This window comes from Lycium barbarum, chromosome 11, assembly GCF_019175385.1.
Source record: "Lycium barbarum isolate Lr01 chromosome 11, ASM1917538v2, whole genome shotgun sequence".
NCBI lineage: Eukaryota > Viridiplantae > Streptophyta > Magnoliopsida > Solanales > Solanaceae > Lycium > Lycium barbarum.
In genome coordinates, this window is record NC_083347.1 from 25,732,045 (window position 1) to 25,804,133 (window position 72,089).

Below are 72,089 nucleotides of genomic sequence, written 5' to 3' on the forward strand. Positions count from 1 at the left end.
TATAGTATCGAGCTAATATGAGAGAAAAATACTTCTATTACTTTCAAGAATAGAAAGAAGAGACATACAAGCTCTAAAAAAAAACTCTAAAAAAAAAACCTCACAAATCTTTCAAGGATATTACACAACTCTTCTTGGTTGTGCTGTGATGATCTAATGTTTGATATTTTGGTGTGTCAACAAATGATGGAAGGCTTCCCTATTTATAGGGATGAAATGAACCTATTGATGTCATTTGTGACTCAAGCAAGCACTTGACAATTTGTCAAATACAAGGAAGATGTTTTCTTCCTTAAAACAAGGAATATGTTTTCTTCCTCAAAACAGGGGAAATGTTTTCTTCTTTGTTTTCTTCCTTAAAATGAGGGAGATGTTTCCTTCCTCAAATTATGGGATGGACCCAACAAATCTCCCCTTCCAGTCCCATACACCTGAAGGAGGGTACACTGGCTTTTTAGTTTGAATGTATGCCGACAAGTTCTTTGCACAATTCGAACTTCTCTCGGTACCACCTTGGTCAGCATGTCTGATGGATTCTCCTTTGTGTTGATCTTCACTAGTCTCAACAGTTGTTGATCAATCGTCTCGCGTATCCAGTGATACCGAACATCAATATGTTTTGTACGGGAATGGTACATGGAGTTCTTGCTCAAGTCTAGAGCACTCTGACTGTCACAATGTATCTTGTACTCTTTCTGCTGGATCCCAAGTTCTTGGAGATAGCGCTTTAGCCACAACATTTCTTTACCAGCTTCAGCGGCAGCAATGTATTCTGCTTCTGTTGTAGATAAAGCGACACACTTCTGCAATCTTGATTGCCAAGAAACAGCTCCCCTTGCAAAAGTGTAGATATATCCTGAAGTAGATTTTCTACTATCAATATCTCCGGCCATATCAGCATCTGTATAGCCTTCCAAGACTGGATCAGCTCCACCGTAGCAAAGACATAACTTCGTAGTACCCTTCAAGTATCTGAGAATCCATTTGACTGCCTCTCAATGCTCCTTCCCGGAGTTAGAGAGAAAACAACTCACTGTACCCACTGCATGAGCGATATCTGGCCGTGTGCATACCATGGCATACATCAGACTTCCAATTGCTGAAGAATAGGGCACCGCTGACATCTCCCCGATCTCTTCCTTGGATGTGGGACATGTTCTTTTGCTCAACTTGAAGTGATTCGCAAGTGGAACACTAACTGGTTTGGTATTATTCATGTTGAATCTCTCAAGCACTCTCTTTTGTCTCCTCATCTTCTTCTGCTTCTGAGTTTCCTTCTGGCACTTCGTCATTATTTCTCAAGAACAATTCTGGTGCTTCATTTGAAACTTGAGCACCCTCATTTGACTTCTGAGACATCGTGGATTTTTCAATGTCTTCTATTGTCAAATTTTCGTGAAACACAACGTCCCTGCTTCTGATCACTTTTTTCTCCTTAGGATCCCATAACCTGTATCCAAACTCTTCATTTCCGTAGCCAATGAAAATGCATGGGATAGTTCTCGCATCAAGCTTCTGTCTGAGCTCTTTGGATACATGTGCATATGATGAACACCCAAATACTCTAAGATGTGAGTATGTAGGATCCTTACCTGTCCATAGCCTCTCTGGAACTTCAAAGTTGAGTGGTACTGAAGGTGATCGGTTGATGAGATAACATGCGGTATTGACTGCTTCTCCCCAAAATGGCTTTGGAAGTTTAGCCATGTTCAGCATGCTCCGGACACGCTCCATGATAGTCCGGTTCATTCTTTCAGCAATGCCATTGTGCTGAGGGGTGCGTGGTACTGACTTCTCATGTCGAATGCCATATGCTTTGCAATATGCGTCGAACGCCTTGGAAGTATACTTGCCTCCATTATCAGATCGGAGACATTTCAGCTTCTTTCCTGTTTCACGTTCCACCAAGACGTGAAATGACTTGAAGCACTCAAACACCTGGTCTTTCGTCTTCAGGAAATACACCCACACTTTCCGAGAAGCATCATCGATAAAAGTCAGAAAATATACTCCACCGAGTGATTCAACCTCCATAGGACCGCAGACATCAGAGTGTACCAAATTTAACAACTCTGATCTTTTTGTAAAAGTGAAATTAAATGACACTCTGTGTTGCTTACCGAATAGACAATGATTGCAAGGACACAGTGCAGCGTTCTTGTCAACATTTATAAGATTCTTCTTCATCAAGGTAGTCAACCCTTTCTCGCTCATGTGGCCGAGTCTCTGGTGCCATAAATCCTGAGAAGCCTCATCTGCAATGTTGAGGCTGTCTGTACAAATTCTCAAATGCGTTTTGTACAATGTGCCACAAACATGTCCTCGAGCGATTGTCAAAACGCCCTTTGACATTTTCCATGTGCCTCTGCTAAAATGGTTTTCATACCCTTGTTTGTCAAGAGATACCACTGACAGGATATTGAGCCGAAGATCTGGCACATGTCTGACATCCTTCAAAGTGATTGTGCTCCCGGTACCTATCTTTATTTGTACATCACCAATTCCGGCTATTCCAGAGGAACTGGAATTACCCATCTTCACCGCTCCAAAGTCTCCAGCTTTGTATGTTGTGAAGTAGTACCTGTGGGGAGTTACGTGGTAGGATGCTGCAGTATCTACCACCCATTCCGTGTCTTCTCCTGAGACGTGAAGGCATGTCTCATCATGGGTAGTACAGTACGCTACATCACCTGAGATTGTGATGAGCGCTTCACCACCCTTGTTCTTCGGTTGAGAACTGCTCTTGCCTTGCTCCTCTAGCCATTTGTAGCAATTCTTCTTCCTGTGACCCTCTATACCGCAATGGTGGCAGGTATAAGAAGGTTTCCGGCCATTCGATGATCTCCCCTGACTTTTGCCTCTACTTTTCCATTTTCCTCTACTGTTTCTTTGTTGTTTTCCTTGTGATCTTCCTCGATTCTCTGTCACAAAGGCATGAGTCTGATCTGTGCTCATGTTTTTCCTTCTTGCCTCTTCATTGAACAATGCATCCTTGACCACTGACATGGTAAGTTTTCCATCTGGGGCTGAGTTGCTGAGAGTAACAACTAGTGTTTCCCAACTATCAGGAAGGGAACTAAGAAGTAGTAGAGATTGCATTTCGTCTCCAAGTGGCATTTCTACACAAGATAATTGATTTACCAGACTCTGGAACTCACTGGTATGTTCGGCAACAGAAGTTCCACTTTTGAGCTTCATATTGACAAGGCGTCTCATCAGAGGGGCCTTGTTCCGAGCGGTCTTGGCCTGGTACATGTCTTCCAACTTCTTCCAAAGAGCATAAGCGTCGATTTCTTGTGCAACGTGGTGGAAGACACTATGGTCAATCCACTGTCGGATTTGACCAATAGTTTTTCCTTTAATTTTCTTCCACTCTATTGACTTGGGCGGGTCAGGATTAATACCCTTCAGCTCTATTAGATCAAAAAGGTCTTTACAACTGAGGAAATCTTCCATCCGAGGTTTCCACAGCGTGTAGTTGGTAGCCGTGAGCATAATCATAGCTCCAGAAGATGAAGTTGACTCGTCAATGGTCATTTTCACCTTCTGAATAATTTTATAAAAAAATTGAGGGACCAAACTGCAATTTTTTCAAAAAATTACAAAACTGACCGGTGACGTGGCAGCTGATGCAGGAGCACCAAGGTAATTCTTTTCTGATCTGGAAGTTCAGACTATGCTGCAACCACAGAGCATACTCAGACAGAACCTTGGCTCTGATACCACTTGTTGGGGGGGGGGGGAATTATAGAATCGAGCTAATATGAGAGAAAAATACTTCTATTACTTTCAAGAATAGAAAGAAGAGACATACAAGCTCTAAAAAAAAACTCAACAAAAAAAAACCTCACAAATCTCTCAAGGATATTACACAACTCTTCTTGGTTGTGCTGTGATGATCTAATGTCTGATATTTTGGTGTGTCAACAAATGATGGAAGGCTTCCCTATTTATAGGGATGAAATAAACCTATTGATGTCATTTGTGACTCAAGCAAGCACTTGACAATTTGCCAAATACAAGGAAGATGTTTTCTTCCTTAAAACAAGGAATATGTTTTCTTTCTCAAAACAGGGGAAATGTTTTCTTCTTTGTTTTCTTCCTTAAAATGAGAGAGATGTTTCCTTCCTCAAATTATGGGATGGACCCAACAGTTTTTGGGGACGCCATTTAATTTGTAGCCAAAGTTAAGTTTTTATTTTTTCAAATTTACTCACTTCAAAAACAACTTCAAACATACAGGACTGAAGTCGCAAAAATTCACATCTGAAGTTGCAAACTACAGACAATTATTTTTTAAGTGTGGCCTTGTGTGAAGGCCAACCATGGGACAATTTTGCCTAAGGTTTGGTATGGCTTGGCAAGGCCAACTACAGAAATTTCTGACTGAAGTTGGTGACTTGACATATAGGGGTGGGCGTTCAGTTCTTCGGTTCGGCTATTTCAGTTTCGGTTTTTTGAAGGTGGACACCGAACACCGAACCAAACTAGTTCTATTCGGTTCTTTCGATTTCAGTTTTTTGAAGTTCGGTTCGGTTCGGTTTCCATTTTTTCAATTCGATTTTTTTGATATGATATTAGAAGCGATTCCATTTACACTAATTCATATTCTCAAAAGCAATAAAACATAAAACTGATAAATTGAAATCAAAATAAATTTTTTATTACTAATGAAAATAACGAAATCAATTACAAAATGATAACTACGCTTTGCAAGAGTAAAAAACTATAATCAACCTAAGAGTGTCTCAACTCTAAGTTGATTTCACAGAATATGGTCCTGCCAAGTAATGGCAAAATAATTAAAACTACTAAGAAAAAATTGATTCGAGTAGCGTTTACATCAATACAGCTCCTAATTTCTCCAAGCTCTCACCAAATGTGAGAGAATATACTTGTCAAGAAGAGAATAAACTACGGTGGGCATTCGATTCTTCGGTTCGGTTTTATCAAACTTCGGTTCGGCTATTTTAGTTTCGGTTTTTTGAAGGTGGACACCAAACACCGAACCAAACTAGTTCGGTTTGGTTCTTTCAGTTTCGTTTTTTTGAAGTTCGGTCCGATTTTTCATTTTTCTGTATTTATGCCCAGCCCTACTTGACAAGACCAAACTTCAGAATGTTTGTGAAACAAATACTGATTTGAGTGGAATTCTTTTGGTTTCCCTGGGGTGTTTGGTACCCTCTTTGGGGTCCCATTAATCTAGGTTCATGCTAGAAAGTCCTATATTGGAAGGTAAAGTACTCTCCACCAAAGGTGATTTCATACCTAGGACTGGGGGTGTACAAAGTAAACCGACAAACTGCACCAAACCGATAAACCGAGTCAAACCGAGAAAAAAGTCCGACTAGTGGTTTGGTGTTGAAAAAATAAACCCGACCATAATTGGTTTGATTTGGTTTGGTTTTAGCTTAAAAAGGTCAAACCGAACTAAACCAACCCGACATTACATGTATTCAATTTTTAAATGTAATGTAATTTATAAATATTTCTTAAATTTTTTCTTAGTTTTTTTATCTATTATCATATTATTCAAGCTTGAACTTAAAATTTTGAATGTCAATAAGTTTTATATCCTATGAATGTTAGTAACTCAAATAAAGTCCAAATCAAAACCAACTCAACACTAATGCTAACAAAAGAAATTCAATTTACCACTAAGAATGACAATAATGTTGAATATCTATTCTTTAGTTTTGCATAATTGGTTTAGAGAGTGAAAATACATAACTTAAGTTTTTTTTCGCTGTCATGTAACTAATACTTGTTAGCCGTACTTATTTTAGCATGACTTAGTCTTTTTAGATTATGGTCATTTTCTTTATGACTTATTCATTAGCAATATTTATTTTAACCGATTTTATTATCTTTTGTTAAATATTTTAATACAACGTCATCACTCTTCTCACATTTTGTGTTATTTTCTTAAGAAACACCTTAATTATATAGTTGTATCTTACTAGGACTAAAGAAATATTTGAAGTAAAAGTGTATATGTTTTGTATCAAGACGACTATTCCGAAAAAAAAAAACCCGAAAAACCCAAGAAAACTGAATAAACTGAGAAAACCCGAGGTTGAAAATCCCGAATTGTATTGGTTTGATTTGGTGTATAAATTTTAAAACCCGACGCAATTGGTTTGGTTTGGTGTTTAAAAATCCGAACCAATCCGGTTCATGTACACGACCTAGAACTCGAACTTGAAATCTTTGATTAAGGATGTAGGGATACCCACTATACCACAACCTTTGGCGATAATAATTATCTTTTTTCACATGAAAAAAATATTAATTTCAATTAGTTTTAAAACTGTTACTTTTTTTCAAATAGCAATCATAACAACATTTTTTTGCGCGGATTGCCCTTCTTTTGGGGTGGTGTTTAAATTTTGCCCCTCATATTTGTGGTCTTTAAATTATGCCCCTCATATTGCTGGTCTTTAATTTTTTCCCTTCGCATTGAAACCGTGAGCGTTCACACAGAAATCATGAGGTTCTGAGTTCGAACCCCCGCTCAAGCATAAATTAAAAAAAAATTGCAAGGTAAGGTTTGGGTCGCGTGTATGCCGGACCCGGCATACACTTATTAAGGAATTACCAAATTTATGTCGGGCCCGGCATACTCATGCCTTATGGGCAGACTTGGCATAAGTATGCCGGGTCCGGCATAACTTTGGTAATTCCTTAACAAGTTTATGCCGGTGGGGGCATACTTATGGGCAAACTTTTAATGGGCAAACTTCTATGCCGGACCCGGCATAAACTTGTGAAGAAATTACCAAAGTTATGCCGGACCCGGCATACTTATGCCAAGTTGCCCATAAGGCATAAGTATGCCGGGTCCGGCATAACTTTGGTAATTCCTTCACAAGTGTATGCCGGTGGGGGCATAGCGAAATTTAAACTCTGCCTTGCGAATTTTTTTAAAAATTTTGACTGTGTGGGGATTCGAACCTGGAACCCATGAGTTTTAGCCGAAGGACAAAATTTAAAGATTTCAAATTTGAGGGGCAAAATTTAGTAAAATTTACTTGGCATAGCTTACATTATTACCTATTTATGGAACATAACTAAATTTTACATATATTATATTTAGTAGCTAAAATATAACATATTTACTTCCTATAGCTACCACTTTTTTACCACTCATCTGATAACTTCCCACACCCCTAAATTTAAGCAAAAAAAAAAAAAATCCCTCTCTCCTATCCCCCTAAATACACGCCATTATGCCCAATATCCCTTAATTTCCTCCAATTTCAAATCAGTTTTACAATAGTTCAACTTCTTTGTTTATATCTAATTAACTACTCATTAATTTCACTCATAATTCAAATCTAATTCTCAAAAAAGGTATGATTTTTACGTTTCACCGTGTATTTAACTTATATTTTCATTTTTTTTTTCGTTTGAATCAACAATGCAACTCTAAATAATTAATTATCACTGTTTGTTCTTGGTTGTTTTTTGTTAGATTCAAGTGAAATGGCTAAGAAAGCTTCTACTCCGATGAGGACTAGAGGTATAGAACCCGAATTTTCAATTCCTAATGTTTTGGATTGATATTTTAATAGTTGTTTTTCATATATATTTTGGCTATATTTTTAATTGTATTTTGATTATTATGTTCAATATTACTTATTCTAGTTTCTGTTGACTATATTTCAGATATATTTTTCATATATTTAGAAAAAATTCAGAAAAATCAAAAAAATAAAAAAGTTGCTGTGAAAACGTTGCTACCTCAATTATGAACTCATATGACTATATTTTGGCTATATTTTAATTGTATTTTGATTATTATGTTCAATATTACTTATTCTGGTTTCTGTTGACTATATTTCAGATATATTTTTCATATATCATGACTATATTTTTCAAAATTTCAGAAAAATCAAAAAAATCAAAAAGTTGCAGTGAAAACGTTGTTACCTCAATTATGAACTCAACTTGAATTCGATATTTCAACAGATGAATTTAAATATATATTCGTCGTTTAAAACGAGCTCTGTTCACTGGTTTGATATTGTTATTTTTTAAAGTTTTTTGATGAACTAGTTTTTGAACCTTTTTTTTTTTGGTTAAAAATATGAATGTACATTTTGAATTCATTTTTTTTTTTTAATTTGTTAGCTGTTTGAATGAGATATGAGATCAGATATGGAATGGGAGGATATTTGTGTGAATCAGAGAACATTAAAAACTGATTTTAATTTAAATTGGAATAGATTTTGTTTCCATATATATAGCACTTTCAGTTTTCTCAGCGTGTGTATTTCCGTTATATTTATCCTATATTTAAGTCGACGCATCTACTAGCTAAATATAGGTCCTCCAGCTACGAATTGTGAATGTAAAACATGTAGTTATAGGTTGTTAAAAGGAGCTAAAAGGTAGTTGTTTGTAAAAAATTTACCAAAATTTAAAGACCACCCCAAAAGAAGGGTAATTCTGCGAATTGTGGCTGATTGTGAATAAACCCAACAAACAATGATTTGGGTGGCCTGTTATCTCAAGGGGTTAGTCCAATTTTAGGACACTTTAAGTGTTTCAAGTGACACATATTAGTAGCCCAAATCCATATATGGATGCCCCATGGCCCAAATAAGCTCTTATTGAACAAGTGTCTACCTACATGAGTCGAATCAAATGTCTCTCTTCATAGAGTTTTTAACTAGTTTGTTAAGGAATATCCAATAAAACTGAAACGATATCGGATTTTAACAGGAGTTTAACTTCAACAGACTGATTGTTTATAGATATTTTACGCCGTCTTATTAAGTTACCAGCAATAATAAGTGATTATTAATAGCAAATTAAGTATGCTAACCTGAAAAATTGAGTAAATAATCTTGTATATAACAAGTTAAAGTACTCTTATTGTAAATATTTTGTATTATTAGTGAATTACTAGATGAGTGGTGCCCGTATTGTGCATGGGCATACCGACATCACTGTTTGTGTTATTTGTGTATCTACAGGATCAATAAAAAAGTTCAAGACCAATAAGATATTTTCATAGTTAGTCCAATTATTACTGAAAATGATGCACTACAGTTAAATTGGCTAAATGTTTACAACATAATAACGCTTCGTATTATTTTCATGCATTGAGGAAAAAAATTCTACAAAATATTCAAAAGACTATGAAATATCGACTATGAGTGATGAGTTATTTGGAACCTCTCCAAACTTCAAGGACCATTTCCAATCTCCAGCTATTTGTGGAGTCGTGGCACACTGAAGTGTCATCTCTATAACTCTATTACAAGTTACAAGAAGTTGAATTTTAGCAAGCATGTCATTATATTGGCATTTCTTACAAATAAGAAGAATTCTTATGCAAATGACATCCCGTGTTGCGCTCTCCTGACTTACCATTGTTGTTGTCCAGAGAGGAGTCACGCCACACGGGATATGGAATGAAGAACTCTCAATATACAGTTTTCAAACACGAAATTTGAAGCGAAATTTCATTCATATTTTGGAAAAAAACTCCTGATATATTTGGTAAACGAAAATCTCCTGCTGCGTTTTGTAAATATGGGTCTAATTTTGTATATATAGGCGATTCTCCTAAAATGGTTTACTTATAACCTATTAAAAAAAGACATTTTCTTTTCTTTCTTTTTTTTTTTTTTTTTTGAAAATTTGAGATGTTTGATCAAAAGAAAAGCTGTTTAGTAATTGTGGAAAAGAAGTTACATCTTTCTGCCTCCTTCAAGAAGTAGAAGTAGAAGCAGAAAAAAAGTACACATCCCTTTAGAAATGTAGTGATATTATTTAAGGTATCGTTTATCCCCTATAACTTTGTCCGGGAACCAAATTAGCATATGATAATTTTTTCCAATAAAGATAAGCCAACTTCTATCAACAATATTTGATGTTTAAAACTTAAAAGTACTGCTTAATCACAAAATGTGATTATTAGCTACATCTGTCGCTCAGTGAGTATCCATGCAATTAAAGGTTAGTGGAACTAACCAATTAAGAGGTCGCAAAATAGTGAAGATTAATCCATCTCAATCTACATGAAAGCATTGTCTCGACGGGGTAACCCTTGACCAACCCAAAGTATAGAAAGATTGCCCACTTGAAGGTTTGTGTACAAAGTCTCAATTTGAATACACACCAAAATCTATATCTAGGCATAGACAAGGTGATGTGGCACCTCTCTATGGCCTAGAAAGCCATTTATCTTTTTTCTTCTTTTTTTGGCATATATCTACCATTTTTCTCATTCTCTATATTTAAAATCCTATGTAAAGGCAATAAAAATTATAGTAAATATAAATAATAGGAGTAAATGAATAATGAAGAAGTCACTCTTCCACTACTTCCTAAAAATTGCAATAGTTACGAGGCTGAGATTCGGTAGGAGTCATTTCGATTCTTTGTTAACGTAGGGAAACAAAGTTACTTCCAAAATCTTTAAGGAAAGAAAGTTACCAAAAATTGAGAAGTCATGCCTTCAATTCTATTCATTACACTATTCACTCTTCCATAACCGTTTCTATAAGATATACTTATAATACATGTTCATTATTCATCGGAATTTCTGGGGATGATGAACTATTCTTCTTTTATTTTGGGTGCTTCTCTTTTGGTGAATGAAATCATGCACAACAATGTTAACCGAACTTCATTCTCAACATATTTGGAGATTTACGTTTACTTGTACAGTATTTTTGTTGCTTTCCTTCTCTTATTCAATTTCTAATTTAATTAACTTTTTTTCTTTTGGATGGAACATGCATTGCATCTTGCTCCTGCGGATATTGCTGATATGGAGAAAATTTTGGTACCAGCTAGCCTTCTTTATCTGCCCTTTTTTCACTTGATTTTACATATAGATTTTGTGTTTAAGATATCTATTTGAGACCTTTTCCAACTAGAAAGTTTTAGATAGATTTTGTGTTTCAAATATGTAGTTGAGACCTTTTTCAACTAAAAATGCTTATAATTAGAATATCAATTGTTATCACTCTTTTATATATTTTTTCCTACATTTATTAATTTTAGTTGGAAATGTTGTATTCTTGATCTTTGTAGGAGACTTTTCTAATTGAATTACTGAAGTTGAATAATAAATGTGCTTAGAGTAAGAGTTTCTGATGTTTCTTTTTCCCCTTTTTTGTTATATTTCATTTTTAGTGACTTTAGATTTGTTGTTTTTTTTTCCAAGTTGATCGGTGCGTGAATTTATTGGATCTGAATAATTTTATTTTAAGCTTATGAAGAAGGAAAGAGAGAGGGTGTAACACCCACTACGATCCAAAATCCGTAGGTATGTATTATATTAACTCTATTGCTTTTTTCTCATAAAGTTGTGCTCACGGTGTTTGTTATGTGCACATATTGAAACTACTTTTTTGTTGAAATCGTGGAATTCTTAGGGAAGTTTAACCTAATAATAAAGTTTCCATGACATTCTGACATGGCATGCTGACTGACTGGCTGCTCAGGTGGCTTAGGGCTGGAGCTATTTTTGCAAAGTTTGATAACGGTAAGAGTCGAGGTGAAAAGTTTAAAGTATTAGGGTTAAATTTGCCCCTTAGTTCAAAGTACAAGTGTAAATTTGACCCTTTTCCCTTTATTTATTTATTTTTTTGGAAAAAACGGTCAATTTTGAGAATTTAATTATATAAAGGAAGAATTGTTAGTGTTATAGTTGAAGAATATATTTTAAGATAAGACATCAAAGAACTATAACATTTTTATTACGATAATTATAACAGTAATTATTTGGTCAGAAAATTCACTAATGACTTATATTATCAAATTCAAAGAGCTATTCATAAATGTGATCTCTTTTATATTACAAAAAAATCTTCATTCTTTCAGCCTGATTTCTTATCTTTCTGTAAAATCCTATTCTTATCTTTCTGTAAAATCCGAAAATAGGCTGAACAATAGTAGCTCCAAGTGCTTACTGATTCACACTCAAATACTTGTATGGTTAGAATTCGGGATATTGACAAGGTCATCTATGTCATACTGTAGAATACTTCCACCGTCTCATAATAAGTGTCACCTTAGCCAAAAACACGCATATTAAGAAACCAATGATAAAGTGTAAAATTTATCAAATTACCCTTATGTAAAAAAAATATTCTCTTCTTGATGATTAGAGCATGCATAAGTAGTTCATCTTTTTACATTGGAAATCCAACCATCATCATTTAGAGTACTACTACTTCTTTTGCCTCTTACTAATCCTATCTTCCATAGCCAAAACTTTCATTTCACGTGAAACCCAAAATTTGACATTGTTAATCTAACGTTTGACCTTGAATAAAGAAACTTGTCATTTTTTATCCAAGGACAAAGAGGGAAAAAAACTAGTCAATATATGCTAGTATCCTAAGGTGACATTTATTATGAAACAAAAAATTTAGCTAATGTGACACTTATTTTGGGACGGATGGAGTAAAAGATTACTGTACCTTATAATGGCACAAATTTCCTCCACCCGCCCGTTGGCCATTATGGAACAGATATTGAAGGATGCATTTTCTTATTAACTTTTCAATTGTGGGATATGACTTGGTCTGGCATTAACCATGAAGAATCATAGTACTCTACTATAGAACAGTGGTTCAGCTGATAATGACAATATTAAGGGGAACACCATAGACTCCAATAATTTATGCATTTGGTTCCGAGCTGCAACAGAGAACATACACAGAAAACGAAGAATGATTATTGCTGATGTAATCATTATTTCTTGCAACACATGATATGCAAGAAAGAACTGGCAAAGGAGGGTGAAAAACAACAGCTTTTTGATGGGCCTCTAACTTTGTCTACGCCTCCTGTTTTTGTTAATAGTACTGTTTTGGCTGATATCTACGGCATTTTGCATCAAAGACAAGTTTTTTTAAGTAATGATCCTGGGCGGGATGTTTTCCTGGAACAATTTGATGGCAAAAATGCCATAACAATTATGTCGTTTTTCTGTAGATATTAATATATCAGTAGTATCTATTTCACCAAAAAAAAAAAAGATATGCAAGAAAAGAAAACTGAGAATGGATTATCAGTAGTAAAATAGCAGGCAGATCTCGGAAGAGAGAAGCTTTACATTTTGTTTAGACACACTTTAGTAAGCATACAGGATCAAATCATAAGAAAAAGTGAATGCAATCAAGTTCATCAGCCTCACAGAATAATTGATGTCTCTCTGGGTCAATATACCAGACACGATTGTGCAAATCATAAGAAAAGGTGAATGCAATCAATCAAGTTCATCCGCCTCATAGAATAATTGATGTCTCTCGGGGTCAATACACCAGACACGATTGTGCTTACCCACGGTCTGCTAGGAGCATATTGAAACCAACAACACTCCATGTTAGATGAATAGCCGCTGATTGTAGCCAGCAAGAAAATTCAACCATATAATGCACGCCAAGGCTCTTGAGTTTCTCTTGAAGACTTTGCTGCATCCCATGCTATCTTTTTTCCCGAGAAACTAAGAGATGAGAAGCTAGCCAAATGCTGTCCTATCTCATGTATCACCTGGAAGTTAGAAAGTGAGATCTGTATTAGTATAATTTCTTTTCTTTTTTTAATCCTTTTTTTTATTTGGATAAGTAAGCTGGGAGGAGAAGTAACTGCTAACTCTATCGAGCCCCTCTACTGAGATAGAGAAATGATTATAGAGTATCCCAAGAAAATGCTTGACGTAGATCAGAAATTAATCAAATTAAAGACAGGTAGACGTAGATGCGTCCTTCCGGTTTGAGAACTTTGGAGGATAAATGGCATAATATTCAAGTTGATAGCTCTATTAACTACATCAATCAAATGCCAGGAACCACAATGTTGGTTGCTCAAGACACATTCACAGCAATTACCAGTTTTCAAAATGTAGAGTTGCATCCACAAGTCCTATTTTCACAAGCTCATTCCTTAATCAACTTAATTTATTTTTCTGTTACTTGTCAGAGGAAAGGGGAAATAATGGTGTTAATATTACTCTATAAGACTTAAAAGTCGATGTATGGCTTCAACTATCTTGATCTGCTTGAACTCAAGCAATCAAGAGCTGGTTTTTTTGCCACTCGGGTTTGATTTTGCAGCTGTATCAACTTACTGCCTGGCATACATAAGCCATTCAGCTCGGCCAGCTGCGATAGGATATATCAAAGTTAACTGCATGAGGGCTAATTTATTCTATTTAGAGCCCGTTTGGATTGGCTTATAAGTTGCTTATAAGCTGTTTTCAGCTTTTTTGAGTGTTTGGTTGGCCAGCTTAAAGTCATTTTGTGCTTAAAATAAGCTCAAAAAAATAATTGAGCCCATTTGACTTAGCTTATCTAAAGCAGCTTATAAGCTGAAAATAGCTTATAAGCCAAAAAAAATAAGTTAGACTACCCCAACTTATTTTTTTTTAGCTTATAAGCTGCAAACAGCTTATAGGCATAAGCCCATCCAAACAGGCTCTTAATGTGCTTAACTGCGGCTAACTTATTCTATTTAAAGTGCTTTCTTTCTGTCTGTTTTCAGCAGTACAGACCTTAAGTTATTTTTTGAGACAAGGGTCAAAAACACACCCCAACTATCACTTTTTTTTTAGTTTCATACCTAAACTATCATAAGGTTAAGAAAACTACCTAAACTATCACTATCTAGTTTGCAAAACACACCTCAAATTATTCTTGAATGGCATGTGATCTACACTCTCTATTTTATATAAAAATGTTGCCAAGTGTTGTCCACGTGGATAAATAATGTCACAATGGCACCTACATGAAAATTAAAAAAAAAACCTATTTTTTTAAAAAAACAAACTGAAAATAATATTTTTTGTAAATAAATATCAAAAATTATAGAAAATAAAAAAAATAGTTTAAAAAATAGAAAAGTTATTTTAAAAAAAAAAAATAAGAAAACTGATTATTTAGTTTTCACATTTTTAAAAAAAAAACAACTTTTCCATTTTTTAAATCATTTTTTTTAAATCCAGATTTTATTTTTATTTTTTTAAAATGCTGATTTTTAAAAAAAATGCAGTTTTTCAAAAAAAAAAATATACAGTTTTTTTTATAAAAAATATTATTTTTCAATTTCCATGTAGGTGCCACCATAGTGTGGACAATGTTTTTGAGAAAATTTCAACTTCACTTGCCTTTTGAAGAGTGAGTGCACACATTTAGTTCAGGTGTGTTTTGCAAACTAGATAGTGATAGTTTAGGTAGTTTTCTCAACCTTATGATAGTTTAGGTATGAAACTAAAAAAAATGATAGTTAGGGTGTGTTTTTGACCCTATCTCTTTTTTTTTTTTGTTTCTTGTCATAGAAAAGGAAATAATAACGTTAACCTGACTAGGCAAAAGTAAGATGTCAAATTCTTTCCTTAAAAACTTGTGCCTGATAAGGCAATTAATTGTTTCCTACATCCTTCATTAATAATATTAAAAAACATGATTAGCATTAGCCATCAAGAGATTTCGAGGGCAAGTATAACAAACTTGTGCCTGACAAGGCAAAACTTAAGTATAAGTCAGACGGCGACCTGGAGAATTTTAAACAACTTATGCCGTAGGCATACTTTCACTTCTGCATAAAAAGAGAAAAGAACAAACTTGTGTTTGAGAAGGCAATTAATTGTTTCCTACATCTTACTTGTGTCTGCCTGTGCAAAAGTAAATGTAATGCTTTTTCCTACATCTTACTTGTGTCTGACTAGGCAATTAATTGTTTCCTATGTTTTACCTAGTCAGGCACAAGTAGCATGTACGATTAATTGCTTTATCAGGCACAAGTTTTTTCTTAATAAAAAAGAAATGAACACAGGAAAGAATTTTACATCGTACTTTTGCCTAGTCAGGTTATATATTAACCAAAGACAATATATGGCTTTGTCAATCTTGATCTGCTTGAACTCAAGCAACCAAGAGCTGGTTTTTTTGCCACTCAGGTTAGATTTAGCAGCTGTATTAACTTACTGCCTGGCATACATAAGCCATTCAGCTCGGCCAGCTGCGATAGGATATATCAAAGTTAACTAAACGAGAGCTGAATTATTTTATTTAAAGAGCTTTCTTTCAGTCTGTTTTCAGCTCATAGACAAGGAAATAATAACATTAACGTGATACAAGACTTCAAATTTTGATTATATTTAACCAAAGACAATATATGGCTTTGTCTATCTTGATCTGCTTGAACTAAAGCAACCAAGAGCTGTTTTTTTTGCCATTCCAGTTGATTTTTGCAGCTGTATTAACTTACTGCCCAGCATACATAAGCCATTCAGCTCGGCCAGCTGCAATCGGACATATCAAAGTCAACTTTAAGGTGCTTTCTTCAGTCTGTTTTCACTTTTCAGTAGTAAATTCTTTAATCAAGTTATTTTTTCTGTTGTCACGGAAAATGCAACAATATGTTAACAGAATTAAAAGTTGATTATATTCAACCAACGACAATTTATGGCTTTGTCTATCTTGATCTGCGTGAATTTAAGCAATCAAGAGCTGGTTTTTTTGCCACTTGGGTTTGATTTTGCAGCTGTAATAACTTACTGCGTGGCAATACATAAGCCACTCAGCTCGGCCAGCTGCAATAGGATATAACAATAGAAACTACACTGGAGCTATTTACTCTATTTAAAGAGCTTTTCTCCCTTCCCCTTCCAATTCATTTTAAAACAAATGCAGAAATAACAACTTTTTTCCCTGAATAAATTGTTCAAAAGACTACATTTTGGATCAGGACTACATCTTAAAATTTAGCTAGGAAACTAAGAAGCCCACAATACTATAATGTCCAAAATTAGATAACACCACAGGGAAGCTGCTCCAATGTCCAAAGCATGAAAATCAACCATTTAATGAACAAGCATATAAACATTTATAATGTACCTGAAGTTCCAATCAACCATTTAATGAACAAGCATATAAACATTTATAATGTACCTGAAGTTCCAATCAACCATTTAATGAACAAGCATATGAACAATTACAATGTACCTGAAGTTCCTCTTCTGAAGTCTTATGATGCAAATTTTGACCTTTTTTGCCAATTACAACAAAAGTAGGCACCTTCAAAACTCGAACCAACTGAAGTAAGCACGCCAACTGTTCGTTGAAAATCTGCAACGACTGTGGTGGGCTTTGCAAATTCGCGGCCAAAGCTTTAGTAAGGCCATTAGAGGCACCTACTTGCAACCCATAAACTGAGTTATTTTCAACTGCAACGGAAGTTCTATTTCCCATCTTAAGCTTTGTTGCAGCCACAACAAAAGGGACCACGATAGTGGGCATATTTGACAACCCATCTCCTACTAACAATGTCAGAACTTCATTGAGAGCACAAGCAAGTGTTGGAGGCTCGTAGTTTTCCAGAAGCAACACCGACACCTAAGAAAAGGAAAAACATCAAACCTCTGTCTATAATCCCCAAAAGCAAAATATGTAGCACAGGTATGGAAGAAATGCTACGGTTTAGGGTGTATTTGGTATGACGATATGTTTTCCTATTTTCCCTTGCTAGGTTGCACTAAATATCTTGGAAAATGTTTTCCTTAAAATTTTGAGGGAAAACATTTTTCGGATCAATAAAAACACACCAACGCATCCCCAACCCACCTCCTACCTGCCTACCCTAATTGAAAAAACTCATACTATTTTGCTTCGAATATATGAAAATGCACTTAAAATAACATTTTCTAACTTGCGTACCAAACGCAAGAAAATGAGTAGAAAGATGACTTATTTTCCGAGAAAATATTAACACACCCTTAGTATCTGAAACATACAACTAAATACTATGAGCTTGGTATGAATAACCCAAATCTCACTTTGCATCACTTGTTTTCATAACCAATGACCTAAAATGAAAGGAAATCCAAACCACTGAAAAACGAACAAGAAAGTTCCAAACAGTTTCCAGGTACCTCGGGATTTGAGCCATCGAGAAAATGAACGAATTCGATTGACACCTTTTGGTCTTTAATTCCGTACCGTTGTAAGGATAAATCAAGAGATTCTTCTCGTCTGCAATGGAAATGATTTTGTATGAGAAAATAGTGTATTAATAGGGGGCAGGGGGGGAGAAGAGGGGGGTGGGGGTGCTTACCGGGTTTGAAGGTTGGAATTAGGGTTAGGTTGAAGGGATTGGAAGATGGCGGTGCCGGATGGATCTTTGAAGAGGAGTATTACTTTTGGGCCTACCTTCATTTTCTTCTTTATGTAATCCAATGCAATGCCCTACTTCGCCTCTTTATACTAGTAGAAATTTTCCTCTTTCTAGTATTTGGCTGGAAGAGCATTAGTTATTCAAAGTTTATGCCTCAAGTATTAGTTTTAATTATTCGAATTTCAATCCTTAAATTTATTTCTTAGTAATGTAGGGACTAATTATATATATGAATTAGTTACGTAGGATTTAGTTATTCATGTATTAATAGTTATTTCATCTCTACCCTACATAGAATATCACACAAATTCTTTCATAATTAATACACGTATTAGTCATGTGGGAATGAAAATTTATAACCAAACAAGCATTGTATTTGTACTTGATGTAATAGATTTTATGCATAACAACTAAAATGCTACTAAGCATACTAGTTATGTTGATTTTAATACATGAGTAATTCACTTTCTAACCAACGACCAAACGACTCTTAAATGCGCGTACCTTTTTTTATTTATTGTTGTTACAATAAAAAATCTGAATAGATGTGAATGATTAAAAAATTTAATAAAGTATTAATATCGTTAAAATATCTATTCAAAAACTTCTGCAAAAATGACAGGCCACCAATTTTATTTGTTCATTTACCGCCAATGTGTACATTAAGAAGGCAGCTAGAGGCGAAACATCAAGACAAGCTGATAGAAGCAGAGGAAAGGAGCCAGCTTATAAAAGAACACAGTTTTACTGAAAGAAGACGTTGGTGGAACATTAAAACAAGCTCATAACAATAGAAGAAAGGAACTTTATTCTTATATGTGGTGAATAAGGTACGCCAAGGGGTAAAGACACTTGCATTCAGAAAGGTGCTATGTGATAGGTCACTCTCGGTTTCCAAATTTGCTACAATTAGTGCTCCAAACAGTGACATCATTAGATGACAGACTTGTGATCTCTGTTTAAAAATCTAAGAATTCATTGGATTAACGTTCAATTGGTCCGGTCAATTTTAATGATCCTTTGGACGCCCCTATGCCTCATTTATGCATATTGAACCTGATCGCTCCTGCTTAGTTGTTACTAAAAATGCACCACATTCTTCAGAAGGAAAAAAAATATATATATAGACAGATCCTCAACGAAACTGCAAAATGTAAGCACCAACAACAGCACTTTAGGTTAATGCCAAACCACCGGTCTGGTCTGTGATGACTAATGAGATCTATCATTATAAAAACACGCCCAAAAAATTCACCAATGTCAACAAGCGCTATCCAATAAATATATGGCTCGGTCTGGATCCGCATTAGAACTTGCTCGAAATGCAACACCATTTCGGGCTAATTCACAAATGCTTTGTTACAAAAATCACTTTATGACTTTAGCAAGTCAACTGGAAGTGAATGACCATCCGTTGGGGTTATGATTGTAAGTGGATATCCTTGGTTGCAGTTCTATTCTCCTGTGCACAGTAGTGAAGTGTGGGAAAGAAAAAGACGCAAATCGCACACCTACTGCTTGTATTTTGCAGGGAAATTCGTCAAGAAAATATGTTCTGTCGCAGCATTAGAAACTACTAACATAATAACTAAACTGCTTCTACCATGCTTACTACACCCGAAAAGAGAAGCTAAAACAAAAAGAAGCCTACTCAATAATCAAATGTACACAATTAAAGCTGAAGCTGCTTAGTAAATACATAAGTACTACACATTTTACATGGACCAGCAATGAGGACATTATACCTAAAGAAACAATCAAACAATACTATCACCATCTCGGCTGCTTTGCTCACTTTGTTCTCCCTCATTTCTATTTTTCTTGTCCCCCTTTGAACGTTGTCGCCATCCATTTCCAGCTTTTGAGCTTCCACCATCAGTATCAGCCACAAGACCAATCTGGATTGCTTCTAAATACAATACCTTCACCAAATTCTTGAAGCGCCTTCTGAATGTCGGTACCCGAGATAAAGAACCAACAATCCCCTGCAACCTGTTGGTGCATAAAAATATAGTTTAATCCTCATTCTAAGTTTCAAGATAATATTAGAAATGGAGTATTAAGTTTCCCAGTTAAAAGGACAGTGTGAGTGATTCTAGCATTCAAACACTAGGTGTTCAGACCATATTTGGTTGATTTTGAAAAAAAGAACACGACGGGTATCTGGACACTAAAAGTTGTGTTTGAACATGTGAGAATCATTATTTCGCTTGAAATACCCTACAAAATTGACGATCAAGCCAGCATTTGAAAATACTGCAAATACTGAAATGTCTATGGTCAAACAGGCCTAAGTTCAGTATATGAAGATAGACCCGAAAGCCTGTGTTCTCTTGCTTAATAGCAAAATATGAAGTGGACACATGTCCACCTAAATATGCAAACGGACATTATGGACTCTGGCTAAATGCACCATGAATGAGATCAAGAAAAAGTTACTTATGTTTGAAAAATATTATAAGTCCGTAAAGCATTCATAAATATGGATTTACCTCCTAATTACAGCTTGCAATTGTGCTCTCCTCACAGCATCGGTGGATGGAAATCCCGTGTTATCCCATTCCTCCGTTCTTTCATTTTTGCACACCATTACCAATTTCCTCAGGCTACTTTCTTCATCTTCTGTCAACTGTAGCTTTTTTATTTGCTCCTTCATGACTAAGAGTGGCCCAAGGAACCACTCACATACTTTATCCTTTGGCCAGTTAGACTTTGTCAATTCCACTTCATCAGCTGTACATAGCATAAAAGACATCACTTCTTCCTAAAGGTAATACACAGGCGAAAGATGAGGAAGAGAAAAGGCGAGCCTGAGAAAAGACATACAAATTATCAGGCCCGGAGAGTCCGATTTTGCAGATGCAAGCAGACACTGTAGAATGGACCAAGCAGGTAATTTGATGCCTAGCTTCTTACAGTCCCCCTTCACAATACATTCCTCAATATCTTTGACGTCTATCAGGCCTTCACGTAGGAGTATTCTTCCATTGACCTCACAGGATTTAAAGAGCCAACCCCATACCTACCACAGACTTACATTTAGCTTCAAAACATCAAAGAACTTAAGTTGGTGAAGTCATTACACATATGGTCTTTTAGGGATTTTTTTCATTTTTGGCCTGTCGGCCGAAATTAATATGGGCACTAGCCAAAATATACAAAATCTATACACTGATTATGTATATTTATGTGTATTTTGTGTATACCATAAGTATAATATATGTATATATGTACTTAATATATAAAATCTATACATTTGCTGGCTATTATTGTTTTGGGCGGTCCAAAAACGTAATTATCCCTTTCTATTTACCTGCATGGGTGTATATTGTTGGATAGTCTGTTTCAGGGTTTTTGATCCATGCGAAACAAGCTTCAAGTTGCGTGATCCTTCTTTTTCAATCTTCTGCTCAATTGATTTCTTACTGTCAAGGCCTCCAGAGGAGTTCATATTTCTTCGATATCGAGGCCTGGCTGCCGGGAAGAATCAGAGAATCAACATCATTGACAGCATCATCAACAAGTTATATCAAGTTATTCTACCATATTGTCATGAACTAAAGGTGACCGACTATACTATACACGCAATACCTTGAGAAGCATGACCCTTCCCTCATGTCAAGTAGGTCGTTTGTGTATTCGTCAAATATGGAAACGGCTGCTAGGATGTATGCAAGTCCCATGCGAAATGAGTCTTCCTAGCAAAACTCGTGCCATTCCAGTAAGAATCAGACAACGTGCTACACGAGACTTAGTGCCTTTCAAACTTCAAAGCCGGCTCATATGATTATATAGTAAAAAAAACGGAGGAATAGGATGAAGGAGAGCAAATAGACCTGATGGACCACAACCCCACTGTAAAGTGCGAGAGCAAAACTTGAAAAGAAGGATGCTATCACAGATCCGACAACAGCTAAAGGCCACAAAAAGATTGCAAGGCCAGCAAAAGGAACACAAACAGTCTCCAGAAATGGGCCCTCCCTTCCAATTAAGTCTTCTAGTAGCCTCTTCCAGCCTCTGAACAGCATGAATGGGCTCTTCCAAAGAGCAAGAGCTGTAATAAACGGCACATCCACTGGAATTGCAAGCAGTGAAACCAAAATGCAACTTGGCAGCTTTGACAACCTAAGGACACAGAACGATAATGAAAATATGGTACTCTGCAATCTACCATCTGTGCCCAGTGCTTTTTAAAGAAAAAGAGGATTCAGATATCACTCACTTCACTTCTATAGGTTTTTCATCTGGATGCATTTCCTCAGAAAGCTCGTCCATGTAAGAAAAGTATGAGTGGAAGCAAAAGTCTGTAAAATCCCGTACTACTGTGCAGCTCCCTTTAAGAGTGGAAATACAACCATCCTGATAATTTTATCAACTATAATATTTGGCATGTAAAAGCATTGTTATCAAAAGCGAAAAAGCGCAAAAAAGCTCTAAGGTCAGTTGGGAAGCAAAAGTCTGTAAAATCCCGAACTACTGTGCAGCTCCCTTTAAGAGTGGAAATACAACCATCCTGATAATTTTATCAACTATAATCTTTGGCATGTAAAAGCAGTGTTATCAAAAGCGAAAAAGCGCAAAAAAGCTCTAAGGTCAGTCGGGCCTTTAAGCGCAAAGCGCAATTGTGCAAAAATACAGATATATGTATGTTTATCCCAAGATTAATAATAATAAGTATGAATAACAAATATGTGGACAGAGAGATTGTAAAAATATTACCATAAAGTGAAATATCAATCATCTAGTGCCACCTCATCAAGAGAGGCTCATTGGCAAGGAAAAGTATGTCTTAGAGCCTTGATGACGACACTGAAGCGCACATAAAGCGAGGCGAAGCGCTCAACATGTTTGAGCCTCGCTTCAGGGCTTAAGCGCGCTTAAAGCGCGCCTTTGATAACACTGTGTAAAAGACCCATTTACCTTTGAATAAACAGAAGGAACTTGCAGGAATGCTCATAGTTAGACGACCAAACTCTGTAGCTTATAGATTACACACACACACACATGTATATACATGTTCTCTTAATCAGTAAATTTCATGCACATATTATCCTATTGAAGAACTAGAAGTCTTTGAACTTTTAACATGAGCAATTAACTCAAACTACAAATAAGTGATCAATTACAAAAATCGGCACAATATAAAGCAAAACATAAACAAACTTGCCAGAAATTCATAAAGAAACAGGAAGCAACTACAAAAGCAAGACAAAGGAAGGTTATATAAGCAAATCTTTTCTCCCTTTTATTTTTAAGGGAAAAAAATAAAAGAGAAGTACTTGATCAACTTGAACATCATAGCAGGCTACAAAAGCTAGTGAAAAGGGTCACTCGAACACTTGGATGCCTAGAGGCAGATTTAAGGAATGCAGGCTACTTGACCAGGGAGCAATATCAATAAGAAAACTAAATAAATATATGACTTGGAAACTTGGCTTTGCCAATCCGGTGACCAGATAAAGCATGAGTGATTAATTATGAAGCCAGCAAACAAAAACTCATGACAAATGTTCAGTATATCTAGAAAATGAAATAACCAATCCCTTAACTAAAAGGGTTGATGTCTCGTTCGAAAATGGAGCTTAGACAACTTAACATTAGATAAACAGACAATAGTTTGCGGAGAGACTGAGACTCACCAGAAAGCAGTGGTAGACCTTGCAAGTGATATTCTCTCCAATAGCCTCAAAAGTTGCAATCAAAGGAGCGAAAAAACCGTAACCTATCCCACCAAGAACGCTCCCAATAATGGCTATAAGGGGCCAAATAATAAGAGGAACTGGCAATGAAACCAGTAGTGCAATCTTCAATGCCCATCCAAGCCTTTTGGTTCTGAAATGTCAAACAAATAGCACAAAAGCCAAAAAGTACCATATCAGATACACAAATAAGAGCATTTTGTACTATGATACTTAAATACAACAAGACTATTGGCAAGAAAACACATACTTTGCAACACAGTAGTAGGTCCAGATAAAATGTGCTGGCCATAGTCCAATTACAACTGCTGAATTCCCTACTGATATGATGACTGTCACAATCGGGCCAATTATTAATCCTGTCCAGACAAATATCAAACTTGTCAATATCCACAACATTTAATTTATGCTCTTACAAATATATATCCTCGTCCATCTTGTCAATGTTGCTAGTCATACTTCAAAAGCGTGACAAGTGAATACAACAAACAAGACATAAGACTTAAAGAGTGTAAAGTGAGAGTGGTCCAAAAAAAAGAAATTAAGACAGCTGCAAAGGTGCATGTACAATATTTTCTACACCAAAGCATATATACATGTCTGTACGGAAAATCAATTAAGCTTTCAACAAATATCAAATTCTAAACGAAAATTTCACAAAATAATTTAGTGCTAGAACCTTAAAGATTAAATCTTAAGGGGTCGTTTGGTATGAAGGAATGAAGGATAAACATAAATAGTCTTGAGATAAGAATTTAGCAATTTCTTATCCCTTATTTGATTAGTAATCATGGGATAAGTTATCAAAGACTAAAAATAGTGCTGAATAACTTATACCTATCATAGGATGGAATAAGTTATCCTAAACCTTTTCTAAAATAAGTTATCCTAAAACTTTTCTTTTTAGAAATTATCCAATGTATAATATTTTTAGTATAACATATCAAACAGTCAATAAAAAATAACTCCAGCATAACTAATCCCAGTATAATTTATCTCAACGTAATTAATCCCACCATAACTTATCTCAGTGTAATTTGTTTTTTAATTAAACGACCCCTAAGGGTTTAAATCCTTCATTAGCCTCTACAAATTACACTGCACATACTGCTACTTCGTGATATGTACAAATTTAGTATGCTACACCTTGTCACATAGTACAAATATGGCGCAAATATGTCTTAAAATTGTTCAAACACAAGGGTTCTTGGTTCAGTTTCCAAAGGTTTCACTATTTTCATACAAAGAATGTTGCTTTTACCAATCATACAAGACAACTGAGACAAAATAAGTGGAGGGGTTGAAAAACATACACTATAAAGAAAAGGGTTGATAAAGAAATACTAGTAGACTATAGTAGACCTTTGAGAAGGCCAAGGATGAAGAGCAAGAAGAAGAAAGGAAGAAATGATATAAAGCTCCAAAGCTTAGCCAAGAACCCTACTGGTACTTCCATCCAATTATGCTTTAATTACAAACCTTCACTATGATGCTTGTATGAAGTTGAAAACACGATCAAAATCAAATTAATTAATTCTTAAGAGAGAAAGAGAGTATCATGAGATGCAAAGATAAGAAAAGAAATGAAATTGACAAGTTGGTTGTAGAATTAATGAGGACAAGAAAGAAAAGAGAAAAGAGAGCCGTTATGTGGGGTGGAACCATAACGTGGCAGAATAATGTGGAAAGTGTGCCACGTGTCAGAATAATGTCGAAAGTATGCCACGTGGATGAAGTTAGGAACCTTGAAAGTGAGATTCCAGCGTGAAGGAGGTTGGATATTGTGACACTCACTCACGCACATCACCAGAGGAGTTGTGTTGTCGTTTTTGTCTTAATTATGTTGGATCTATTTTGTAGGGCCAGGCGGCTCAAAAGAATTAAGGGTCATTAAGCATAAATGAGTTTTAAATTTTTGTCCTTCACATTTTCGGTATAAATTAATGTTTTATCGATATAGTATGCGTTTAGCTTCGACATATGTATCATAATATTTCACAAGTTATGTCGGATAAGGCACAATATTTGACATTCAATATAATTTGAAAAGCACATAAATTTAGCTTTCGCTCAACATAGTTAGAGTTTAGCTTCGGCATGTGCGTCGTTACATTCACACAAGTTATGTTGAAAAAGAATAAACTTTCAACACTCAATATAATCTAAAAAAATATTGCATAATTTATGACGCATAACTTAATTCTTACAGAACTTGTGCCGAGCGAGGCAAAAATTCAATTTTCAAAAAGGTAAAAATGTTACAGAACTTATGCCGAGCGAAGTATATTTAGATATTTTGATTAAATAAGAGTAAGGATAAAAATTAAAGACCATACATATGAGGGGCAAAAATTAAAGACTAGTCTGTATGAAGGGCAATCCGTGCAAAAATTTGATTTCACCTGTCTTGATAATTACTCCCTCCGTCCTAAAAAGAGTGTCCTAGTTTGATTTGGAACGGAATTTAAAAAATAAAGGAAGACTTTTGAAATGTGTGGTTCAAAACAAATCTTATATATTTGTGTGGTTGTAAATCATCTCATAGAGTTAAATTATTTCTAAATTTAGAATGGTGTCAATCTTTTTGGGACAAATTAATAAGGAAAGTGGGACAATCTTTTTGGGACATAGGGAGTATTTGTTATCGTAGCTACTATCCCCGAGTTCAAAATATATGTCCACTTATTCTTTAACATACTGTTAAGAACTCTAAAAAGAAAATTAGGTGTTTTGAATAAATTACTCTTAATCAAAATTTGTATACAACTATTAACTGGACATATTGTGATCTGGTCACTTAGCACTTGGTATAGGCAATTCTGAAAAAGTAAAGTTAATTTCTTCTTAATTAGTAAGTGAATTCTTATTTTGAACCAAAATGAAAAGGCTAAATATATACTTAACCGGAGGGAATAATATATACGTGCATAATAAATATATTAATATATATAGTTATTATATATTATAAAAATTTAATTTTTATCTATTGGGTAGAAGGTTAGTAAGTAGTAGAATGTTGTCTCGCGGATCCTTCCATACTAGTAGGCATAGCACTATCCTTATAGCTTATTGCCTTTTGATTTCTGTCACTATTTGTTGTTTTTTGTACTTCGATTATCGTATTAGTTCGTTGTCTTTACTATTTCTTTTTTACATTACTAGATACTGGATCCCGTGCTAGCACGGGCCCAATATATAATTTTATCCCTATGCAATTAAAAAAAATCTACATATTTTACGATTTTTCGTGAAAACGTGTGAAAAGCTAAAAGTTTTGGAAGCACGGATTCAATAATTTATGTTATAGTATATTTTTTTTGTTTTAGATTATTTGAAACGCTTTGAAAAGTTATATTTTTGTATGGTAATAAATCATTTCATTAAACATAAAATTAACCGTGGATAAATATTATTAACATTAGTATAAGAACAAACAACAATCACATAGCCTTTGAGTTTCTTATTTCATCTATAAAATGTTTTGTAAATAAAATATGAGTATTAATGGAGTATGTAATTAACATTTGAAGGAATTCAGATGAAAATTGAATGACTTAAATATATAAAAATTGATTTGCCACTAAAACGAACAAGTTAATAGAAGTAATATATACTAGTAACAAAGTAATTAATAAGCATATTAATAGTAGTAATACACAGTAAAGAGAAATGAAATTTGTCTATCCAAAATAAAGAGGTGGGTCCGCTGGTGTTAAAGAAAATGTAAGGAACCAAAGAGCCGTGAAAACAGGAAAAGCAGATGGGCCCTATAGCATAGGAAGTTGAAGTGAGGTGCAGCTTTTTCATCGGACAAAAGGTTGAAAACAAAATATGGGCATCTTTTATGTCCAACAATGATAAAAGTACACCTAATAAAGCAGTCAAATACAATATTCTTAAGGCACGAAAATCATACAATTCCGGAATTACCCTTGGAATGATGTCGACGATCCGGCTTCTGAAACTCCCGTTTCTATATATCTACTAGACGGCCTATGCCCGTGCGCCCAACACTTGATGTTATTTAATATGAGGTCCACCCTTTATGGGGTGCATTTTTTTTTTTTTGACATTATTAGTTTGTATTATTTTTATGCATATAATATATATACATATACTATGTTTAAAACACGATTAATATAACATTATAGTTTGTGTTCCGTATCTAAAACTTTATTATATTAGTGTTTGCTACGAATACAAAGTCAACACTTTTTTTTAACATTATACTTTTTTTAATATGGGTTCACTTTTTTTTTTTTTATATTGCTTGATTTTAATAATATGGAGTCCACTTTTTTTTTCCCATGAGTTTGGAGATGGTGAGTTCCACTTTTTTTTTTATTGCTCGGTGTTATTTAGTATGGGGTTAAGGGACAACAGACGACGAAGCATGGGTCTAAACCCATGCTTTATATAGTTTCTTCTTTTTTTATTTTTATTTTTTATATTGATTGGTGTTATTTAGTATGGGGCCCACCCTTTTGAACATTATTAGTTTGCACTATTTTTATGCATGTAATATATATATATATATATACTATGTTCAAAATACGATTAATATAACATTGTAGTTTATGCTCCGTATCTAAAACTTTATTATATTAGTGTTTGCTACGAATACAAAGTCTCCACTTTTTTTTTTTGACATTGTTTATTTTTTTAATATGGGATTCACTTTTTTTTTTATATTGCTTGATTTTGTCAATATGGGATACTATGTTCAAAACACGATTAATATAACACTGTAGTTTGTGCTTCGTATTTAAAACTTTATTACATTAGTGTTTCCTACGAATACAAAGTCTGCACTTTTTTTTTTGACATTGTTTGTTTTTTTAATATGGGATTCACTTTTTTTTTTATATTGCTTGATTTTGTTAATATGGGGTCCACTTTTTTTTTTTCCGTGAGTTTGGAGATGGTGGGTTCCACTTTTTTTACTTTTTTTTAATATTGGTTGGTGTATTTTTTTATTTTTTAATATTGGTTGGTGTTTAATATAGGGATCACACTTTTTTTTTAATGCTTAACGGACGACGAAGCATGGGTTGAGACCCATGTTTCTATATAGTAGTAATACTAGATGGCCTATACTCGTGCTGCGCACGGGCCCAACACTTTGGATTATAGTATATCTAAGTGTATATAGTTGTGTTTGGATAGTGATAATATATATATATATATACTATGTTCAAAACACGATTAATATAATATTGTAGTTTGTGCTCCGTATCTAAAACTTTATTATATTCGTATTTGCTACGAATACAAAGTCAGCAAAAATTTATTAATACTTTTTAAAAGAGAAGACTTGTTTAAAAGGAAACTATTTTGCTCTCTTTGAGATAAAATAATAGCAATATTTAAGCATCAGTTGATACTTTCAATTTTAATTCGATTAATTTAAAGGTGTAAAATACTTATTATTTTTTATCAAATTTTGATTTGGATAATTCTAATTCAAAAGAAAGGAAATTGTATGTATTTGGCTACTTAACCTTTTGAAGAAAAACAATAATATGGGGTCCATATTTTTTGCTGTGCAATAATTTCATTTGTTCCCAAAAATGGGTTGATACGCATGTGACAATGAATCCACTATTATTGACTTGATGGGGATACTTTGAGAATTACATGAATATTATTTGAATTTTTAATATACGGGGTGCACTTTTTTTTTTTTTTGACATTGTTTATTTTTTTAATATGGGGTTTACTTTTTTTTTTCATGAGTTTAGAGAGGGTGGGGTTCACTTTTTTCCCTTTTTTTTTAAAAATATTTCTTGGTGTTTTTAGTATGGGGTCCACCTTTTTTTTTTTAAGAGCAACTGACGACGAAGCATGGATAAATCGATGCTTCTATATAGTAAAAAAATTAAAATATAATAAAGTATTTCTATATACTTTTTAGAATAGTTGGTAATATAAAGTATAAAATGTCATTTTTTTTGCCCTTAAATAAAAAAGTGGGTGGGACCACAAATGATTGTTTTGCCCTTAAATAAAAAAGTAGGACCAAAGGACGGACGATGATCTTGCTTATAAACCGGCTCTTCTATATAGTAGTAAAATATAAGTATTTTAAGTATATTTATTTAGTAAACATAACAAATAAATAACATGACGGAATAGCAAATACAACAGTTCAATATCTAGATTACATCTCAGGCTAGTATAAAAAAGGAAAGAAAATTGTATGATTTGGCTACTTAATCTTTTTAAGAAAAGCAATAATATGGGGTCTATGTTTTTTGCTGTGTAATAATTTCATTTGCTCCCACTATTGGGTTGATACGCATGTGGCGATGAATCCATCATTATTGATTTAATGAGATACTTTGAAAATTACATGAATATTGTTTGATTTTTTAATATGGGATGCACTTTTTTTTGACATTGTTTATTTTTTTAATACGGGATTCACTTTTTTTTTTATATTGCTTGATTTTGTTAATATGGGGTTCACTTTTTTTTCCCGTGACTTTGGAGATGGTGGGTTTCACTTTTTTTTTTTTTTTTTTAATTTTTAATATTGGTTTGTGTTTAATATAGGGCCCATACTTTTTTTTTCTTTTTTTAATGGACTGACGATGAAAAAGTGAGCCAATCGGCTCTTCTACATAGTAGAAAAATAAAATAAATAAAACTAGATGGCGTATGTCCGTGCTACGCATGGACCCAACACTTTGGATTATATTGTGTATCTACATGTATGTAGTTGCGTACAATTGTAAAGATTTATGTATTGAGTAGTGATAGTATATATATATATTTTATATTGCTAATAAACATATATAAGTTTGCACTATCTATGCATATATATAGATGAACATTAATACATATACACAAAGCTCGTGCTAGCACGGGCCCCGCACAAAAAATAGTACCACACTTTTCTTTTTAGTCAGTCTAAAAAAGAATGATATATTTTTATATTTAGAAATCATTTAACTTGAAACTTCCCCTTTTACCTTTAATGAAATGATTTAAATACACACAAATATCTATGACTTGATTTAGACCACAAGTTTAAAAGATCTTTCATTTCTTTTTTAAACTTTGTGCCTAGTCAAACTATGTCACATAAATTAGAACAGAGAGAGTACCTTTTAGTAATATAATTATGGAATTTTTATTCTAGAAAGTATTATAATTCAATTAGTTGAAAATATCAATAATTTTTTTTACTTAGACCGCTTCTTCCATATATGAATTTCCTGGTTTGGTTCTCCAATTGAAAGATTTGAAATACGCCTTCTCCTACGGAGTTTGATGCCATCATCTCTTTCTACTCAACAACACTGAAAAACGCTTTTATGCGTTAGCATCTGTTGTAATCTTAAATTTTAAGTATAGACCAACTTCATCATTTTAAGAAAATATGTGTATACGTTTCTTGACCATTTATATTTCGTCTTCTTGATGTTATTCCTCATTATTTGTGTGAGACGTATGTGTCTAAAATTAGTGTATTTTTATTTTTACCCAAAGGTATAAGTTTTAAATCTTTTGATTTTATGACTTCTTTAGCGATTTTTGTGTTCAATTTAAATCGTTATTTTTTTCCTGAATTTATGTTCTTTAAATTTTCTCTAAGCGTACCTTTACTATTTTCTGAACTTATTATCATTAATACACCTTCTCCTACCGAGTTTCATGCCATAATCTCTTTCTACTCAATAACACTGAAAAGCGCATTCATGTGTTAGCATCTGTTGTAGTCTTAAATTTTTAAGTATAGACCAACTTCATCATTTTAAGAAAATATGTGTATACGTTTCTTGACCATTTATATTTCGTCTTCTTGATGTTATTCCTCATTATTTGCGTGAGACGTATGTATATAAAATTAGTGCATTTTTATCCTTACCCAAATGTATAAGTTTTAGATCTTTTGGTTTTATAACTTCTTTAGCGTTTTTTGTGTTTAATTTAAATCGTTATTTTTTTTCTCCTGAATTTCTCTTCTTTAAATTTTCTCTAAGCATACCTTTACCATTTTCTGAACTTATTATCATTATTTAAATATTTTTTTTTGCAATTGTCTCGTACTTCTTCACGTGGATCCCACCTTAATATTTTTTTCCCCAATTGTCTTCTAATTCTTCACGTGGACCCCATCTTAATTTTTTTTAAATTATTTTAATTAACTATATTAGAAGAGTGGGTGGTTGACGACCAAACCTGCTCTATATAGTTAAATATTTCAATAATATACAATCCAGCATAAAATATTACATCCACGTAGTTATATTTTTAATTTAAATCTGTATAGCCAACTTTTTTTACAATAGTGTTTATACACACGATATACAACATTATACACTTACTGTAAGTAATGTGTCTATCTTATATAAAAGTGTATAATAATGTATAAAAGGATCATTTTGGGTAATACTAAAAATATGAGTCATTTCGGGTAAATATTTTTTCACCCACAGCACACATGTGGATCCCCACCTTTTTTTTTTTTTTTTACATGAGTAGGAGGTGGACGACGATACCACCTCCAAACTCATGCTTCTAATATAGTAGAAAAATGCTATGTTATGCTTTTTATTGTATTTTGCAATGATTTTTTTTATTTTTATTAATTCTTATATAATCTTTTTCGAAATGTTTTTTTTTAGCCGAAGATCTATCGAAAACAATATTTGTACCTACCTCTCCCAAGGTAGAGATAAGATCTTCTTACGCTCTACTCTCCCCATACCCCACTTTGCGGGAATATACCGGATATATTGTTGTTGTTGGACTATGGTGTGATGTAAAAATCTTTTCTGTGTACCTTATTAGCTTTTCTGAAGACACCGTCAATTTTGTTTCTCTTTCTCTTACTAGAGGAACTAAATTTAATACTTTAAACTAATTAGATGATTTATTTTTAAAAGGAATATTTATTAGACAGAGAAGAACAAAATTTTTAAAAGTAACCCTAAAACTGCCATTTTGTGCAAATTCCAGGTTTTGGGACAAAGTTCACAAATAGCCATTTAAAAGTTTCTATAATTGAAAAATAGTGTCTTTGTGAAGTTTCACATGTAATATTTCAAAAACTTATCCTGATATCTCACATGTAAATTTATAATTACATGACTGAGAAGTGATTAACTCGTAATAGGAGGTTTTGCTTGACTTTTTCTTTTACTTTAGGCTGCCATAGGCTTGTGAAACGAAAGTAAATGGCCCAAACACTCGTTCTTGTGCTGGAAAGGCCTTGTGCGTTGCAGTTCGTAGTATTTGCACAAATGACTCTTTCTGACTAGCTACTTGAAAGCCATTGAGAATTTCTGGCTAGGACTTGGTTGCTATCAAATGAGACGAAATGTCACGCGAATTTAAATTAAAGGAATATTTTCTAATTTGCTCTTGTACTATTCATTTTTTTTTAATATTGTTTTTCGTCGTACTTTGATTCATTTATATCTTTACTAAACAAATCGTTTCATATTTGTCTTTATCATTAGCGGAACTCAAATTTGACATGGGATGGACTTTATTTGTTCAAATTTTTTGAAAAAATGTACAAATCTACCCATCATTTTTTTTTATCATGTTTAAATAATTACCCTTAAGTTGGAGCTTTGTTAGAAGGTCAAAGGCTAAAATGAGACTTCTTTCCTAACAGATAAGGTAATATTAGACCAATAGTTTAATAGAAGGTAAAATTATTCAGTGTTAAATAATATAAGAATAAATTTGACTGTTTTCCCTTCAGTTAATGTAATTAGTAGATACAATGAGACTTTCATAAAAATTATAAAACTCTGAGAAACATTTTGGACCCTTGTAATTTTCCTATTCTTTTGTACATACAAGTAGAGGCTACAATACTCATAGCCACAAGTCAGTTAAGTAACTTCATCGCTGTTTGATGAGAAGTCTTTTGTTTATCAATTTTTCTAGTTTGGGTTGTCAGTCAGACTTCTTGTTTTTTTACAATTGAAGAATGATGTTACTAATGCAATAAAAATGTACTACTCCGTTTACTTTTACTTATCCACGTCCCTTAAAAATTAATAAATGAAGTGTATATTTTACGATAATACCCGTATTAATTGATTTATATTCTAAATAGACTTAAAAAATAATTTGGAAAAGAGCAATTAATGTGAAGGGTAAAACAAGAAAAAAAATTTGTCTTTCTCTTGATATGCTAAAGTGAACAAGTAAAAATAAAAATTTATTTTTAGTATAATAAACAAGTAAAAGTGAACGGAGGGAGTATATAATAGGTTGTGACCCGGAACCTTCAAATTAATACTCCCTCCGTTCATTTTTACTTGTCCACTATGAACTTTGCACGCCCCTTAAAAAATAATATATGAAGTGCATAATTTACCATGATACCCATATTAGTTGGTACATATTTTTATTGATTTTCAAAAATGATTTGAAATGAGTAATTACTACTATGGTAAAACGAGAAAAAAGAAATTGTCTTCTTTTGATAAGCTAAAAGTGACAAGTAAAAGTGAAATTATAATTTTAAAATACTGGACAAGTAAAAGTGAACAGGAGAGTAAAATGGGAAAAGGACAGAAATAGCCATCCGGGTGAAACTATTGACACCAGGTGGCCAAAGGGTCTTAAAAGTCATTTTTTAGCCTTTTCAAATAATTTCATATTCTAGACATTTTTTTCAACAAATTCCAGCATATGTAAATAAACTGTATCATTGTTGTTGTTGTATCACTACTGTATATGTATAGAAAATGTATCATACATGTAGAAATTGTATCATTGTTGTATAGAATATGTATCACAACTGTATGTGTGTAGAAAAAATTCTACCATATGTATAGAAAGTGTATCATTATCGTATAGAATATGTATCCCTAAAGTATATGTTAGAAAATATATAATTAAAGTATACTTACTAATTATACACATATTATACATGTTTTAGGATATTTTTTGAAGGCTCAGTATGAATTTTTTTCGTCGATCTTTAGTGCGGACTTTAGTCGCCACAAACAGTCCTGTTCTTTTTGTGGCGAACTTTTAGTGATGACCTTACACTCTTTTGTGGCGACTTTAAGCCTGACTTTTTTTTGATAGTGAATGAGCTGCTGGGCTAGCGCTTGGCATTAATTTGGACTGAACGACCAACTCGGGTCATTTGCTTAAAGGGAAAATGACCTAATAATACCACTTAAGACACTATATTACAAAACATAAGGATACTTTTTCTTATTTACAAAACATAACAACTTAATTACAAATCATACCAGATGTGAAAAAATTAAAAGCCCACCATTCCCTTCCCCTTTTTCCCAGCCGCCCACCCTTCCCTTCCCCTTTTCCTAGCCGCCCACCCTTCCCTTCCCCTTTTCCTAGTTGGCCACCTTCCCTTCCCCTTCTCCCCGTTCAACTCAACCTCTGCTTCAAATGTGTTGTGTTGATGGGGTTCATGGGTGTTTTGGGGACGTGTTTCACGGTTGTTACGGGGATGGAGATGTGGTGTAGAAATAGAGGAAAAAGGGCCGTCCTACTGTGGAAAACGGTGACAGTGACGGCAGCGTTCACTGGCTGGACGAAACTCCTTTGTCGTAGAACTTCCGCCGGCGACAACCCATGATTCTAACTATTTCACGATTAATATATGAGACTCTACCAAGTAAATTTGGATGCCTCGGAATTCTACAATAATTCGTTTACTTTTATTTGGTGAAAGCATACATCACATGAACACTGCAAAGAGTCACTGCTAGTTGTAAAATTCGCCTCTGATGTCTCTATTAACAACTTTGCAAGAAAAGAAAAAGTGCAAGCACAATATGAATCTTCAATAATAGATACCAGTAAAAGCAAAATCCTACAATGAAATTGCTTCAACATAGCACGATCTCAAGATGCTTGCAATTAAAGAGGAGCAGAAACAAAAAGGCAATCACCAAAAACTTTATTTGTGGGAAACTAAGAATTATAACAGGTGATTGTCCAGCTATGTTAGAACCATGACAAAGAAAATCACAAAGATTAGGGAATATAGTTTTCAACTGGTGTCCAAATGTCGGAAGTGGCATCAATAGAGTTTATTGTATGAAAATTGTATATAATTTGTTGTAGTATTAAATTTCATCCAAATTTCAAAGAGAAATTCAAATTTGTATTAAAGTTGTATGAAAGTTGTATAAAATATTGTTGTATTAAATTTCCGAAAACCTAACATGAAGTTTATACAATTATATACATATTTCATGCCGTTTTTATACCATTTCCATACACGAAACATGTGAGAATTCTAAGCCTTGAGCGAGATATACATATTTCATACACAAAATTTTGAGTGAATTTTTTAAGCCTTGAGTGAGATATACATATTTCATACAATTTTCATTCACAAAATATTAAAAGAAAATTTTAAATATTGAGCGAGATATATACATTTCATACAGTTTTCATACATCTTGAGCGAAAATTTTCTTATACATTCTGTAAAAAATCTATCATTATGTTTTGTAAACTGAAAAGTATCGTCATATTTTGTAAATATACCTATTCTTAGATATATATGCGTCATTCTCCCTTGCTTAAAATGAGGCCTATTTTTGTCCCTGTGGTCACATCAAAGTACTTTTCTCTAAAGTTAAATACAGTGTATAATATTTTGGATTTGCTGCTGAAACTTTTGTGTTACTCTACAACACACAAGTTTTAATTTGGAACAGAGAACATATCAAATGTTGTTGTATTAATTGTTCCTGCTTAGAACATTTGGGGGTGCACGAAGAACAACGTGCTCTTTCTAATTAAGATTTTTTTTGCTTGGACGGTGAGATTCTTACATTAATTGGCTCTGAACCAATAATTTAATATATGCATTTTTTCTCTTGCTTCTTTCCGTTGGGTTTAATGGATAGGTTGAATGGGAAACGGAGGGAAAAGAAATGGAGGAAAAATGAATTGTTCCCTCTTGCTTTATGAAATAAGCATTTGTCCCTCATAGGTGGTGGAAAGAAAAGTTCTCCCACTTAAAACTAAAAGCACTCTTTGTTGTTGCTAAAGGGTCAAGAAGAGGGTCTCCCCTTGCGCCATCGTCGTCGCGCGGCTCTAGCTCAGCTTTGGATTTGGTTGATTGATAATCCTTTTAGACCAAATTTCCTTTAATTTTAATTTAATTAATTATTATCTATTTAGTTAATTAATTAAGTGACCCGGATCGGCGTGTTTGACCCGCGAAAACGAATTTATTCTGAAAGGTTGCAACCCTTTCCACATTCAACCTCGGGTACTTGAGGGGAATAATTTCCTTAAGGACACACACTATTTCTGATTATTTTTCCAGATTCTGTTTTACATTGGTTTATACTTTCTGATTTTATAAAGTTACTGATTTCTGAAAATTTTGCTAAGTTACTGTTTCGTAATACAGATTAATAACACTTTCATCAGCCAAAAAACTGGGGAAGAAAAAATTAACTGATGAAAATAAAAAATCCAAGCTTTAGACAATCATTGATTCTTAAGAAAATGCCAAAATTTCCTCTCGATTATTAAAATGAAACAACTATATTCTTCGTTTGACTTTGGTCTCAGAAAAATTAGTCGCCGTTAATTCATTAACCCAATTATGCCCCTCAAAACTATAGTTCTGATTCTAAAAAGGATTATAATTTCTGTTTGATTTTGGACTAAAAAAATTCATCACTATTAGCCAACTGTGAGGATAAAATTCATACCTTGGCAGACTTTTCATTTTCAAACGATACAAGGTCTAAGGAATTTTAATGTGAGGCTAAAAATTACAGTCCTATTTGATAGGTTATTTAATTTCTCTTAACAATCTCTTTTTTTTTCTTCTGGGAAAACAAAAGATAAAGACAACCAATCTACAAGAAAACCTTGGAACCATCACCTGCAGCCTTCCTCTCCACTTCTTCAATCAAATATAAGGAAAACAGAACTAATAGTTATTCACAATCACAGTTGTTTTACTTATTTAGGTATTAATGACTTTGACGTAAAACAGAATCTACTCCTTGTTTAAAGTTTTAGACAACTTTAGGCACATTAACCATTTGATATAATAAATTTCATAGCCTCTTCATTACCAATTAATGTTATCACCATAAGAGGACAAATCAATATACAACTACTCATTATATACCCATAATACTCAAAGAGATCATCGGCTCAATTTCGCAGACTCAATATATATTATAAAGCTAGATATAGACAAGATGATGTGACACCTCTCTATGACCACCATTCTTATTTATCTTTTTTTCTCCTTTTTTTTGACCTTTTTCCTAATTATAAAATGTCAAAAAGTCTATGTTTTTCATTTCTTTTCCACTTCCCATATTTAAAGTATTTACAGGAATTAATTACTTAGTAGTTATTGTGCATTATAGTGGAGAATTGAAAAGCATATCAACTTTCAATTGCTAATCGTGCTTCTTTCTCCTCATCAAAGTGACGGTTATCTTGCCATTAGTACACTGTTAAATTTTTGTTTTTGGGTAATAAATTAATATAATGTCCACCCATTATTAATGAAAGAACGGTAATGGTTGTGACCAACGGTTACAACCTTCTTATGTTCCCTATTTACGGAATGCTACAACTTTTCATATTCCACTTTAATGGAGGTAATAATCTCATTATTACATTCTCATTCTTATTTGAGTCATTTAGATAAAAAAACATATATATCTACTCATCTAAAGGTGTCGTTCGACATTACATGACTAGCAGTCCATGAAAATTTCAACAATATCGAGTACCAAACAGAATACCATAGTGAATAATCCGAACAACAATAGTAAGGATAAAAACGAAGAAGTGAAAGATGTAGATCTATATGGATAAACTGAAAGTTCTACAGCCGAAGAACAAGTGAAGATATACAATAGATATCTCTTTCTTTTTGTTGGAGATTCTGTTCGAATTAACGAGTTTATGGTAATTTTATTTATTTGATTATTAATTTGTGAGAATATTATTTATCTATTAGTTTGATGAGGCAGTAGTTGGCTAGCTTTGAAGTCTAGCAGACATGGATATTACGTTCCAAGCTTTTAAGGTTAACTTTTATTTAGTTTTGCATTTTTTCGTTCTATGTTACATTAAGTTCTTTTTTTTTATTCTAAAAAAAAAAAATTGCCTATGAGATTTAACCATCTTCATATTCTCCAATTACCAGCTCTATTCAACTTCCCCTCACTATTTAACTATGATACATTCATTTGTAACTTCCCCTCGCTATTTAACTATAATACATGCATTTTTGTGCGATTTTGGTATTGTGGATAATTGAATTGTTCTTTCTTTAAATGTCTTCCCAATTTAGGATGATTTGGAAGCTACTTTCAACGTGTATTGGTTGATTAAAAGGTACGTTGGATTGACAATTGTTGTAATTGAGAAATGGTACTATAGAGTTACATTGAAAAGTGTTGATGGATCTTTAAAGATATATTGACAGAATAATTATTTTCGGACTACCTGAATATTTCATTGCATATATTGTCTTCTTTCTGGACTAAACCTTTTAAGTTTCATCAAATATTCCTTTTTCTTATGTGACTATTACCTTCATTTTAGATTTAGCTTTGCTTTTGTGTATATGTGAATATTTTCTTCAAATTTCGTTTTCCTATTCAGCTATGCAGATATTTTGTAACTACTCCTCACATCGTTCGATATATTCTTTTATAGATATGTTTGTGATACTCTCAACCGTGAAAACTAAACTGTTGACATTCCAAATTCTCCAAGTCTTGCTAATCCTACGATAATTGTATAGATAGATGACTTTTTTTTCTTCTGTGCATATGATAATCTTTCTTAATAACCTTGTTTCATTTAAATAACTTCATATAGTTTTGAAATTCTCATTTATTTGGTTTAACGTTTGAAAATAGCAACGTATATTGTATAATTATATGGTGTTATAGTATATCAAACGAAAGTTGATGAGCAATAAAAAGGACTATATATTGTATATTTATCTAAGATTATATTAGATCAAAATTCATTTAGATGAAGTTATGCACTGCAAGACAGGGAAGAAGAGTAAATTTAGTGATAGTTGTACAAAGTGTGAGTAAACTAAATTGTCTTTTAGAATTTAAGATTTCGATATTATAATATTCCGTTGAATGAGTTGTATATAAATTTGAAATTCTTATATGAAGAGATTATTTAGCCGAATATGTCGAACTTTAAATTCATGGAAAAATATCTTTTCATTCATCTTAATGTCACTAAGAATAAATAAAAACAACACAACAAAAGAGGACGTGACAAAGAAAAAGAACATGAAAGTTGCTAGGAAATTAGAGCAACACAAGAGTTCTTGACAAGAAGAATTACATGAATAGAATATAACATTGATAGAAGAAAAAAGATTGATTTTTAGTTAATTTTTTTAATTTTATTTAATAACCACGCGAAGCGCGGTATGTGTCCTAGTTTAAGGATATATTTGGTCATTTTTCGCTTATTAACCAGTTAATTAGGTCAATTTGGGGCTCCAATTAATTTAAGAGCATATTTGGACCAACCGTTGAAGGGTAAGGGTACTATATATGTGAGCTAAACTATTAATTGAGGACATATCTGCTCAATTTCAAATAATTTAATTCATATTTGGACCTTTTCCATTTTTTTAAATAGTATAAGCAAATTTAAATAAGGGAGACTTTAATTACCTTAGCTTGATATATGGGGAGGGATGCATGAGAAGTGCTGCAAATTAAACCATACTTAGCTAGAAAGCTCCTAATAACACGCTGACCACCTGGGGTTTCCTCCATCTCAATGTAATCATCAATATATGGATCACTACCATTTATCAACAGTTTTTCCATAATTCACACATGTACTGATGATGAACAAAGAGAGACGAGAGAGTGTAGTGAAATAAATCCAGGCGTTGGGTTTTATATTGAAGACGATAGTGTTCTAATTTGAATCCAAAATCCTTATGTGCTATGATATCACATTAGAGACAGATTATATATTTAATTACTTAATTATATTATGACTCATAGAAGTTAAATTGCTATCTTTCTTTGTGTTTTGCGTTTTAAGAAAGCGTTTTTACGTTCCTCGATATATCTAGTCCTACTGGAGTATTTAATGACTACATTAGTTTTCCAGATTATTCATATTCATAAAATAAAGGAGATCACTTGACCAGTTGACCTTAGCTTCTCTTGGGAGGGACGAAATTAAAAATGAAAGCCATAATTAAAAGGGGTCCTAATAACACGCTGACCACCTAGGTTTCCTCCATATATAACACTATTACAATATATCACCATTTCTTAACAGTCTTTCGCATAGACTAGCTGTACGTACTCAACAAAATAAAGTAAAGAGAGAGATGAGAGAATTTTGTTCATGCGTTAATTTTCTTGCTTTTTCTTTCATAGCTTTCTTGGCTCTCACAAATCAAGACGATGTTGCTTTATCATGGTCATGGACCCCTTCTTCTCTCCGAGTTGTTGCTTCCCTTCCTAACCCTAAAACAGCTCTCTACCCAACTTTCAATGTAACAACAGCAATTATTTCTCCTCATTCTTTTTTAATTATAGTGTACTATATCTATATTTTGTTTGTTGTACTCTTGCTATGTGATTTAGTGTTTTAACAACTTCTAATTAATCTTCCCCTTTTATTTAATATATTGTCGTTACTTCTGTTGTCTTCTTTTAAATCTGTTTTGATATGCGTTACTTGAGCCGAGGGTTTTTCCAAAACAGCCTCTCTACCCCCACGAAGTAGGGGTAAGGTCTGCGTACACTCTATCTTCCCCAGACCCCACTTGTGGAATTACACTTGCTATGTTACGTTGTTGTTGTTGTTGTAACAACTTCTAATTAATGAGTGTGAACGCTTTTTCTTTGGTGAAATATGAGTGAGAACGTTCTTTCTTTGGTGAAATATAGAATGCAAAAATGGATAGAGCAGTGAAGAATCTGAAAAAGGACTTGAAAACAGAAACAAAGTTGAGAAGAGGGAAGAAGAAAGATGAGAATATGGAGAAGATAGAAGCAGGTCTTACAAAAGCCAGGTCTTTAATAAGAGAAACAATTCTCAATGGTAGCAATGAGTCCCCATATGAAGATGCAGATTATGTTCCTCAAGGAGATGTTTACAGAAATGCTCATGCCTTTCACAGGTACGTAGGTATATGTAATGAATATAATCTACTACTCCTCAGTTTTACTATGTTTTTATAGTTTGACTTGAAACTTGTAGTATTAAATATATCATAATGTATATATATTATATGACTATAAAAGCTTTTTAGTAAGGAAATATTGGAATGCACCATTCTTTTGGAGCGGGCTAATTAAGGATGTTTTTTCGAAGGGGTAAGAAACGTTGACAATATCCAAAAATGAAATTTGAACACCAAGCAATAAATTTTTTGGATTTCGGGAAGTTTTCCAAAACTGTATCCAAACTTGTGAAGACTTAAGTTAGAGAGTATACATCGACAAATTTAAATAATCTTTTCTATGCTATCAGTGCGATTTAATTAATTAGAATAAGTGACTCACCTTAGTCTAGGTTACCAGATGTTTAACTGTAACTAATATTAGATCTTCATTTATTCACTTTTATTTGTCAACAATGAATTTTGTACTCCCTTTATATTTTATCATAACACTCATATTAAATGGTGTATGATCTCAATGTACTTGGGAAATAATTTGAGGAATGATGTAGTTAACGTTAAAGGTAAAAAATGGAAAAAATATTTTTTTTCTTGATATATAGTTGACAAATAAAAATGAAAAATATGTTTTAACGATAGTTAAGAAGTAAAAGTGAACAAAGGGAATAACTCGATAGTTTTTTTTTTTGTTTGGTATAAAGCATACAAGTAAATAGATAGAAAAGTTATAGTATAAACAAATGATTAAAATAAATCGAGAAAGAAACAGACGAAACTACAGATTTCATGGAAAGGTCTTGCATAAAACGAATATTACGAAACAAATTGAAAGTTCAATGCAGTTTTTAAGTTAAACTATTGGCGGTCTTCCCCGAGAACTTTTTGACTAATTCATGTCTCTTCTAACCCTGCAAATAACACGTAAATTAAATGAATTGAGCATGATAAATGAAAACCCCTTGTAAAGTTGTTACGCTAGATAATTGTGCAGAATTAACATAGGAAGTCAGAAACTTATTCTTAACGATGTAAGTGGCAATTTATTTCCGTTAAGTACTACCTCCCAAAATCTTATTAATTCATTCCTTGTATGTATTTTAAATATTGAAGGATAAGTCCTCTACCAAAAAAATAAAAAGATTCTCTCTCTCTCTCTCCCTGCTTTCTTCTGTAGTAAAGTATTATCTTTTCTGGAAATTTTTCCAAAAATATGACTTATTTTCAAGTAAAAAAGTTACAATGCTCATAAGAGAGTTGAATACCTTTTCCTGAAAAAATATTTATTAAATATTGATAAAAATATAACTAGTCAAATATTGTTTTTCTGAAACTTTTCAGTACTAAAGATTGATAATTATAAGTGCGTTGATTGGAGCTGTGATATAAGTTGTGTTGAGATAGTTGTAGAAGAAAATGTCTTCTACCGGAAATCATTTCCAATGGTACCAAACAAACATCAGACAATGACTTATAGTTTTTAGAAAACATTTCCCATTATACTGAACACACACTCTGTTGTCGAACTCGTGTTACGGAAATCTAGAGTACTTGGTTTTAGAGCTCCTATTGGGAAAGGACAGGCATGGTTAAATCTAATGCACCTCCGTCTCAAAATAAGTGTCGATTAATTAGCTCATTTCATGTCATTAAGAAAAACAATAAACACAAGTAGGGGTGTATATGGCTCGGGTTGGTTTGAATTTTTCAAATACCAAATCAAATTAATTGTATCGGGTTTTAAAAACTATAAACCAAACCAACATAAATCGGGTTTTTTGACCTCGGGTTTTCTCAATTTTTTTGATTTTCTCTGATTTTTTTCGGAAAAATCTTCATATAAAACATATAACTTTTACTTTAAACATTTATTTAGTGATCGTAAGATACAACTATATAATTAAGGTGTCTCTTAAGAAAAAAATACAAACATGAGATGAGTGATGACATTACAATAAAATATTTAACAAAAAAGATAATGAAATTGCATAAAATAAATATTACTAATTAATAAGTCATAATGAAAATGATATAATCTAAAAATACTAAGTCGAGCTATAATAATGGCTAATAAGTATTAATTACATGACAAAAATAAAATATAATTAAGTTATGTATTTTCACTGTCTAAATCAATGTAAAACTAAATAATAGATATATAACATTATTGTCATTCCTGGTGGTAAAATTGAATTTCTTTTGTTAGCATTAACATTGATTTGATTTTAGTTTGAACTTTATTTGAATTGCTAACATTTATGGGCTATAAAACTTATTGGATCATTCAAAATTTTAAGTCCAAGCTTGAAATAACATATAAAAGGCAAAAACTATGAAAAGTTTAATAAATATTTATAGATTGCATTACAAATAAAATATATTTTTAAAAATTGTGTATATGTATTGTCGGGTTAGTTTGGTTCGGTTTGACTTTTTTTTAAGTTAAAACCAAACCAAACCAATTATGATCGGTTTTTTTTTTTCCAATACCAAACCAAGTCAAACCAAACCACTAGTCGGTTTTTTTTCTCGATTTGACTCGGATTATCGATTTGATGCGGTTTGTCGATTTTCTTTGTACAGCCCTAAACACAAGTTATAGTTTACTTTGTAGATGTTTCTTGAATATTGAACACTATTAAGAAAAGTAGTTCTTTAATATAAGGCATAGTTGAAAACAATGTACTATTTTTTGGCCTGAATTCTTAAAACAACACTTATTTTGAGATAATTTTTTTTCTTCTAAAAAGACACTTATTTTAAAACGGAGGGAGTACTATTAAAACTATGCTGATTTCAAACAGTTGAGTGCCCCTTTGACCTCTCATCCACTTTAATTGATGAAGATTTTGGAAAACAGTGGTGACATTTACAACCAAAAAAAAAAAGATAATGGTCAAAAACACACCTCAAGTATAACTTTTTTTCGAGTTTTCAACCTGAATTATCAAGTGTGAGAGTTTCCTACCTAAACTATCACCAACTAATTTGCAAAACACACCTCAACTAGTTGGTGATAGTTCAGGTAGGAAAAGTGAATAACTGATAGTTGAGGTGTGTTTTGCAAACTAGTTGGTGATAGTTGAAAAAGTGAACAACTGATAGTGTGGTGTATTTTTTACCCTTAATTAACTCATAAAAAAACTAGATGATGAATTGATTAAATATGCCAAAAACTAGGTTTTTGTCTAAGTATCTCCGATTAGAGAGCTCGAAGCTAGATTTATTTTTGGTACTTCTAAAAAAAAAATCAATTAGTATGAAATTTACATCAGATTGATTAGCTTGAGCCTTAACGTGGGATCTAAACTTAAGAATTCATATTTATTTCTACAATCGATCTCGTTACTTCCGCAATTACCATGCTCTGTGTATAAACATAAGAGAAGAATGGTGTTAAATTAGTGTATTCAACTTTAACATTTATAGTAGCATAAATGTCAAACGTATGAGTGACTCAAGAGTCAATCTTTAAATATTCGTATGACTATAAACCGTTACATGAACCACCCTTTTACCTGGTTCTCTTTTACTATTTATGGCTGCATTCCATCGGAAGTTAAATTTAAAAGAAACAAGAAAAAGAAAGAAAATCCTATTTTTCTAAATTAGTGTTGGTGCCTGAATTACGTTATTTTATATGATTGTTTGAGATTATTCCATTAAAATTTACTAGGCTTCCCTCTGATTAGTTTGGTTCAGAAGTTTAGTTTTGCTCATTTTAGATGGACTCATGATAGAAGACTAGATTTTAGTTGGACAAGCCATACATTTGTTGGGCATGGGCCCATCAAAGGGGCCTATCTTAGCTTGAGTGTCCAACTATTTGGCTCGAACACATTTTTAGTTGGGCTTTTTCATTTTTGGCACGTCAGCCAATTTGTTTTTCTAACCCTCCCCTAGGGACTCCCCCTTTTGCTCCCTTGATGACTTGAACCCACAACCTTCGGATTGGACGTGGAGGGTATTTACCATCTGAGGAATCCCCTCCTGTCTCGGCCAAAATTAATTACGGACGTTAGCCAAAATAGAAGAAAAACATATACAGTGATCATATGTATATTTATGTATACGATATTTATATTATATGTATAAATGTAGTACATCCTTAATAGAATATTTATACTATATGTATACTATGTATAATATTATACAATATTTATATTATATGTATACAATATACATTTACACTAGTGAAATTAGCGTCACATAGTACGTAGGGAGTATATATGTCCATCACTAGTGCTTACTCAAGTTCTAGCTTCTTCCCAAATGATGCAGGAGTTACTTGCTAATGGAGAAACTATTCAAAGTTTATGTATATGAAGAAGGAGAACCCCCTTTATTTCACTACGGCCCTTGCAAGAATATATACTCAATGGAAGGGATGTTCATTAACCTAATGGAAACAAACACCCATTTTCGGACTCTTAATCCTGACAATGCTCATGTCTATTTCCTTCCTTTTAGTGTTGTTATGATCATTGAACACCTTTTTGATCCAATCATTTGTGATAAGGCCGTGTTGGAACGCATAGTTCGTGATTATGTTCATACTGTGTCGACAAAATACCCCTATTGGAATAGAAGTCTTGGAGCTGATCATTTTATGCTTTCATGCCATGATTGGGTAAGTACCCTCTTGAAATTGATTTCATCCGTTTTAATATATGTCTTAATTATCTTTTTAGTCAGTTTTAAAAAAATCATATTTCTATGTGAAATAAGTTTCTAATAGGTATTCAGATTTCCGATTACCCTTGATGAATATCGCTTATAGCTAGGAATCACATGTCATGTTTTAAAAAAATGGTATTTTTTTGTAAGTTTAAGAATGTGAGGTGGCTTCAGGTAAGCTTATAAGTTCGTCTAACTGGCTTGTAAATATCTTTTAGTTATTTACGCATTTGGTAAACACCTAAATACTTATAAGAAAAAAATCAGCAAAAAGTCATTAGTCGGATTCCTCTAATTTATAATTTTTTTAGCTTATCAGCGCTTTTGGTTTGACTAAGAGTTTTACCATTTTATCCTTAGTATTTTTTAGATTATCAACACTATTTTACCAAACACATTAACTACTTATTACCAATTTCAATATTTTTGTCCAAACACATACGGCTCATTATAAATCCGCTTCAACACTAAGTGCTTGTCAACTACTCCAGTATTTACAATCAGCTAACCAAACATATGGTATATATTCAAAAATCTTCTTTTCACTTTTAAATCCGTGTCCAATTAAATTGAGACACATAAAATAAAACGGAGGGACTACCTCTTTTATACTTGGTATGATGAGACGTTATATTAAATTTCTTAGTTAACGTAGTTTTATACATTTGCAGGGGCCTCGAGCTACATGGTACATCCATCAAATGTATTTCACTTCCATACGAGTGTTATGCAATGCCAATACATCTGAGTTCTTCAATCCAAGAAAAGACGTACCACTTCCAGAAATTAATCTCCTTACTGGAAACATTACTGGACTTATTTCAGCATTGCCAAAATCAAACAAGACAATACTAGGATTCTTCGCAGGACGTTCGCACGGTCGAATTCGTCCTATACTTTTTCAACTCTGGGAAGAAAAAGATGAAGATATAAGAGTATATAGCAAAATTCCAGAACAATTATCTTATGTTGAAATGATGAAGAGAAGCAAATTTTGCCTATGTCCTAGTGGTTATGAAGTGGCAAGTCCAAGAATTGTGGAGGCAATTTATGCAGAGTGTGTTCCAGTTTTGATTTCACAAAATTATGTGTTGCCTTTTAGTGATGTGCTTGATTGGGACAAATTTTCAGTTCAAGTTTCAGTGAGTGAATTGCCAAAATTGAAAGATATTTTACTAGGAATTTCTGAGGAAAGATATGGAAAGTTGCTAGAGGGAGTGAGTCAAGTACAGAGGCACTTTGTGGTAAATGATCCACCGAAGAGATATGATGTGTTCCACATGATTATTCACTCTATATGGTTGAGGAGATTGAATGTCAGAATACATGGTTAGGTTATTGAGTTTCCAAATCATGGTGCCTTTGAAATGGAACACTACAATCAGAATTTTAGTTAGAAGCAATGGAAAGTTACATATTTGGCAACTCGACAAAAATAATTACATCTGCTAGCCATATATACAAAAAAGAGTATTAATTATGTATACTATATGTATATACATTAAAAAAAAATATACATCTAAAGGCTATATTTTAGTGGACGGCTAAACAGTATAAAAATAAACAAAAAGTAACTCAATTTCAATATGAAGCTCAATGTGCAGAGAGGTTCTTCCTCCCCCCCCCCCCCCCCCCCTTGCTGGCGGGGGTTAGGCTGTGCCCAACCTGGTATATATATCAACTAGTGTATGTTCGCACGGTCGAGAAGAAAAGTTGCACATTAAAGTCATAAATTTTTAAAACTCAATCTTTACCAATCACATATCTTTTTACAACTATGATTTTTTTCATGGTTCTTTAATTTCCTATACATAATTGTTTTTTGGATAGAGATTACATGTTAAATTTGAGAACACATATAAATCAGTATAGATGCCCGGATAAGGAAAAAAGGAAACAAAAAGAATTATGAAAAAAAGAGAAAAACTGGCGCATTCTCCATTTCAATTTCTTTAACTCGGTACGAAGTCTAAGAAAAAATGAATCCTTTTAAAACTTGTGATCTAAATATGCTTATATTATATATGTGACTATAAGACTTTTAAAAATTTGTGATCTTAAAAATATAATATTTGTGTGATCATAAAAGTTTCTCATTAAGAGTAGAACGAATTAAAACGAAAATAGTGCCGAATAAATTGAAACAAAGAGAATAAATAATATCCAGTTATCTAATTCTGGCGGTCCCTGCTTTTTCTTCTTCCTCTAATGCCTTTTTCTAGTGTTATGAATTGAGACACTTGTGCTTTGATAAGGTTAACATTATTTTCATTTTTTTTCAAATAAAACTTACAAAAAAAAGTAATACAAAGTAAAAGGAAAGGAAACAAAAAATAAATAGACTGAGAAAATAAATGAAAAGAAGAGAGCGTGCGACGAAATTGTCTTACAAACTCTCTGGTTGTTGAGAAGCTATGTGTATTTGTTTATGAGAACCGGGAAGGCGGAAATGTTTGAAACTCATATATGTAAATAACACAAATACATCAGATGAGTATGTTTCAAGCAATCATAAGTAGACTAATATAATCTCTTAAGATGATTTGTTTCAAATCATATCGTTCAATTATTTAATTAAATTGTTGAAGTATATGAATAATTAAAATGTTCCATAACATCGGAATTATTTAGTTATTTTCAAATATTTGTATCTAAATGGCACAATCCATAACACAAAGAGAAAATATCAAATATCAATAACACAAAAACTTACAAAACCTATGTAAACTCAATTGTAATATATGGTGACAAAATAGTTTCCACTACAACGTCTAGGAGCAAAGATAGTTGATCATCATTCGGCAACATCAAACGTACATCAAAAACATTTCTTTGAATGAGACAATAGCATTTCAACCATTTCTTGCACCTACAGAATCAGAAAATTATCAACTAAATGGAGTAAATTAAATTTAAAAAATCTAAAGTTACTAAGAAAGTAGCAGAAAATAAAGGCATTGTATTAGCTTAGAAGTAGAAGCATGTGCTGAATGATAGGCATATCTATATGGTAGCCTTCAAGCTTAATGATAAAAACTCCTTCATAACCTGCAAATACGTGATGGACTCCTTTAATTTCTTATTAATTGAAACAAATATGTTTCAACTTCTACATTAAATTCCAACAATGAATAACCAACGGTTGCAGAGGGGAATGTAACATATCATGGGTGATTCAACATAATTAAGAGAATTAATTTGTGACTTTTGAGTTTCTTTTTAATATAACATATAAATGGTTAAAAAAATTAAAAAAAAAGTCGAAAAAAGGAGAAAAAAGATAAATGTGAATGGTGGCCTCAGAGAGGTGTTACATCACCTTGTCTATGCCTAACTTTATATTATATATAGATGTGCAGACATCATTGTGTGTAAATTGATTTGATTTGGTAAACTTTATGCTTTAACATCATCAGTTTCCATATTAAGTTACTAATGTTTCACAAAAGAAAAGAAAATAAACTGAGAAATACAGATGTTTTGCGTTGAATAATTGAATAGCAGGATAAGTAAAAGATCATCAAAGCATTGAAGGTGTCAAACATTAATTGCAGATTCATGTGCGTTGCATGCGGTGACGGACCTCTAATCTCCAATCTCGGGGCATAGTTTGGAACTCGTCTCCTTCTAATATATTCACCACATTCTAGTCTTCTACTTCTAAGGAGCCGTTTGGACATGGTTTGAAATCATGATTTGAAACCATGAGACCAAACTATGATTTGAAACCATGTTTGAACATGCAATTTGGATTTCTTAAGTTGTATTTTTTTTATAGACATAAAAACCCCACAAGTTGTGAAAACGATCAAAATATTCTCAATTCTTAGACAATCTTATCAAATGAGCAAGTCATAGTTCATCACAAAATTAATACGCTACTAGAAAGCCTTTCTAAAAAATACAACATCAATTGATCAAACTTTAGTTCAATAAAAAAGAACATTTAACATGAATAGTAATGTAACTACTCTTTAATATAATCCTCCCACATGGTAGACATAAATAAAGGTTGGTAAATGGTTGGTGAGAGTCCAACTTATGGGTCTTTTACAAAATATAAACTTATAGGTCAAGTTTTATATTTAAAATTTTTAAAACCATAGTTTGAAACCCCAAATCACGCCTTTTTGGATGATTTGGGATTTGAAACCATGGTTTGTAACCATGAGATGAAATGCATGTCCAAACGCTAATTTCATCTCATGGTTTCAAATCACATGTCCAAACGCCTACTAAGGCCCCTTTTGGACATGGTTTGAAACCATGGTTTGATGGTTCAAACCATGTTTGGACATGCAATATGAAAATTTTAAGTTGTATTTTCTCTTATAGACATAAAAACCCCACAAATTGTGAAAACTATCAAAACATTCTAAATTCTTATACAATCTTACCAAATGAGCAAGTCACAGTTCATAACAAAATTAGTACACTACTAGAAGGCCTTTCTAAAAAATACAACATCAATTAATTAAACTTTAGTTTAATAAAAACGAAAATTTAAAATGAATAGTAATGTAAAAACTCTTTAATATAATCCTCCCACATAAATTAAAGGTTGGTAGACATAAATAAAGGTTGGTGGAAGTTAATGAGATTGGTAAATGATTGATGGGGTAATTGTTAAAAATATCTACCAACTTATGGGTCTTTTTTTACAAAATATAAACTTATGGGTTAAATTTTATATTTAAAAAAGTTGAAACCATGGTTTCAAACCCCAAATCATGCCTTTTTGGATGATTTGGGGTTTGAAACCATGAGTGAAAATGCATGTCCAAACGCTGGTTTGGGGTCATGGTTTCAAACCATGATTTGAAAACGCATGGCCAAACACTTACTAAGAAAACTATTTTAGGAGCCTTACGGGTTTCTCTTTAGTGGAAGAGGATATGCGGCAACCACGACTTTCGTTACCGATCATCGGAAATTTTCACGTCTCCATTTCCATAGCTTAAAGAGTACAAAGAATAAAGCATAACCTAGACGGTTTATAATTTATTTTTTTATAGTGCGCGTCTTCTAACACCCATAGTGATATACTTAAATAAACAATGTTAGAGTTAAAAGTTGAACTAACTAACGGACAGTCTAATTCACTAACACTCCTTATATATATACTAGGCCCAAAAACTGTTTTTTTCAACATTAAACATCTAACGATAAATAATCATACATTACTAATTCTTATAATATATACAATTTTCTATATTATTAATGCCTTCATCACTTTGTTCCTAAGCCAAACTACACTAAGTGTAAGTCCTAATTACACTTAAAAACCTCCATACCTTTATCTGCTTTCTCCATAATTCTACCCTCACCACCAAACCCCCACCCCCCCGCCAAAAAAAAAAAAAAGGAACAAAGTAAACTGAACTCTAGAAGAAAGACATGAATTGGTGGTGAATTTTCCGTCGTGGATTGGGTGGCTCTCATGTTACTATTTTCGTTTCTTATCCCATCCTTATCTCCTGTTTGTACTGAAAATAAAAATAAGACATGTTTGTATACGGTAAAAATCGAATATGTGTTAGGCCGGTGAGATCGGTGACCGAGGGTAGAAAGAGATCAGCACAGGTATGGAGATTTTCTCTCTAGATCGGAGGAATGCTTGAATCGAGGAAAGGGAAGAATATTGTTCGGTCCGATTTTTCCATAGCCGAGTGGATCATGGCCGTTCCTCCGTTTGATCATGGCCGTTAGTCCATTTGTTCGTGGCCGTTGGTCCGGTAGATTCGTTGCGCGACTGCCACGCGTCGATAACGTCCTGCCATGTTCAATTTCCAATCGTACGGGTGTCAGACCGTACGGTCAACCTAACCCAACCTAATTCATTTCAGAGTTTTTCCTTTATTTTTTAGTCTCTCATATTGTATGAAGCCCATAAGGCAACACTATAAATAAGGGCCATTGCCCACTTTTAAGGGGTTGGCTTCCTCATATCAAGAACTCTTGTAATAGCAAAAAGTATATAAACTCTCTCTCTCAAATATCTGATTTTCGGTTCAAATTTATTGTGTTCATCTCTTAAATTTGTTCAATCAAGTGATACTCATATTAGTAGACATATAAATCTATAGCAAATCTCTGATTATCAGTTGCTTCTCCATAGCACATTTATACATTTCTTTTTTCTATCCAATAGATTAAGGCACAATCACATATCCTATACCTCACTCACAAATTTAATTGATTATCCAAATTCGGGGTAAACAGTTTGGCGCCCACCGTGGGGCTAGGATAATAGTGGTCTTTGATCTTGATCCCTATCTTACCCATAAAACCAAAAATATCTTCTGTTCGTCTCTGAAAAAACGGACCAAATGGCTGACAGTGGGCAATCTGGTCACGTCAACAACAATGAGATCGTGGCCGAAATTGAAGGCAGCGGACCACGAGGATTACCAAACCCCACTGACCCTAACCCCGTTAATTCGAGGGAGGGCCTCAACCGTCAAAACACCGTGGACCAGGAGAATGCCGCCCAGCCGGCCACTAACCCTTTAAATACACACAATTCGATTACTTTGTCCCGGACTCAGGGCCGGAAAGAACCGGATACTCCGAATGACAATATTGACTTACGTTTAATTTTTGAAATGTTGCAGGAACAGAGAGCGGCGATTGCCGAACAGGGAATCGCAATAGCCCAGTTGCAAAACGGAAGGGATAAAACGACCTCGGAGGAGGCGAAGGGTGTTGCTGAACCCAGAAGAGATGAGGCTCGGATGGTTGAGAGTGATGGGTCCGGAGTTGGTTCCTCCACTGAGGTTCTGAGAATGCTCGAAACTTTGGAAAAACGGGTAGACTCAACCGAGAAGAGGGTGGAAACATACAACTCTCGGGTGGACCAAATCCCGGGGGCTCCGCCTCTACTGATGGGGCCAGATTCGAAGAGGTACATCCAAAGGCCTTTTCCACCAAATGCAGCTCCGAAATTAATCCCGAAGAGGTTCAAAATGCCGGATATCCAGAAATATGACGGCACAATGGACCCACACGAACACGTGACCTCATACACCTGCGCTATAAAAGGCAATGACATGGAAGAAGACGAAATTGAATCGGTATTGCTGAAAAAGTTCGAGGAAACTCTGTCAAAAGGAGCATTGACGTGGTACGACCATCTGCCCGAGCATTCAATCACTTCTTTCGAAATGCTCGCCGATGCCTTCATAAAATCTCACACCGGTGCCAAGAAGGTGCAGGCCCGTAAGGCAGACATTTTCCGTATAGCTCAGAGAGACGATGAATTACTGCGTGAGTTTGTCAATTGATTCCAAAGGGAACGAATGGAGCTTCCCCCGGTTCCGGAGGAATGGGCTGCACAAGCTTTCACGAAGGGGCTCAATGTTCGGAGCTCAACAGCTTCATTCAAATTAAAGGAAAGCTTGCTGGAGTACGAGGCTGCGACATGGGCTGATGTCCATAACCGATACGAGTCGAAGATTCGGGTGGAGGATGATCAACTCGAGCTTCCCCCGGGGCCAATAAATGTGAACAAAAGTTTTGAGAGACCAAGGAAAGGTTACGAAACGGAGGCCGGATCGTCGAGAGAAAGGTATCGGCCATACTCCCATTTGGAGAAGCCAAGCTTTAGGTCGGAGAAATCCAGGGTTGGCCCGAGCCATTTCTCCGGTCGGGGTGATAGATGGGTCGAGCGCCCGTCAAACAGTTGGGGTCTCTCATTCAGGAGCGATGCCGGAAGCTCTGCCGGCAACAAGGATGTGCCGAAGATATCGGAGTACAACTTCAACGTCAGCACCTCGGGCCTCATCTCGGTTATTGGCCGTATCCCAGAGGTAAGATGGCCAAGACCTCTAAGGTCGGATCCGGGCCAACGGGACCCGAGCATGGTGTGTGAATACCATGGAACCCATGGTCACAGAACCGAGGATTGTTGCCAGCTAAGGGAGGAGGTAGCCCGGTTACTGAAGAATGGTCATCTCCGAGAATTGCTGAGTGAACGAGCCAAAAGTCACTACAAGGAAAGGGAGACTCATAAAAGGGCCGAGCTAGTAGAACCCCAGCATATAATCAACATGATAGTTGGGGGTACCGATGCCCCTCGAGGGCCGGTGATGAAACGGGCCAAGGTTTCTATTGTTCACGAGAAGCGCAGCCGGGATTATTTATCCGAGGGTTCTATCTCTTTCAGCAACGAGGATGCAGAAGGCATCATTCAACCGCATAATGATGCATTGGTAATTTCTGTACTTATCTTTAAAACTTAAGTTAAACGTATTTTGATTGACCCAGGTAGCTCGGCCAACATCATCTGGTGGAGAGTGGTCGAACAACTAGGGTTGCTCGATCAGATCATACCGGTAGCCCGGGTGCTCAGCGGGTTCAACATAGCGAGCGAAACCACAAAAGGGGAGATCTCATTGCCGGTGAACATCGATGGCACTATCCAACAAACGGTGTTCTATGTAATCGAAGGGGACATGAAGTATAATGCACTACTGGGTAGACCTTTGATACATAGCATGAGGGCCGTGCCTCAACATTGCATTAGCTGCTGAAATTCCCAACCCCGGAGGGGATAAAAACCATCCGAGGAGAACAACCCGCTGCAAGGGAGATGTTCGCGGTCGAGGAGGCGATACCTCAGCCCAAAACATCGAATCACAAGGAAGAAGATCCAACCGGAGGACCGGACGCCAAATAGCAATCAAAGCACACGGGGTTGGACCCGGGGTATGAAGAGGACGATTTCGATGTACCTAGGTCATTCGTCACTCCGGATGACTCGGATGCGACCAAGTCAACAGTAGAGGAGCTGGAGCAGATCATCTTGTTCGAATACCTACCAGACAGAAAGGTATACCTGGGCACGGGGTTAACCTCGGAGCTCGGGAACAAGTTAATTGAATTTCTTCGAGCTAATGCAGATTGCTTCGTGTGGTCCCATATAGATATGACACGTATACGACCGGAAGTAACAACTCATAAGCTCAGCTTAGACGGGAAGTTTCCCCCGGTGAAGCAGAACAGAAGGCCTATGGCGGAAGCAAAACACGCCTTCGTAAAAGACGAGGTAACGAAGCTTTTGAAAATAGGCTCTATCCGGGAGGTAAAGTACCCGGACTGGCTAGCTAACGTGGTAGTGGTGCCGAAGAAAGGTAATAAATTTTGAATGTGTGTTGATTACAAGGATTTAAACAAAGCATACCCGAAGGATTCATTTTCGTTGCCTCACATCGATAGAGTGATCGATACGACGGCCAGGCATGAGATGTTAAGTTTTCTCGATGCCTATTCCGGGTATAACCAAATTCGGATGCACCCGGAGGATCAAGAGAAAATATCCTTCATTACCCGATATGGGACTTACTATTATAATGTCATGCCTTTTGGATTAAAAAATGCCGGTGCAACTTACCAACGCCTAGTTAATGGGATGTTCGAAGAACAAATAGGGAAAATAATAGAAGTTTATATTGACGACATCGTGGTCAAGTCCCTGGAAACAGAGGACCATCTAAAACATTTACAGGAAACCTTCGACGTGCTCCACAAATATAACATGAAGCTCAACCCGGAAAAATGTGCCTTCGGGGTCCGGTCCGGCAAATGTTTGGGTTTCATGGTGTCAAATCAGGGGATCGAAATCAACCCGGACAAGATCAAGGCCATCGAGGATATCGAGGTGGTGAATAATGTCAAAGGAGTACAAAGGCTCACCGGAAGGATAGCGGCGTTGAGTCGCTTCATATCGAGGTCCTCGAACAAGAGTCATTGTTTCTTCTCCTTACTGAGGAAGAAGAACGACTCCGTTTGGATACCGGAGTGCCAAAAAGCTTTACGAGAATTAAAGAGATACTTGTCCAGCCCACCGCTGTTGCACACACCAAAGGTGGACGAACAACTCTTTCTCTACCTTGCTGTCTCCGAGATAGCGGTGAGTGGCGTTTTGGTCCGAGAAGATTCGGGTACGCAATTCCCTATCTATTATGTAAGTAGAACTTTGGGGGATGCGGAGACCCGTTAGCCCCACTTGGAAAAATTGGCATTGGCATTGGTAAGTGCTTCTAGAAAGCTCAAGCCCTACTTTCAATGCCATCCGATATGTGTAGTGACTATTTACCCCCTAAAAAACATCATGCATAAATCGGAATTATCGGGTAGATTAACTAAATGGGCCGTAGAAATTAGCGGATATGATATCGAATACAAACCTTGAACGACCATCAAGTCCCAGATCTTGGCCGATTTTGTGGCAGATTTCACCCCGGCTATGGTCCCCGAGGTCGAGAAAGAACTTGTGCTAACCTCGGAGAAAGCCTCGGGTATTTGGTCGCTACATACGGACGGGGCCTCGAACCTTAAAGGTTCCGGGCTAGGAATCGTCCTTAGAACCCCGACCGGGGATGCCATTCGACAATCCATTAGAACTGTTAAATTGACTAACAATGAAGCCGAGTATGAGGCTATGATTGCAGGTTTGGAGTTAGCCCGGAGTATGGGGCCAAAATAATCGAGGCAAAGTGCGATTCGCTCTTGGTCATAAACCAGGTAAACGGCGTCTTCGAGGTCAAGGACGAACGGATGCAGAGGTATCTGGAAAAAGTCCAAGTGATACTACACCGGTTTAAAGAATGGACCATACAACATATACCGAGGGAGCAGAACAGCGAAGCCGATGCATTGGCGAATTTGGGATCTTCGGTCGAAGGGGAAGAAATCAACCCCGGGACTACGGTGCACTTGTTGAACACAGCGATAGAAAGCGGACACGCCGAAATAAACACAATGGGTTTAACTTGGGATTGGCGCAACAAGTACATCGACTACTTGCGTGATGGAAAGTTCCCCAATAACCCAAAAGAATCTCGGTCATTAAGGACCAAAGCTGCGCATTTTTGCTTGGTGGACGACCAATTGTATCGGCGGTCTTTCTTCGGACCCCTGGCTAAGTGTTTGGGCCCCGGAGAGACGGAGTATGTGATGTGTCACACCCCATTTTAACCCGGAAGTTTTTAGGGAGTATGACATATTGGGAATTCCTATTTATTTTGTCTTAAGGAGTCGCCACCTAATTAATTTAACGGTGAATTAGGACACCTAGATGTTAACTAAGGTAAAGTTAAAACTAAACCTCCGTTAATAGTCTGCTCAACCAATGTGATTCCAGGTAAGGGCTCTATATTATCCTAAAGGGAAGGTGTTAGGCATCCTTTAGAATCCGTTAACTTACGGTTATCCGACCAAACTTAGGTTAATTAATTAGGGCTAAAGATGCAAATATAATATTTAAAATTAAAGAAAATAGCTTATAAATATTGCTAAAGTTTTTTAAAGAAAATATAAATATTGCTTAAGATGAGATTTAGAGAAAATATAACGATTTGCATAAAGGAAGATTTTAAATGCCATTTCGAATAAAACTTATAAAAATTGCTAAAGCTTTAAATAATGGTGCTTTTTAAAATAAGATTTGCATAGAATATATAAATAGAAGAAAACGCGAGTTTGTGCAGTGTTTTAATAAATATTTGAAAACAACTCAAATAGTGAGATATTAATGATTCTTTTTTGCGATTTAAGAGTATATAAAAAAAAAAATACCAAATAGCTAATGTGAATTTTAAATAAAAACTTATATTGTATCAATATTGTGATGTAGAAATGCTTTATTTTCTTTAAATATGATGGAAAAGGGACATAAGTTTCCTTCCTTTTCATTAGCTTTATTAATTATGCTTAGCTAAAATGATGTGTGACCGATTCCAAATTTGAAGAATTATTTATAAGAATAATACTTGAATTTATATTTACATATTAATGACGTTTTGAAATTTCTAGGATAGTAAGAATAAAATATGATTCTTTTAACTCGAAATATAAAATCATGCCATTTTGCAAATCAAAGAAATGAAACCAGAAAAGAAGAGAATAATCTTATGGGATTAATTGTTAGTCTTCCTTAAACTAACTACCCATTACTAGAACTAAATCCACTAATTTATTAAGATTCATCTAAGTTAATAAAATAAGATAAGGTTAGTTATACAAAGCAAATAAAAATATACAACAATAAATAAGATAGAGGGGAAGAGAATTGGATGGATCTAGCCCATTTTAGGGCCCAACTGTTGCAGACTGTTTTGCCATTGGGCTTTAGCCCAGAATTCTTTTCTTTTTGTGTATAGGCTGCGGATGGGGCTGGACACGAGAGGATTTCGTTGGGCTTTAGCCCAACACCGAATGCGGAAAAAGGCGAATCCTTCGGACTCGCAGCAGTGGTCATGCATAAAATGAGAAGGAAAAGGATTAGTACCTGACCGGTGAATAAGTTAAACATGTAAATATGAATTCAAAAAAGAAATTAATAAGTCGTGTATATTCTGGGAGTATTTGGGTATATTTCGATTTTATACAGCATTCAAGCATTATATACTTATGGTATAAAAAACAGGGCCACCCTCCTACATAGGCAAGCACCACAATGTGATGTTTGTCGTACATAAATATATGCAAGACTCGGACAGATATAGTAGCGCATAATACTCAGAATATACTTGGTATAGTGGAAAGGTATACACCGGTATACGACCTTTGTGTATGCTGGGCGTACACTAAGGTTTTGTATACCCTGTATACTTTGACGTATGCTATACTAGAAAGAAAAATCATAGAGGATGAACCCACAAGAGCAAATAAAAAATGCAGAAAGAGAGAAGGAAATTTGCGAACGCCTCATGTAATCCAGACCAGAACAAACATTCCAAGGAAGCATAAGATACAGTTAGATATTCAACCAAAAAATTAACTAGAAACGCCCAGATCGCAACAGAACTGGGAGCAGACATGAAATGCCAAACAACTGCGTTCGAATAAGGCTGAACAGCGAGGAAATAGGGGAAAACTATGCAGGGATTGAAAATATGCTACAGTTAACCATATGTAAAACAACATGATTGAAGAACTGTTTGACTTATGCTATCATCTGAACACTTATACATGGTTGTTCATTTAAGACAAAATTCAGCAATAGAGCATTTATATGCTGGAAACCAACAACCTTTGAAGCAAACTATACTCATGCTCATACCATCATTAATCTATCGCTTACACTTTCAAAGCTATTGGCTTTAAACTCAATCAAATGCTAGAACCAAGATATACTAATGATCATCTCAACAGTAATCTAATCAAAATGATATCCTCTTTAGGACAGACAACATACTCATTTTGGGACAACAGTTTGGAATGGATGACACAAGGCAGATGAACCTTAGACAAATCCAGCATGAATCAAGACCATAGAAACCCTTTTTGCATTCAGAATTTAAACCAGATACCACTCCTTCGTTTGCAAAAATCAGTTTTAAGAGGAAAAATAAACAGTTGTGAGGCAAGACTAGTGAACAAAGAATGAACCAACTTAAATAAAATTGAAAGCCACACTGACCTTTTGTCAAAATGAGATGCATTCTCCACTACTTGTTAGTAAAAGAAGAATTTATCAAGCATAATCGTTTTTTTTAAAAGGAAGGCAAACAGTTTTCAAATTATTCTTTGGACTTATCATGCAAAATGAAGAAACCAGGGTCCTTAAGCACACACAGAGGACCAAATTTGACTAAACTCATGTTTTAAGGGGAATTAATACCCTTAAAGATTTTGAAATCAACAAATGTCCAATGAATTTTACAACTGCAGGGAAAAGAGAATTGGCAGCATTTGATATTTTCAGCAAATTTTCAGAGGGGAAAAGGAGAGGGAAACATCAAGGATATTGTCAATCAACAGAAGAATCTGAACTTAAAATGAGTTTGAGACAACATCATAAAGGATCTGCTGAGCCAACACAGCAATAGAATCCCATACTATCTAAATAAAGCTAAACACAGCAGTAGCTACAAAACTCATGCTCAATGCATACATTGTCCAGAACTAATAGAGATTTAACTTACATACGAGGTGTGTGAAGGTTGTTACCACTTCCTAGTTCATTTTATTCGACTGATCATTAAAGAAAACTGCACAAATCTTCATTTGTGGACTCTTATTTCAATCTCAGGATTTCATGTTTTTAACTGATAAGCTAATGCATCTCTTAAGATGAGATATAGATAAACAGAAATAGCAGCTATAAGCGAGGTAAAAAAAAGGAATATGCAGTTGCTAAGGACAAGAAAAGGGAAATCAGGTTGGCAACCAACTCAAAACATTAATGTAGAGTCAAGTGGAATATTTCCATACAATAAGGGCATAGAGGAAACATTTCAAAATGGAAGATACAACAATAGACTGGTCAAGGAGTTGGCACCATTATGGGTATTGCAGCCATGGCTGTAAGTTCTAGAGGAGCATGGAAGGTAATGAAAGAGTCAACTCCAAATATAAGATGGCATGGTCAAAAACAGGTAGCAGGATCTTCAAAGGATCAAATCCCATTATCCAACTAAGGCATACAAGTCGCAAGGTGAGTTGATTTAAGCATCACTAATGTGTGCCTATGGTCACTGGACATTTTAGCATAAACAGGAAGAGCTGAACTATCACACATTTAAAATGGAACTCAGAACCACCATGTACTGCACCTAGTCATTTCTACTACTTGAATTCATGTGAAACTAATCCAAATCATAAACAGAGCATGCTTTGAACAAATCGACCCAGTTTAATCCATGCAATCGTCAACAAACAACAACTTAACAACAATAACTAAAGCTAAAACATACCCATTAATACTAATCGTAGACTAATCTAACGACTACCACCAGATATCAAACATGTGAACGTGAAACACCAAATTAAAGGCAATATACTAAAATGCTACTAATTGATAATGAAGATATATGGCCTGCTTACACAAGAAAATTGATTAAACCAAACCCAAGTTGATCTAAAAAAAAACTAACACTGAATATATATGAACTACTAAATCAAGCATAGACGTGCTAATAAATAACTAACACATAGCAAGATTAAAACTCAAAAATAAACAAAACCAATATGAACTCATAACACATAAGCAAAAACTAAACTAAATACACAGAAGATACTAAGAACGCTAAAAAAAAATGAAATAAATACAAGGAAAAAGCTTTACCTTTTGTGTGTGCAGTGAACTGGGGCGTCAAAGTCGTCAAGTCTACACCCGAACAGATTTAAACCCCAGATCGAAATAGACCCGAAAGTGTTCGTGTGAGAAATGTTTAAGAACAGATAAACAATTGTCAAATGGTACGAATCCTTAAGGTGAACTACTGATTTCCCAAAAAAAGAAATCTGAAAACGTTGAGTAATCTCCGGCCAAAGTTCACCGCAAAGGAGAAACTAAGTTTTTTTTAAGATTGTTTGTGTTCTTCCTAAAAACACTGAATCCCTTTTCGAAATAATAACAGAGCAAACAGAAGCAAATTTTTTTCCCTTTTTTTTTCCCTTCTCTTTTTTGCGATTTATCTCCCCCTATTTATAGGGTTTTGGCTCTTTTGAGTTGAAGAAAAAGGAGAGTGGAGCGGGGGGACAGGACGAAGGTGGGGAACAGAGGGAACTGGGAGCGGGGTGTAGGCGGCGGTGGTGGGGACGAGAGATGATGAAGGAGAGGAGCGGATGGGGAAAAGGGGAGAAGAGAGAGGAAGGAGAGAAAGAGATGGGGGTGGCGGCTTGAAGGAGAAAAAATGAAGGAAACCCTATGGTTTCCTTTGTTAAGTGAAAGGGGCGGGTCGGGTCAGTGATTTAATGGATTGGGTTGGCTGAAATATGGGCTGGTTGTGTAATTATTTGGGCTGGGGTGAATTAAAATGTGGGCTGGGAATAAAATGTGGACTGGTCAGAAAATTGTATGAGTTGATTGGGCTACTACATTTAAATAAAAGACATATTTAAATAACTTGTGTTAAAATATTATTTAATATAAAATATGCAATTATTAGTGCTCAGATAAAAAATGGCGTTGTAATAGCCGTGCAATAATATTTCGAAAATCCACAGTAAATAAACACTATTATTTAATTATGCAAAGATAAATGCGATGCGTGTGCGTAAGCTGGAAAAATGACGAAATGATAAAAACTGTGAATAATAATAATAATAATAATAATATAATAATAATAATGGCTAGTAACTGTAATGGAATAATGAAACGCCGGTATTGATAAGAGGCTAATAATTATAGTAAAAAATATAAATATATATTTTTTAATTTTCCCAAAATATTAGAAGCGTAAATAGGTATTTTGGAGGAGAGGCGGGACAAAATTGGGTGTCAACATGATGAGAGAGGTGCATGAAGGAACCTGCGGCAACCACTCAGGTGCAGAAGCACTAGTCCGAAAGATCATCACGGCTGGTTACTACTGGAACCGGATGGACGAAGATTCAAAAATTTTTGTCCGAAAATGTGACGGGTTTCAGAGACATGCTCCAATGATTCACCAGCCCGGGGAGTTGCTGTATTCAGTGGTTTCACCTTGGCCTTTCATGAAGTGGGGAATGGACATTGTCGATCCATTACCATGGGCACCAGGTAAAGCCCGTTTCATTCTGTTTATGACTGATTATTTCTCTAAGTGGGTTGAAGTGCAGGCCTTTGAAAAAATCAGAGAGAAGGAAGTCATTGACTTCATATGGGACCACATCATCTGTCGCTTCGGCATCCCTGCTGAGATAACTTGTGATAACGGACCCCAGTTCGTGGGTGGCAAAGTCAACAATTTCCTCGAGAGGTTGAAGATCAAGAAAATTGTATCAACTCCATATCACCCGTGTGAAAAAGGACAGGCGGAATCCACGAACAAGACAATAATCCAAAATATGAAGAAAAGACTTGAAGCGTCAAAACATCACTGGAGGGAAATATTATCGGAGGTGTTGTGGGCATACAGAACCACTTCAAAATCAAGTACGGGAGAAACTCCTATCTCGTTGGTCTACGGGGCTGAAGCCTTTATTCCCGTAGAAGTTGGTGAACCCACTCTCCGGTTCAGCTATACTACCGGGGAGTCAAACGAGGAGGCCATGGCCGTAAAACTCGACCTCACGGATGAACTTCGCGAAAACGCGTTAGTCCATATTGCAGCCCAGAAACAGAGAATGGAAAAGTACTGCAATCGAAGAGCCAATTTTCGGCATTTCCAAGTTGGGGACTTGGTGCTTCGAAAAGTTACCTTGAACACCAAGAATCCCAACGAAGGAAAACTGGGTCCGAACTGGGAAGGTCCGTATAAGATAACCGGGATAACGGGCAAGGGATCGTACCAGCTGGAGTCCATGGACGGGCAACGGTTGCGCAATAATTAGAACGTGGCTCATCTGAAAAGATACTACTGTTAAGGTATGGACTCCCCGTGTTTTTCTATTTAACCTTTCTCTTTTGCAGAAAAATCGAGAGCCGGATAAAGTTAGAGTTTAGGCCTGAAAACATGTGTTGCACTCTTTTCCTTAGTACGATTTTGTCCCAAAACGGGTTTTCCGTCAAGGTTTTTAATGAGGCAACAAGTACAACGTGTTACTCGACGAAGACGAAGACGAACGCCCGAAAACTCGGGGTCACACCCAATGAGTAGGGACTTAATAGCACTCACTCAATGTTGCAGCTCGGATAAGAGCTAGGGGACTATCATACCCACTTCGATGTTTACCCCGGCTATCTGAAACCGGAGGCCGCGCTTAACAAAACAAAACCGGACCTTCAATATTAGGTTCCGATGTAAGGACCAAACGATCAGAATGAATCGTGTCCACACAATATTTGCTACGGCAAAACCAAGAACCGGACCTTCTGCATTAGGTTCCGATGTAAGGACCAAACGATCAGAATGAATCGTGTCCATTTAGTATTTGCTACGGAAAAGGCAGAAGGAAAAAGTTCATTCTCATGTATATAAATACTTGCAATGCAAAAATTATCTTGGATAATGATATCTCGGATGTCTTCCTGTTAAAGCACTTTACCCGATGATTACCGCCGTATTTCGGCACTACTTCATTCATATACTCGATACCGGGCACAACAGTCGAAATTCGACAAAGGCAGCAAGGTCATAGTGATCCGAGCCAAAATCATTAATCCCACGAACAGGGACTTTTACATCAAAATTCAGCTAAGGCTGAGATTCAGGTAGCCGAAAAATACCGGCCCTAAAAATGACCGTCGTGATTCAAAGACGTCCGAATTCACAAAGCATAAGATAAGTCGCACGGGCAAAAAATGCATAAAATTCCCGGACAAAATGTACCGGGTGAAGGGAAAAGCCGATATTTAGGCACAGTCAGAAATAATGACTCCTTAAAACGTCCGCCAATTCGGTCGGAAGTCACAACAAACATTCAAACAAAGTAAAGAATCAAGGAAAATACATGTTCTATTTATACGAAGGATTTTACATCGGAGACTCCTACAAAGGCAAAAAATAAAAAAATAAATAAAAAGGGCTAAGTACAGGCCCTAATCTATCTGCATGGCTGGATCTGGAGGGTTCAGACACTATCCGCTCAGATTCGTCGGAGTCAGACCCGAGGGCACCGTTAGCCTCTTCCTCGACTCTTTTAGCCTCGATAATCAGGGCCGGAAGATCCATAAAGCCATGCTCGGCTTGCTCGAGGGTGATCCTCCGAGACTTCCATTTTTCATATTCAGCAGCAATAGTAGCATGAGCCTCGGCGGCCTCCACGTTCTTCAGAGCCTCTTCCAAATCGGCCTCGGCCTGGGCTAACTTTGCCTCCAGAACATCCCTAGCCTCTCCGAGGACATTTTGCATTTGGGTGGCCGACTCGAGCTCGGCTTTGAGATTGTCATTAGCATCAGCTGTCTCTTTGAGCTCGGCTCTTAGATCAGCACATATCTGGGCCCTCTTCTCCGCTTTCTCCTCGAGCACCCTCATGCGCTCTTTGTACCGAGCATTCTCGGATTCGAGCTGCTGATGCCTCTCGGCCATGCTCGTAGCATCAGACTTGACAGAGTCCAGCTCCTCCCGAAGTTGAGCGACGGTGGTTTCAAACTCACCAAGCCTTGAAGAAAGGCGAGTGTTATCTCGACTAAGGCCGATCTTGTCAACTTTGAGACTCCGGTTGTATTCGGCCATCGCAGCTAGCTCATCCTTTAACTGACGATTTTCGGCCTTTGTTGAGTCGAGCTCGGGTCGGAGGTTGGAGAGAGTAACTGCTTGATTCAACTCATCCTCCTTTCTCTGTCTCACGGCTTTGAACATCCAACTGGCCCTTGAGATCGTCCATCTCCTGCTGGGCACAGACGAAAGCCTCGTTGACGAGCACCACACTCTGCAAATGAAGCAAGTTAAAAACAAGACTGAAATTGTCAGTGAAATTATGCAAGGATGGCTGATAAACTTGCCCGGTTGCCCGCGTGCATACCCTCGTTAATGAGGCACTGACAAGGGACCCCGTTCATCTTTCTCTTGTCCGAGTCCGAGACAAGGGGCCTCAGGTAGCTTGCCATGCCCACCTGGCGAGAAAGAAAGCTACAATCCTCGGGAACGGTGATCGTAGCCGATCTTGTCCTTCTCGGTTCCACGCTTGGGGCCGGAAAGATGCACACCAAGCTGTCCCTGGCACTAGATTCGGTGGTCCGACGTTGCTGGATCTGCTGCTGACTCCGGCCTCGGATCCACCGAGCCCTTAGGTAAACCTAAAAATCGAAGGTGTTACAAAAGGGTAGAAGATGCAATGAATACGGATGTAAGTCGAGTATTACCGTGGTTCTGGGCGACCCATCGGCCACGTGACAGGTGTCCCCACGTCCGATCGTTGTGGACATGTTGGCTGAGGAGAGCAGCAACCCATTCGTTGAGATCTCGGACGACCGGATGAATCCAACCCACGGCTAACATAGATAAGAAGGGTAGTGAGAAGGTGGATAAACTGAAGTTCGACAAAACACACAAGAAATTATTAAAAGAATTCAGACTTACGATTATTATTCCACCTTTCCAGAAAAGGCATGTAGTTGTCCGGGATAATGTCCGAGGTTCTCACCCGGACATATAGCTCCAACCAGCCCCTGTCTCTATCTTCATCTATTTTTGAGAAAAATGGATTCCGGCTAATCTTTGTGAGTTTTATTACGCCACCCCGGAATAACCTCGGGGAATATAAGCGTATCAAGTGGGCCAGCGTGAGCTCCTTCCCGGTATTATTGGCCAACAGCCGGAGGTAGGCCACGACCCTCCAAACAATCGGACCAATCTGTGCCAAGGTTACGTTATAGGTCCGACACATGTCTAAGATGACCGGATCGACTGGGGTCGAGCTTGAGAGTGAAGGGGTAAGTATAAACGTATAAAAAACCTTCCCGATGGTCAGTGACTGATTCGCTTGGCCCAGGGGAAAAACCTTGAACTGAACGGGTGTCCCACCCGCAATCAGCCCGGACTAAGTCGAGCTTTCCCTCGGTAATGGATGAGGGATATCGTCTCATATCAAACCCTCTATCGGATACCGGAGAAGGTTTTTCGACCTCGAAATCTTTGTTGAAATTAGGTTTGGCCGGTATAATGTCCGAGGCAGTGGGCTCGAAGGTGCCTTTTGCTTTAGGTGGAGAAGTTGGCTCGGTTCCTTGAGACGAAACCGAGGGAATATCATGGGAAGTGGTTTCAGTGTTAGCAGACATTTGGAGACTACGAGGAAAGACTTGACAAAATTTGAAAGAGAAGCTAAAAGGTGGAAGTAAGAGAACAAGCAGAAAATTAAAAAATGGCAGAAAACAAGAGGAAGAAGCAGCAGCCTACTCAACAAAAATGGTTAAAGTGGAGAAGTTGGCAGAATCGTTTCCTTTTTTACGTACTATAGGCAGTGAATCGATAAGAAATGTGAGTTGAAAGGCAAGTGAAGAAGTGAAATGGAGAGGAAGTGAAGAACTGGAAAACAGAAGGAATGAATTGAAGAAGTAAAAATGTTCGAATGGGGGGATAAAAGGCATTATATAGGCATGAAATCTGGGCGGTTATAATCCCCAGCCAACCGGGGAGCGCCACGTGTCCCATAATTAATGAGAAACGGCTTGAAGCCACGTGCGCTGCGGCGGTTGTCAGAGCTGACCACCCGGGATGGGACACGTGGCTGATGACAGACGAGACGTGACGCAACTGTTCCCGCCAAAATGAGAAGATAAGAACGGGCATCCGGAACCACCGGTTTTTTATTCATCCACTTCCCATCACTCCGATAAATCTGCGATCCGGGAAGTGTGGGGACTATCTGTATACGGTAAAAATCGAATATATGTTAGGCCGGTGAGACCGGTGACCGAGGGTAGAAAGAGATCATCACAGGTATGGAGATTTGCTCTCTAGATCGGAGGAATGCTTGAATCGAGGAAAGGGAAGAATATTGTTCGGTCCGATTTTCCCATAGCCGAATGGATCATGGTCGTTCCTCCGTTTGATCATGGTCGTTCCTCCGTTTGATCTTGACCGTTAGTCCGTTTGATCGTGGCCGTTGGTCCGGTAGATCCGTTGCGCGACTGCCACGCGTCGATAACGTCCTGCCATGTTCAACTGCCAATCGTACCGGTGTCAGACCGTACGGTCAACCTAACCCAACCTAATTCATTTCAAAGTTTTTCTTTTATTTTTTAGTCTCTCCTATTGTATGAAGCCCATAAGGCAACACTATAAATAAGGGCTATTGCCCACTTTTGAGGGGTTGGCTTCCTCATATCAAGAACTCTTGTAATAGCAAAAAATATATAAACTCTCTCTCTCTCCCAAATATCTGATTTTCGGTTCAAATTTATTGTGTTCATCTCTTAAATTTATTCAATCAAGTGATACTCATATTAGTAGACATATAAATCTATAGCAAACTTCTGATTATCAGTTGCTTCTCCATAGCACATTTATACATTTCTTTTTTTCTATCCAATAGATTAAGGCACAACCACATATCCTATACCTCACTCACAAATTTAATTGATTGTTCAAATTCGGGGTAAACAATGTTACATTTGCGATTAATTACCCCATAGGCTCATAAACCTAAAATATTATTTTATACTTTCTTTTATTTTCAATTTGTGTTTTTGTAATCTATTTCAAAATGTTAGCTCGCCATATAAAATGGAGGGAATAATAAAGATGCAATTGTACAAGAAAAATAGATAATCTCTTTGGTGAGGGAAAAAGGAAAAAAGAAGATAGAGAACCAGCAGCATGAAAAAGCTTCTTGGATAACAATGATTGATTGTTGTGGGACTCTTTATTCCTTAATTTTAATCTTTTCAGCAAATTAAGCAGGGACCAATATTTTTTTCTTTTCCATTGGAGTGATTGGAACGTTTTACATTATGACCCAAACAAAAAAACGTTTTACATGACTTCCTTCCTCCTATTCCCAGCAGGCAATTTTGTCCCATGGCCCCTACTTCTTTTATGCTTGTTCCTAATTTCATTTAAAAGAAAGAAAACAATGTCTGTGATCGTGCTAATTTACTGTCTCCATGGCCATTTGGATCATTTTGGACTACTAAGAATGAAGGTAAATTTACATAAAAACAATTATGAAGACAGTCAACATGATATTTGGCAGGGCCACAGGCCCACAAGTCCACAACTACAGCCAATTTAGAACATATTAAGGACCGAACACAATGGTGTAGCTTGATTGTGACAAGGGTGATTGTGACAAGGGTGTTCAATTGAATCCATTCACCAAAAGATTATACTGTGTAAGAGTAAAATACTTTTTTTTTTGTTATTATATATAAACTGTCGAATTCCCTTCGTAGATCTAGTTTGGTACAAAAAAGGATTCAAAAACTAATTCAGATTATAAGTTTAAAATCTAGATGTAAGTTTAAGTACTTTTAGAATCCTCATATTATAAAATGCTGACTCTGCCACTTATTTAACATTTTCATAGTTACTTTTAAGTTCAAATGTGAATGTGAGCAGATTTAAGTAGAACAATGCTAGCACTTAATTTTTCTTAATTAAATAATACCAGTAATTGCACTTATTGCTAGTAGCTGTCACAACTCACGAGTAATTTCGTGAAGAATAAATTCTTTCTAGATTGAATGAGGTATTGGAATATCATATAGGGGCACGATAATCAGGAGATTTTGTTTGATTACAAATATTAGTAATTAGTCTTATGATTTTAATGTTTTAAAGTACATAAAGATTGACAACAATCATACACGATAAAATATTCACATTAACTTTAATATATTTTCTACTTTTATTGATTATAAAATCGGGATGCATTGATGCTCCAAGATGCTGTTTTAACTATTCTCATAATGGGATGGTTATACTGGCCTTTCATAGTTAATAACCATTACAAAACTTGAAAGATTCTCTTAAAGTATAATTCTTATCTTACTTAATTATGAAGGACCATGATGCCTTAAAGTGATTTTCGCTCCTGATCTTATCTCAACGTTCTTTCATAACAACAACAACAACATACCCGGTTAATCCCACAACGTGGGGTCTGGGGAGGGTAGAGTGTACGCAGACCTTACCCCCACCTTAGGTAGGGAGGTTGTTTCCGGAAGACCCTCGGCTCAAGAGAAAGCATAAGAAAGGTCAGATACGGGCAAACACATCAAAGCAGTTATGAAAATGAAAATAGGGAAAGTAAATAAGCCATTATAAACCATTATAAACCAACAGATACTCGCAGAAATCAAGAGACAAGAAACTATAGAGCAACATAGCTACTCGTAAGAAAGGATAAACGCAACTACTTACTAGTCTTCTACCCTAATATGCGTCCTCCATACCCTCCTATCTAAGGTCATGTCCTCGGTAAGCAGGAAATGCGCCATGTCCTGTCTAATCACTTCCCCCCAATACTTCTTCGGCCTACCTCTACCTCTTCTGAAACCGTCACTGACCAACCTCTCGCACTGGGGCATTTGCATCTCTCCGCATCACATGCCCAAACCATCTCAGCCTCGCTTCCCGCATCTTGTCTTCCACTGAGGCTACCCCAACCTTGTCTCGGATGACTTCATTCCTAATCCTATCGCTCCTAGTGTGCCCACACATCTATCGCAGCATTCTCATTTCCGCCACTTTCATCTTCTGAACATGAGATTTCTTGACTGGCCAACACTCTGCCCCATACAACATAGTCGGTCTAACTACCACTTTGTAGAACTTGCCTTTAAGTTTCGGTGGCACCTTCTTGTCACACAACACTCCAGAGGCAAGCCTCCATTTCATCCATCCTGCACCAATATGGTGTGTGACGTCATCATCAATCTCCCCATTTCCTTGTATAATAGACCCAAGATACTTGAAACTATCTTTCTTTTGTATGACCTGGGTGCCAAGCTTCACTTCCATATCAGCCTCATGCACTATCTCACTGAACTTGCACTCCAAGTACTCTGTCTTGGTCCTACTCAACTTGAACCCTTTAGACTCCAGAGTTTGTCTCCAAACCTCCAGCTTAGCGTTAACCCCGCTGCAAGACTCGTCAATCAGGACTATGTCATCCGCAAATAACATACACCATGGCACCTCACCTTGAATTTGCCGCGTCAACCCATCCATCACCAAGGAGAATAAAAATGGGCTAAGAGCTGATCCCTGGTGTAACCCCATCATCACTGGGAAGTGCTCTGAGTCTCCTCCCATAGTCCTTACCTTGGTCTTGGCCCCATCATACATGTCCTTGATCGCCCTAATGTACGCCACAGGTACACCTCTAGCCTCCAAGCATCTCTATAGAACCTCTCTCGGCACTTTGTCGTATGCCTTTTCTAGGTCGATGAATACCATGTGTAGGTCCCTCTTCCTCTCCCTATACTGCTCCACCAGTCTCCGTACAAGATGAATAGCTTCTGTAGTTGAGCGCCCCGGCATGAATCCGAACTGGTTCTCTGAGATAGACACGCCTCTCCTCACCCTCATCTCCACCACCCTTTCCCACACTTTCATAGTGTGGCTTAGCAGCTTGGTCTCTCTGTAGTTGTTGCAACTTTGAATGTCGCCCTTGTTCTTGTACAATGGAATCATTGTACTGCATCGCCATTCTTCGGGCATCTTAGCCGTCTTAAAGATGACATTAAAGAGTCGGGTCAACCACTCTAAACCTGCCCTGCCTGCAATCTTCCAAAATTCCCCAGGAATCTCATCGGGCCCGGTCGCTCGACCCCTACTCATCCTACGGACAGCACCCTTAACTTCCTCAACGTTCTTTCATAAATAAAACAATATTATGGCACTCAAGGCAGGGGCAGAGCTACAGTGCTTCAAGGGTGTTCAGGTGAATACCGTTAGTCGGAAAATAATATTACGTATATAGATAGAATGCTACGGTATCGAGGTTATATTCTGTTTTGAACACCTTTCATACAACTTGGCAAGGTAATTCAGCGACGGAAGGGTGTTCAATTGAAGCTAAGCAGGCAACTGTGCCTGAGTTTGATTCTCTGTTGTCATTTTAGTAGCATTTTTAATAGGTTTTATTTTCAGCAGAAAATCCAGATTGACTTATTA

At 35.6% G+C, this 72,089-nt stretch overlaps 3 protein-coding genes across 3 annotated transcripts; 1 reads left to right on the top strand and 2 right to left on the bottom strand.

Moving 5' to 3' along the window:
• Positions 1 to 13,010: 13,010 nt before the first annotated feature.
• On the bottom strand, positions 13,011 to 18,245 carry LOC132617282 (uncharacterized). The gene is made up of 4 exons (XM_060332252.1): positions 18,082 to 18,245; positions 17,900 to 17,999; positions 16,974 to 17,363; positions 13,011 to 13,521 (listed from the first exon to the last, which is right to left on the bottom strand). Exons 1-4 carry the CDS (start codon positions 18,180 to 18,182, stop codon positions 13,393 to 13,395), a joined length of 720 nt encoding a protein of 239 aa, XP_060188235.1. The 5' UTR covers positions 18,183 to 18,245; the 3' UTR covers positions 13,011 to 13,392.
• A 1,391-nt stretch (positions 18,246 to 19,636) lies between these two features.
• LOC132617232 (uncharacterized membrane protein At3g27390) lies at positions 19,637 to 25,447 on the bottom strand. The gene is made up of 10 exons (XM_060332191.1): positions 25,203 to 25,447; positions 24,091 to 24,199; positions 23,781 to 23,973; positions 22,364 to 22,500; positions 21,978 to 22,266; positions 21,733 to 21,839; positions 21,455 to 21,611; positions 20,968 to 21,163; positions 20,634 to 20,874; positions 19,637 to 20,133 (listed from the first exon to the last, which is right to left on the bottom strand). Exons 1-10 carry the CDS (start codon positions 25,294 to 25,296, stop codon positions 19,899 to 19,901), a joined length of 1,758 nt encoding a protein of 585 aa, XP_060188174.1. The 5' UTR covers positions 25,297 to 25,447; the 3' UTR covers positions 19,637 to 19,898.
• Positions 25,448 to 41,142: 15,695 nt separating this feature from the next.
• Positions 41,143 to 48,074, top strand: LOC132618559 (probable glycosyltransferase At3g07620). Its single transcript, XM_060333589.1, has 4 exons — positions 41,143 to 41,349; positions 41,747 to 41,979; positions 46,261 to 46,609; positions 47,328 to 48,074. The coding sequence occupies exons 1-4, from the start codon at positions 41,182 to 41,184 to the stop codon at positions 47,988 to 47,990; spliced, it is 1,413 nt and encodes a 470-aa protein (XP_060189572.1). The 5' UTR covers positions 41,143 to 41,181; the 3' UTR covers positions 47,991 to 48,074.
• Positions 48,075 to 72,089: the final 24,015 nt, after the last annotated feature.

Excerpts from the sequence above, each read along its gene's own strand:
- LOC132617282 (XM_060332252.1), bottom strand. The coding sequence starts at position 18,182 with ATGAAGGTAGGCCCAAAAGTAATACTCCTCTTCAAAGATCCATCCGGC. Across the intron at positions 18,000-18,081 it reads AATTCCAACCTTCAAACCCG|ACGAGAAGAATCTCTTGATT; the intron begins GTAAGCACCCCC and ends TTTCCATTGCAG. Across the intron at positions 17,364-17,899 it reads TCGATGGCTCAAATCCCGAG|GTGTCGGTGTTGCTTCTGGA; the intron begins GTACCTGGAAAC and ends TCCTTTTCTTAG.
- LOC132617232 (XM_060332191.1), bottom strand. The coding sequence starts at position 25,296 with ATGGAAGTACCAGTAGGGTTCTTGGCTAAGCTTTGGAGCTTTATATCA. Across the intron at positions 22,501-23,780 it reads AGGTCTACCACTGCTTTCTG|GATGGTTGTATTTCCACTCT; the intron begins GTGAGTCTCAGT and ends TAAAATTATCAG. Across the intron at positions 20,875-20,967 it reads CTCTCCGGGCCTGATAATTT|CTGATGAAGTGGAATTGACA; the intron begins GTATGTCTTTTC and ends TGCTATGTACAG.
- LOC132618559 (XM_060333589.1), top strand. The coding sequence starts at position 41,182 with ATGAGAGAATTTTGTTCATGCGTTAATTTTCTTGCTTTTTCTTTCATA. Across the intron at positions 41,980-46,260 it reads AATGCTCATGCCTTTCACAG|GAGTTACTTGCTAATGGAGA; the intron begins GTACGTAGGTAT and ends CAAATGATGCAG. Across the intron at positions 46,610-47,327 it reads TGCTTTCATGCCATGATTGG|GGGCCTCGAGCTACATGGTA; the intron begins GTAAGTACCCTC and ends ATACATTTGCAG.